At 37.1% G+C, this 72089-nt stretch overlaps 1 long non-coding RNA gene and 1 other non-coding gene across 2 annotated transcripts; both read left to right on the top strand.

The window, feature by feature from the left end:
- The first annotated feature begins 23968 nt into the window (after positions 1-23968).
- LOC118615123 lies at positions 23969-48791 on the top strand. Its single transcript, XR_004956393.1, has 5 exons — positions 23969-24082; positions 25306-25432; positions 26824-27052; positions 41734-41899; positions 48421-48791. It is a non-coding gene; the product is annotated as an uncharacterized LOC118615123 (long non-coding RNA).
- Positions 48792-51186: 2395 nt separating this feature from the next.
- Positions 51187-51288, top strand: LOC118621774. Its single transcript, XR_004957786.1, has one exon. It is a non-coding gene; the product is annotated as a U6 spliceosomal RNA (small nuclear RNA).
- The last annotated feature ends 20801 nt before the right edge of the window (positions 51289-72089 follow it).

Below are 72089 nucleotides of genomic sequence, written 5' to 3'. Positions count from 1 at the left end.
TGTTAATTCATATTGGTAAGAACAAATGCTATTTTTATTTTTGTTAAATTTGTATCCAGAACATTGCTAAATTCTAAAAAAAAATTTTTTAATAATTTTCTTGTTGACTAAAATGACCAGTTTTCTCTCTTTTACCTTGTCTTTCTCTCTTAAAATAAAATGTTTTCTTATAGCATTGGTAAGCAACTCCGGTACTTTGTTAAACAGTACTAGAAAAAAATTACATATTTTTATTTTTTCTGATTTTAAAAGGAATCCAACAGATAATTTCAGATCTTTGAGATATAAACTTTACATATTTAGGGAAATCTACTTGTATCCACAGATTGTTAAGTTTTTATCATCAATAGTGGTTAAACATTATTAAGTGACTTTTACAATTGAGATATCCTTTAAATTTTCTTTCTTTTTCAGTTTCTTCACTTGATGAATTATCATAGTTTTTAATCTCAGCACCCTGCTTAGTGTCCAGCATATCATAGGCAATGACCAATATATACTGAATAAATGGCATCATGCTGCAGTAGCTCACCCTCCCCAACCATGTAGAAAGTCAGGTGAAAAAAATTAGTTGCTTCAAATCTGAGATGGCATGAGTACTAGGTGAATTCAGTCATCACAGGAGGAGAAAGTAAGTTAATATCATTCCAACTTTTAGGTGAAGAAGGATCTCCAAAAGCAAACTTTAACAAACAAAAGCAAACAAATTAATAATAAAAATAAGAATGAATAGCCAGGCTGGAGTGGCTCACTGGTTGAGTACTAGGTTGAGTACCCATGCACCAAGAGGTCACGAGATTGATTCACTGTCAGGGCTCATGCCCAGGTTGTGGGACTGATCCCTATTGGGGGGCATGTGGGAGGAGACCAATTAATGTTCTCTCCCATCTCTCTCCCTCTCCCTTTCTCTCTCTCTAAACAATAAAGAAAAATTAAACAAAAATAAATAAATAAATAATAATATATTTTACTTCAAAATTAATGACAGTGCTTTTTTTGCTTTTTGTTTTTAAATTATTTTTGTTACAGATGTTTCTCCTTTTTCTCCCACTGATTACCCCCTTCCCACCCTCCCCGCCCTGTCCCTAGCTTTGTTGTCCATGTCCATTGTTCATGCATACATGCATATAAGTTCTGTGGTTTATCTCTCCCCCACCACTCCCTCTTCTGGGGATTGTCAGCCTGTACCCCACTTCCACATCTCTGGGACTACCCCATTCCTCAGACTGTTATGTTCATTATATTCCACAAATAAGTGAGATCATATGATATTTTCTCTTTCTCTGTTTGGCTTCTTTCACTTAAGATAATACTTCCCAGGTCTCTCCATGTCATCTCAAAGGATAAAAGATCATTCTTTATTACAGCTGCATAGTACTCCATTGTATATATGTACCACTGCTTTTTGATTCATTTGTCTACTGATGGACATTTGGGCTGTTTCCAGATCTTAGCTATTGTAAATAGTGCTACTACAAACATGGGGGTACATATATTCTTTCTAATTGGTGTTTCAGGCTTCTTAGGGTATAGTCCTAGAATTGGGATCACTGGGTCAAATGGAAGTTCAATTTTTAATTTTTTGAAGTAACACCATATTGTTTTCCACAGTGGCTGTACCAGTCTGCATTCCCACCAGCAGTATACAAGAGTCCCTATTTCTCCACACCCTCGCCAACACTTGTTGTTTGATGATTTGTTGATGGTGGCCATTCTGACAGGTGTGAGGTGATACCTCATTGTTGTTTTAATTTGCATCTCTCTGATGATTAATGATGTTGAGCATTTCTTCATATGTCTCTTAGCCATTTGTAAGTCCTGTTTGGGGAGGTGTCTATTTAGTTCCTCTGCCCATTTTTTAATTGAGTTTTTTGTTTTTCATTTGTTGAGTTGTATGAGCACTCTATATATATTGCAAATTAACCCCTCATCTGATACATTATTGGCAATGATGCTCTCCCATACAGTAGGTTGCCTTCCCATTTTGATGATTGTATCTTTTGCGCAGAAGCATTTTAGTTTGATGTAGTCCCATGTGTTCATTTCTCCTTTGTTTCTGTTGCCTTAGGTAATGTATCAGTGAAAATTCTGCTGCGTGTGATGTCTGAAATATTGTTGCCTACAGTTTCTTCTAGGATTTTTATGGATTCATGAGTCACATTTAAGTCTTTTATCCATTTTGAGTTTATTCTTGTGTATGGTGTAAGTTGATGGAATAGTTTCTTTCTTTCTTTCTTTTTTTTTTTTTTTCATGTAGCTGTCCAATTTTCCCAACAGCATTATTTAAAGAGGCTGTCTTTAGTCCACTGTATGCTCTTGCCCCGTTTGTCAAATATTAATTGAGCATATTGCCTTGGGTCCATTTCTGGATTCTCTGTTCTGTTCCTCTGGCCTATATGCCTGTTCTTGTGCCAGTACCAGGCTGTTTTGAGTACAGTGGTTTTGTAGTATAACCTGAAATCTGGTAATGTGATCCCTCCGACTTTGTTCTTCTTTTTCAAGATTGCTGTGGCTATTTGAGGTCTTTTTTGGTTCCATATGAACTTTTGAAGTATTTGTTCTAGTTCTGTGAAGTATGTCATTGGTATTTTGATGGGGATTGCATTGAATCTATATATTGCTTTGGGTAATATGGACATTTTAATGATGTTAATTCTTCCAATTCATGAACAAGGTATGTGCTTCCACTTTTTAATATCTTTCTCTATTTCTTTTTTCAATGACCTGTAGTTTTCTGTGAATAGATCCTTTATTTCTTTGGTTAAGTTTATTCCTAGGTATCTTAATTTTTTGCCACGATGGTAAATGGGATTGTTATTTTAGTTTCTCTTTCTGTGAGCTCATCATTGGTTTATAAGAATGCCATCAATTTCTTGATGTTAATTTTGTATCCTGATACTGTGCCAAATTCATTTATTAAGTGTAGTAAATTTTTGACGGAGTCCTTGGGGTTTTCTACATATAGTACAATGTCATTTGCGATTAATGACACTTTCACTTCCTCCTTTCAAATTTGGATCCCTTTCATTTTTTATTCCTGTCTGATTGCTGTGGCTCAGCCTTCCAGTACTATGTTAAATAAGAGTGGCAAGAGTGGGCATCCTTGTCTTGTTTCTGTTCTTAAGGGAAATGCTTTCAGTTTTTGCCCATTGAGTATAATGTGGCTGTAGGTCTTTCATATATGGCCTTTATTATGTCGAGATATGATGCCTCTATTCCCACATTGCTGAGCGTTTTTATCAGAAATGGGTGGTGGATTTTGTCGAATGCCTTTTCAGCGTCTATTGCTATGATAATGTGATTTTTACCTTTCATTTTGTTTATGTGGTGTATCACATTTATTGATTTGCAAATATTGTGCCAGCCTTGCATCCCTGGGATAAATCTCACTTGGTCATGGTGAATAATTTTTTTGATGTATTGCTAGATTTGATTTGCTACTATTTTGTTCAGAATTTTGGCATCTATGTTCATCAGGGATATTGGTCTGTACTTTTCTTTCTTTTTATTGTCTTTCTGGTTTTTGAATTAGAATTATGCTGGCCCTTAAAACAAGTTTGGAAGTCTTCCTTCTTTTAGAATTTTTGAAATAGTTTGAAGAGAATGGGAATTATTTCTTCTTTGAAAGTTCAATAAAATTTCCCATGAAGCCGTCCGGGCATGGGCTTTTGTTTGCTGGGAGAGTCTTGATTACATCTTCAATTTCTTTTGTTGTTATTGGTATGTTCAAGTTTTCTATCTCTTCCCCGTCCAGTTTTGGGAGACTATGTTTTTCTAGATATTTTTCCATTTCACTTAGATTTTCCAATTTGTTGCCATATAATTGTTCATAACATTTGTTCAAAATACTTTGTATTTCTGGGGTGTCAGTTATTATTTCTCCTCTTTCATTTCTGATTTTGTTTATTTTGGTTCTCTCTCTTTGTTTCTTGTTGAGTCTAGCTAAGGGTCCATCAATCTTGTTCATCTTTTCAAAGAACCAACTCTGTTTCATTGGTTCTTTGAATTGTTTTTTTTTTTTGGTCTCCATGTTATTTATTTCTGCTCTGATCTTTACTATTTCCTTCCTTCTACTTGTTCTGGGGTTTTCTTTTTGTTTGCTTTCTAGTTCTTTAAGTTGTGAGGTTAGATAGTCTATTAGAAATTTTTCTTGCTTCTTGAGGTAGGCCTGTAGTGCTATGAACTTCCCTCTCAGAACTGCTTTTGCTGCATCCCATAGATTTTGTGTTGTTGTGTGTTCATTTTCATTGCTTTCTAGGAAGTTTTTAATTTCTTCTTTGATCTCCATGGTAACACATTCATTGTTCAATAACATGCTATTTAGCCTCCATGTTTTCAAATGTCTTGGCATATTCTTGTTACAATTGATTTCTAGTTGCATGCCATTGTGATCTGAGAAGATGCTTGATATGATTGCAATCTTCTTGAACTTGTAGACACTTAGTTTGTGCCCTAACATGGGGTCTATCTTTGAGAGTGTCTCATTTGCACTTGAGAAGAATGTGAATTCTGCACTTTTGGGGTGTAATTCTCTGTAGATATCTATGAAATCCATTTGATCTAGTTCTTCATTTAGATTCTGTGTTTACTTGTTAACTTTTTGTCTAGACGATCTATCCAGTGATGTCAGCGGGGTGTTGAAGTCTCCTGCTATGAGTGTATTGCTGTCGATTTCTCCTTTGATGTCCTCCAAAAGTTTTTTTTTTTTCTTTTATAAATTTATTTATTTTTCTTACAGATGTTTGTCCTTTTTTACCCCATTGGCATGGTCCTCCCTGGCTTTGTTGTCCATGTTCATTGGTTATGCATACATGCATATAAGTTCTGTGGTTTATGTCTTCCCAACGCCATCACCCCCTTTTTTGAGGGTTGTCAATCTGTACCCCACTTCTAAGTCTCTGGGTCTACCATATTCTTCAGAGTGTAATGGTCATTATATTTCGTATATAAATGAGATCATGTGGTATTTGTCTTTTTCTGCTTGGCTTTTTTCACTTAGGATAGTACTTTCTAGGTCCTTCCATGTTGCCTCAAAGGATAAGAGATCTTTCTTTCTTAATTCTGCATAGTACTCCATTGTGTATATGTACCACAGCTTTTTTATCCATTCCTCTACTGATGGACACCTGGGCTGTTTCCAGATCTTAGCTATTATAAATAGTGCTGCTATGAACATGGGGGTACATACATTCTTTCTGATTGGTGTTTCAGGCTTCTTAGGGTATATTTCTAGAAGCAGGATCACTGGGTCAAATGGAAGTTCACTTTTTAATTTTTTGAGGTAACACCATATTGTTTTCCATAGTGGCTGCACCAGTCTGCATTCCCACCAGCAGCGTACTAGAGTCCCCTTTTTTCCATACCTTCGCCAACACTTGTTGTTTGATGATTTGTTGATGGTGTCCATTCTGACAGGTGTGAGGTGATACCTCATTGTTGTTTTAATTTGCATCTCTCTGATGATTAGTGATGTCGAGAATTTCTTCATATGTCTCCTGGCCATTTGTATATCCTGTTTGGAGAGGTGTCTACTCAGCTCCTCTGCCCATTTTCTAATTGGGTTCTTTGTCTTCCATTTGTTGAGTTGTATGAGTACTTTATATATAAACGTTTTTAAATATATTTTGGTGCTCATAAATTGGGTGCATATATGTTTGCCAAGGTTATATCTTCCCGTTGGATAGATCCTTACAATATCAAAGTAGTGGCCTTCTTTGCCTCTAGTTATGGCCTTCATTTTGAAATCTACTTTATCAGATATGAGTACTGCTAACCCAGCTTTTTTTCCTTTCCATTTGTTTGTAAGATTTTTTTCCATCCCTTCACTTTCAACCTATGTGAGTCTTTTGTTGTCAGGTGGGTTTTTGTAAACAACATATATGTGAGTGATGCTTTCTTATCCAGTCAGCTACTCTGTGTCTTTTTCTCCGAGCATTCAAACCATTCACATTTAAGGTGATAATTGATATGTACTTATTTATTGCCATTTTTGTTTAGTGTGGTTTTATTTTTCTTCCTATTTCTTCTACTAATTACAGCAGTCCTTTTAGCATATCTTTCAGTGCTGGTTTGGTGTTCATATATTCCCTTAGCCTTTTTTTTTTTTTTTTTTTTTTGGTCTGGTAAGCTCTTATTTGACCTTCTATTTTGATTGATAGCCTTGATGGATAGAGTATTCTTGGATTCAGATCCTTGTTTTTCATGACCTTGATTACTTCGTACCACTCCCTTCTGGCCTGTAGTGTTTCTGTTGAGAAGTCAGCTGAGAGCCTTATGGGGTTTCCTTTGTCGTTAACTTGTTGCTTATCTCTTGCTGCCTTTAGGATTCTTTCTTTGTCTTTAATTTTTGGCATTTTAATTACTGTGTGTTTTGGTGTGGGCCTGTTTGGGTTCTTCTTACTTGGGGCTCTCTGTGCTTCTTAAATTTGAATGCCTTCTTTTTTCACCAAGTTAGGAAAGTTTTCTGTCACTATTTCTCAAATATATTCTCTAACCCTTGACCATTTTCTTCTTCCTTTTCAGGGACTCCTATGATGCAAATATTATTTTTCCAGGTGTCCCACAGTTATCTTAAGCTGACTTCCTGTATTTTAATTGTTTTTTCCTTTTGGTTTTCTGATTGGTTGATTTTTTCTACCCTGTCTTCTAATTCACTGATGTGGTCCTCAGCTCCCTCTACTCTGCTGTTTAGTTTTTCCAATGTGTTCTTAATTTTTGCTATGTCATTCTTCATTTCCACTTGGTTGGTTTTCAATGTTTCTATATCTTTACTCATGGTGCTGATGTCATGGTGCTGATGTCCTTACTCGTGCGGTGAGGCTTCCTCAAAATCATGGCTCTGAACTCTACTCTGAAAATTTGCTTAGCTGCATTTCATTGATCTCATCTTTGATAAAGTTCTCTTGTTATTTTATTTGGGATTTGTTTCTTTGTTTCACCATTTTGACTATTTCAGTGTGTTTTGGAACCTGTCAAATTTTTCCCGTGGGTGTTGGTGTTCTGCTGTTTGTGGCTCCCTCTACTGGCTTTGGATGAACCTGGGTGGGTCCATGTTAAACACCACTGTCAATTCCTACTTTCCTGGGTAGATTTGTAAGCCCAGTTAGGGTTCAGTTATCCTCTAGCTTTTTACTGGTGGCTAGTAGTCTTAGTTACTCAGTGCCTTGAAATGTATCCCTGGTGTTCTGCATAAGAGGATCTCTAGGGTGTGGGATAGATGCTGGTTATTAATGAGTCTCAATTTTCATTTATTTGCCTCAGCTAGGAAAGGATAAATCTCCAAGGTGGTGGGGGCTGCTGCTTTTCCCCACAGCTCTGGGATGGAGCACACTGGCCACTATGCTTTGTGATCACAACTCAGCAAAAACTCTCAGTGCCCTCCAAATCCTTGGTGTCCCCAAAATTCCAGCACAGTCTGCCCTCCCTCTGCCACAGCCCCCAGGTTAGTGGCTGTGGCTATTTTAGCACTCTGTCCTGGTTCTCTGGGCTGTGGAGTGGGCTTTTTCTTTATTCCCCAAAGGTACTACTCACAGCTAAGACTGCTGCTATCCCTGGGTTCCCAGCCCACAACCCTCTCGTGCCTCCACAGATCCTACCAGTGTCCCTGGTTATACGGTCTTGTCCTGCTTCTTCTCTGGTGCTTTTTTTTTTTTTTTGAGGATTTGTCTTTATTTTAGTTGTAATTCCTATTTGGTCCTGGGAGATGGAATGCTGCATAGCCTCTCTTTGCTCGGCCTCCATTCTCACATCCCCTAAGCCTATCTTGTGTGTAGCTGGGTCGCACAGGCCTTCCTGGTGCCCCAGCATCCTGTAGGTTCCACAGGTAACTGAAATTCCGGTTCCCCACTGGGCTCTATGCTGAGTCGCATAGGCCTCTCTAGTGCTTCAGCACCCCACAGGTCCTGCAGGTAACTTGATGGCACAGTCCCTGCCGGGTCATGCAGGCCTTTCTTGTGCTTCTGTACCTCACAGGTCCCGTGGGTAACTACATCGTGCAGTCCCTACTGGGTCGCACAGGCCTCTCTGCTGCTTCAGTACTTCACAGGTTCCACAGGTAATTGGATGGCACAGTCCCTGCTGGGTGGCGCAAGACTTTCTGGTGCTTCAGCACCTCACAGACCCAGTGGTTAACTAGATCACACAGTCCCTGCTAGGTTGCACAGGCCTCTCTGGTGCCCCCGCATCATGCAGTTCCTGAGGGCAGGCAGCTGGATTGCACCAGTTTCTCATGCTCCGGCTTCCCACTGCTCTTGTGGGCTACTGGACCACACATGCCTCTGTGGAGCCCCAGGTCCCGCAGCTGGTGGCTGGGAAGTGCTGCTGCCCTGTGGGGCTCAACTCCTGCTCAGCTTTTGCTGTAGTTTTGGGGGATGGGTCTCAACTGCTGGTCTGTGCTTCTGTTGCCTTGGGATGGATGTCTGCTCCCCAACCTCTGTTGCTGGGGGCATATCTGGACTCTGATCCGGCTGCTACTATGGGGGATGTTGCTGGACTCTGGGCTGCCTGCCGATTCTGCAACCAGCACCTTGAGAGCTCCACTACTGTGCACCGGTCTCTGTTGACACAGTGTCCACTGGTCCAGTGGTGCCAGGTGCACTGGTGAGCTCAGGTTGCTGGGCCCTAGCTGCTCCCACTGCCTCCCAAGGAAGATGTGGGATCTTCCAAAATGGGGGGACCTCCCTGTGGTCCAGGGAGAAGTGCCCTGAAGGGCCACTTACTGAGGTAGCCGGCTGCTCCTGTCCACAGCACAGGAACTTTCTGCCCCGCGTCTCTGCACTGCTCGAGTTTGGTCATCCACCTTCATGTCCACTCACACTCTCACACACTCGCTCACTCTCTCGCACACTCACCCTCCCTCAGGTCCTGCCCACCGCCATCTTTTCCCTATCAATGACATTGTTAATGAAGAAAAAGATGGACATTTAATTAATAAATTACATAATGGGAAATGATACTTGCAGTTTATAAATGGATAAGGGTTAATACCGAGCATAAACAGGGAACTCTTACAAATCAAAGAATAAAGACAGTAACTCTACCAGATAAAATGGGCAAATATAAGAAAAGCCCCAAAAGCTATAAAGTAAAGGAACACGTGCTCAAAACCATTAATAATCAGAGAAATGAAGCTTAAAATATCATTGAGATGTCACTTTAAACGTATCTGTCTTGTAAGAAATTAGCTGGATAGCATGAGGTGTTATCTGTGCTACCGGAACCCTCTTGCACTTATGTTTGAAATGTAGAATATTGTAATTGTTCTAAAAAATATGTGCACTCTTAATTAAAAATAAAATGTGCACCTATAAAGTATACACACATTCACACATTCTATGACCCAGGAATTTCACTCTGAAATAGATTTTCACACTGTTGTATAAGAGGATGGATACATGTATATTTATTGCAACTGCTTTTGTTTTGGAAATTGTGGGGTATTAGAGCCAATCCAGCTATGGAGTTGGGTAAAATGTTTTCTATACAACATAGAGTGCACCTCAGCAGTCAGAAGTAACGCTGGATGTGCACAGTAGAGCTGGGTGAATAAAGAAGCAGAATGAGATAGAGGACATATTTTATGCAGCTTTTACAAGAATACTTATAAGCAAGTAACAGATTATTCCCATGATATATATCAAAATATAGGGTGGGAGAATGAGAATAGAAATGGGATTAAAGTAAATGATTTGTAAAAAAGTGTTTTAGAGGGGAAAATTGATAATAAAGTTTCATTATAACCATGACTTATCACTCTGCATCTGAGGTCCAATAAAGGAAATTAAATAATTTAACATCAACCAAGTTGTCTTTTATTTGTAGGAATTCTGTTTTATCTTCATGGTCACTTTAAAGAATTCTTTCTCTTTGGTGTTACGTGGTTTCACTATAATGTTTCTACAATGACTTTTTTCCTAGCTTCCTCCATCTAAGAATCGGAGTCTTTTAAATTCCCAGCCATATCTCCTCAAATATTGCTCGTTGACCATTTTCTCTGTTATAACAATTTGGTCTTAATATGTTGGAACATCTCAGCATTTCTTCCATGTTTCTTATCTCTTTTTTATATTTGCTATCTTTTCATATCTCTAGGTTGCATTGTAAGTATTACTCAGTTCTACATTATGGTTCATAAATTCTTTTAAAATATATTCAATCTGGTGCTTAACCCAATGGTTACATTACTATTTTCTGTTATTAACTCCCTTTTTCAAATGTGTTTGGTCAACTTTGATAAGTCTCTTTTGCCGTAATCATTCTTGCAATTCCTTTATTATCTTGTTAGAAATATTAAAATAATTTCTTTATATTTTGAATCTGATAATTCTAATCTCTTTGGTATTAGGGGGGGTCTGATGTCCTGTTCTTCATACGGAATCATGCTCAGTTTCTGTGTTCTTCTGTGCCTAGAGTTTGGTTTTGAGTTTATACTTTACAACATTATTGTAATTGTTTGTGGCCTGAGAATTTGTGTTTACTTCTTCTAAGAACCTAATGTAAACCTCAACTTGGGATCATTTAAAACTAAATGTCTTCCACCCGGCCTGTGTAGCTCAGTGGTTGAGCATCGACCCATGCACCAAGAGGTTGCCGGTTCAATTCCCAGTCAGGGCACATGCCCAGGTTGTGGGCCCGATCCCCAGTAGGGGGCATGCAGGAGGCAGCCAGTCAATGTTCTCTGTCATCAATGTTTCTGTCTCTCTCTTCCTCTCCCTTCCTCTCTCTCTAAAATCAATAAAGAAGAAAAAATTTAAAAAGATAAACAACAAAAAACAAAAGCTAGCCCTGGTCAGTTGGCTCAGCGATTAGAGTGTTGGCCCATGTACCAATGAGTCGCAGTTTCAATTCCGGTCAAAGGCACGTACCTTGGTTGCAATTCATCCCCATCCCTGGTTTGAGTCTTGCAGGAGGCAAGCAGTGGATGTCTCTTTCACATTGATGTTTCTTTCTCTCTCCATCTCTCCCTCTCTCCTTCCCTCCTACTCTATGTGAAGATAAATGGAAAAATATCATCAGGTGAGGAAACTAAATTTCTTCCTAGGGATTTATTGGAATGTAGAGGTTATGAGAATTATTTCCTAAGTCCACGTAAATGTGAACTTGCGATCAGCATTTTCAGGGGAGACTCATTTTTAATTTTACCTAGAGCAAAGGTGAACACAGTACAATTCTGTTTTCTGCCTCCATGGAGTGTTTTAGTTTATCTGCTGAGAGTGCTGCCCTTCAGGAACCTTGGCTTCCTATGCAGGTCTCCAGCCAGACCTCTCATCTTTCTTGGAGCTTAGCATGTGTCTCTTGTCTGCGACAGTGGCCATGAAAATTGAAGCTGTGGGCAGCTAGTATGACAGATGCTCCTGGTGCTCTGACTCCCAGTTTGGGTTCTTGCATTCTTACCATTTCAGCTAATGTTTCTGATTCACATCAAGTCAACTGTAGTATTTGTAAAACACACATGCACAATATTCATGTTGTTTAAGATTACTATTTTGAAGCATTTTTTTTCCCCTAAACATCTAGTCAGCCTTATTGCTAGATATAGAAACACCGATAACTTAATTTTATGTATTCTCAAGCATCGTGTGATCCCCTGGAGGAGCTCTGCTTTCTTCGTCTTTTCCAGCTCAACATACATTGTATTTTACTGTGGTGAAGACGTTACTAACACACACTTTGTACTCACGTTCTGCTGAAGTTTTCAGGAATAGAGAACTGACTGGTCAACTCTACAATTCCTAGGAGAAAAAAACTAAATATTCTCAGTGTTTTATCTGTAGAAAGAGATAAAGTAGCTCACAATTTAGCAACAATTAATGACATGTTAAACTTCGATTTCATATTTAGTATAGAATATAGAACAACAGTAATCACATTAATAGCAAATAAATTAATTTCAAATTTTGATATCACATAAATTCCTATTTATTGGTTTTTCAATATGCATATGCTATCTTCTTGTCAATAAATATTTGTCATAAAAGCCTTTTCAACAATTTAATTTGTTAGTTTATCACAGAAAATAGAAGTAATACATTATTTCTGAAATTTTATTATAATGTAATCATTGCTATTTTCTTAGTTTTCTCATTATTATAATTTTTTATTTAGCTCTGCCTACAGCCTTGCAATTTTATGTAATAAATAGAGCTTAGGTTAAGCCTGATAAAGTAAATATTCATTGACAACAGCAGGCTCTGCACATAAATGTAAGTTTTATTAAAATTCTGGGTTATACAAACCTGCTCCACACCCTGCCTTGGGAATGCTGAGAGAGCTGAAATACCTTGAAGATGTCATTCTGTTGACACATGTAAATGGGCATTCGTGCGAGTGTAACTCGGCATCAGACACCGTTTGTGAGAGAGAATGCCTTCTAGGACAGGAGGAAATGCTTTCTCTAGTTGTATATGTTACACGTAAAGCATGGAAGCATATACAAGTGTGTCATTATTTTAGTAAGGATCAAGTGAAATGGTAACATTGCCCTTCTGAAAATTATGTTTATAAAAACTAAATAGTCCAGGAAAACCAAAAAGGCTAACCATTTAATCTTTTCCCAAGGACTCACAATAAGCCAAGATATCCTTGTGCTATCCTCTTGTAGATACAAAAATAATAGTTGGTCGTTCTGCACATCAACTTTTATCAAACATTGTACACTTGAAACGTATATAATTTTATTACCCCATGTCACCCCACTAATTTATTAAAATTTAAAACTTTTAAAGAAACTTATATGTACTTAATTTCATAGTAGGGATTTGGAGGAGACACTATGTGCCTGAGGAAGACTGTGGGGAAGCATAAAATGACTCTAGAGACAGGGTAAGACACAAGCTCCAACAGGAACAGAGACCACACAAGCAACACGTCAGAACAGCCCGAAGGGAGGTGTGACACACTTTGATTCCAGCAATTGGGAAGACTTCAGGGAGACTGCTGAAATCGACCCAAGTTTTGGAATAAATTAGCATGTCATTCTGCATGGCCAAGAGTAGGGCCCTGACAGGCTGCGTGCTGAGCCTGGGCAAAGGCTGGAGATTGCATGCAGGCGGCGAGCTTAGCACAGGCGGACGCTCTGGCTGGCAGGAGTGCTGCGTGTGCACGTTCAGCTGCAAACGAGGAGCCCGCGGCCCCCTGCCTGGGACGTGCCGGGATGCCCCGGACGGGACTGCTGCGCACGCACGGCTTCTCCCCAAGGCACTTCTGGGTCTGCTCTTTCTATTTCCAGAATGTTCCATGATTGCACGACAGGATCTGTGTAACTTCATTGTGGAAACTAGTCAGAGACCCCTCCATCTTACAAAGAAAATGAGACCGAGCGAGTTTGGGGATTCAGGGCAGCCACTTTTTCCCACTTCGTTGTAACTACCCCCACAGTGAGCTCTGGTCTCCTGAGTAGCCACGCCGTCTGCAGTCACTTTAGAAGGCGCGGAAGCATCAATTATTTGGGGCAACACTATGACAGATAGGTATGGAGAGGACAGCTCAAAATAAACCAAGCATCCCAATCTAGATCAGATTTGGGCCCTGTTATTATTATTTCTTCTCTGCAGAGAACTGAATAATGACACAAGTAATAAGCTGTCAAACTGAGTTATACGGAGTTAAAAACATAAGGACAGCTTTGGGGTTAGGGCCTCAGAATCAGGAAATGTGGACTCAGGAGAGATTACAACACAGACTGAATGTGCACAGGATGGAAGAACCATCCTTTGGTGACATTCATCACTTATTTAAAGCCATACTTGATAGCATTGGTATAAGTACTGGAACGCTGTTTTTGAAAAATAGGGAGAACACACAGGTGTGGAATATATGTTTATTTATGCATTTTTTAAATTAAATGTATTGGGGTGACATTGGTTAATAGGATCATATAGGTTTCAGGTGTGAATATCTATGTTACAAGATCTATATATTGCACTGTGTGTCCACCATCCTATTTATGCCTTATTTTAAAAAAATGTGTTAAAGCTCTTGGTGTAGATGCTTATTTTATCATTTATATAAGTGCACCAGTATGTCATATTTACAGTAATAAATAATAGAACATATCTAATTTTAAATAATGATTAAATCATTAATTAAATTGTGATATATTTACTTGCTAGAATAGTATATTATCTTTTAATGACAATTGTAAAAGCAATGTAACAACGTAGATAAATGTGCTTGAAAAATGTGAAATGAAAACAAAATAGAAATTGATATTTGCATTGAGATTGCCAAGATGAGTACATATGGAAAAATAATAAAAAGGAGTCTAAAAACAAAAAACGTTGATGTGCTATTTGATGGGAAATGGCATATTTCATTTTTTTTAATTTTATAATCCTGTTTTTGTCATCAACATTGCAAAATAAATCCTTGTTTAAAAGGCAGTGAATATTTTTGAATTTGATATAGGATGTCTGAAATACTATGTCACATTTTTTTTTTTTAATCCTCACTCGAGGACATTTCTGCATTTATCTTCAGATAGAGCTGGAGGGAGAGAGGGAGAAAGAGAAAGAGAGAGAAAGAAACATCGATGTGAGAGACACATCAATTGGTTGCCACCCACACAACCTCAACCAGGGTCAGGGACAAACCGCAACCGAAGTACTTGCCCTTAGCGGGAACCGAACCCGGAACTCTCTGGTCCATGGGTCGACGCTCTAACCACCGAGCCAAACTGGCCAGGGCTATGTCACATTTTTAATTAGACAAGAAGGTCTCCCCTTCACTTTGAAATTGGTTCACTTTCACCTGAAAATAAATCTGCCTAGGTACTTATGACAAAAGGCAGATACCAGGACAGTAGAGAGAGCTATAGAGGTGGAGGCTGGTTAGGGGTAGTGGAATCTACGCATTACCAAAAAATCAGAAAAGTGTGTTAGAGGGCTCACACCATATATGTTAAAAGGTAAATTATAGTATTTTGTGTGTTTCAAGCATCGCAGTGGAAATCTACAGTTATTGTTAAAAATGCCTATGCATGTCATAAAGCACTGGAAAAAACAAAAACAAGGTTGGAGGCAGAAGGAATATCCCCCAATCAGGTATCTGAGAGGTGGTGATAAACAAGCACTAGATTGTAAAAAAGAATGGAAGGGTGTTTTGTTTTTTTTTGTTTTTTTGTTTTTTTTTCCTTTGAAGCAGAGAAAAGCCACTGAGGTATGATAGGAAGGAATGACAATGCAGAGAGGGCAAGAGAGAAGAAGCATCTCACTAATGGATTCCGGGGTGAAAAGTGAGGAAAAACCAGAAAAGTCAATGCAGATGGAAATAAGGAGACGTAGACTATAAAATGATAATAACAGAGTAAAGATGAAGAGCTGGTTACCTGTCAGTTTTGAGTGAGAAAAGAGGCCAAAATCATAGATTAAAAAGTGAGAGTAAAGAGGGATTCCTTGTGCGGGCAAAGCATTTGTTACAGGACATAGAAAGTGACCATGACAGGACACAGAAAGTGATTGCTGTGATAGGTATTCTCACAGATGTGAGCTCACAGATTCTACATCTGCTATCATCTAAAAAGACAAAAAAGATTTGTGTGTGTGTGCATATATGTGCGCGTGTGTGTGTGTGCGTGTGCATGTACAAGTGAATGTGTTGCCTAGTAGCAGACATGGAATTTCAACTTGGTGAAATATAACAGAGTATCATATTATTCCTCTAAAACACTTTATATTTATGATGTGCACCAAAATAGGGGGGGGAATGTCCTCATATTTGTATGGTACTTTGCAGGTGAGAAGATCCTCCCAAGTCATAGGTAAATTTACTGAGACTGAGGGTGGTGTAAACATTGTAGCCACTGCTCCGTGAACTCTACTGAAAAACAATGGCCAAGTCCAGTGCTAGATGGAGAGCAAAGATGAATTCAAAACAGTTGTTTGGCTTCACAAACTCACAATCTAGCTTCTAGAATGATGGAATAAACTGTTGGAAGCAGCACCTGGTGCCTTTAATCTGCCGTTGTTGCTGCTCCTGGTTTATGGGTTGAACTTGAACTTGCACCTGTGGCATTAGTGGGCCATCTGTATGGACGGACATTGATGGTCCTCATGCTCTGTTCCAAAGTGTCCCTCTTGTGTTAGATTACAGGAAGGTTGGTTGTTTTCTTCCTTGTGGTGCGGTATGTGAGGCAGCTCTTACAGGCATAGCAGGTGAATTGGGTGCTCCTGCCAAAGCCAGTGAGCCCACCTGACAGCGTAGCTGTGGTGGGCAGCTCCATCACGCTGCCACCCTCCCGCACACATGCCATCTTCCATGTTTCTCTCAGGCTTTTCTCTGCTTTACTGTGACCTTGAGTAACACCCTCTCCAACTCCAAACCTTCCTTTGGCCATTAGTTGAGCTATGAAGCAGGATTCCAAAGCCATATCCAAAGAGACATTGCCTTCAAAGATTATAACAATACACAATTAGATGTATGATCAAACAGGGAATAATATCATACCATAATGTTTATACAGTACAAATGGGGGGGGGGGAATTTGTAAATAAAACTTTATTTCTGACTTAAATATAATCCAGGAATAGCTCAAAGGTTTATTACTAAAATTAACATAGTAAACAAAGTAAGTTTATGTTTCTAAATCAAAAGAGGATTCAATGTTCAGAAATAAAGAAGCGTATTGCCACAAAATGGTTCTTATAATGACTGGAATCATGAAGTCCTAGTTGAATGACGCTGAAAAGTGGTATTAGAAAAGTAGAAGGCTGACATCAACACAAGGAAGAAATGATCACAGTGGGAAATATGTCAAAAGATACAGACAAATATGAGAATGGAGGGCAGATATTGAAGAAAAGGCAGAGGAAATAAAACAGGACTAATAGCACAAGAAAACATTTAAGGCTAGTAAAACCAAGATTTATAATGTTTTTAAAAATCTGTAAATCCACCACATCAAAATATCAGCAAGCAGCTATATGTAACTAGTTTATTGAGCCTGGTGAACCCTGAAGGTCTCAGGCAAAAAGAAACTTTTCTATCACTGCCTGTTATACAAACTCTGCTGACTGTTCTGCACACCTGAGTGAAGTCACACACGAATCCCGCTATGGCGGTGCTTATGACTCTAGCATGATCCAAGTCACCTGGGGACTTGTGAAAACCAGGTTGCTAGGCTGTACTCTCGAGTCTCTCATTCAGTAGATTTGGGGTAGTCCTGAGAATTTGTATTTCTAACGAGTTTCCAGATGATTCTGGAAGGGGGCGGGGCACACTTTGAGAAACAGTATATTAGAGATTCTGGTCACTCTCAAGTACTTTGTAGTCACATGCTTGAGGTATTAAAATGTAAGAAAATATAATTGCAGCTTCTTCATCTGAGTCTTAGCTTTTTTAACCCACCCCATCTGCCACCATCCCCCCCCCCAAAAAAAAAAAAATCTGCTTAGCCTCACTTATGGCATAGAAGCTTGCAGTTAGGAAGAGGGGCATGCTAAGTTTCCTTGTTTCTTCCGGATACAACCTTATTCTACTTATTACCTGCTTTCGCCCCTTCAGGATTGGTAATGGAAGGGTAGACAGGGTATTATGTACCAATGCATTGCAAATGGAGTCTTCTGTCTGTTGAATGCCAGATGTTGACGGTTTTTCACCTGGAAACTACAGGGGACCCTCAGGAGCACATCAGCAGTGAGCGATGTCTATGTAGTAGAGCCATATCAACTACTTATTCCTGCTCCCTGCCAAAAGGGACCCACTGACTTCTTTGCTGTGGTCACATTTTTCCTTCAGGCAGTACTGTTTTATAGCTGGAAGGTGGGGGTGGGAAATAAACTAGGAGTCAAACTCCTAGTTTTTAGCCAGTCCTGCACTGTCTTCTGGTGTTTTCAGACCTCAGGGATGCTGCCAAAACCCCAAATATATAGGAAAAGGAATTTAACTTATCTTACTATAACATGCTTAGATATATTCTGTATATTAAGTTAAGGACATAGACTCTACAGAAAGTATAATTCTGTATCTCCCAGGAATTAAAATCTGACACTCAATCCCCATCTTGCAGTTATTGGGAATCCACTCCCTTTTAGGATTGTACCAGTATCTAGCAAGAAAATGAGGGTAAAACTTCTGAGATGAGAACTGGACCTTGAAATCCTACTTCGAAGTGATTGCCACCAATATTCTATTTTTCTGAGACCCCAGAGACAACTTTATTCTGGTAGTTCTTTGGTTCTAGATGCCACGTGTTGGACAGTGAAGGGCTGTTGGACGCTGTTGGGAACTTGGTGCAGCTGCTCCTTAGGAATCATCACTTTCCTGAGGACACTGCCACATGGAAGCAGAGTCACTTTGGATAATGAAAGAGCATCATAATCAGTCAGGTAATTGCACGTGTTAGTGGAGGATGACGTGCTAGGGGCCAGTAAGGGATGGGGCCATCAGAGGACACTGTGCTACATTTATTCTTTACTGACAGTGGCGATGATAGTTTAGGTAAGTGTTTGTCACTACCCTGGAGAGCTACAAAAATGTAAACACTCAGCTGAAGGCCTTATAGTCCCCACTCAAGGATGGACAATCAGAATGCCTCTAGCTTGTTGCTGAAGGAATCCCTTATTACTTCTCGGTACAAAGCAGACATGGATGAGGATTAGATCCAGAACTTGGTTGTACACATGTCGGTGTTTAAAATCAGGACTCTTATGCCCAAATAAGATAAAAAGGAAAGAGCGAGGTCCTGAGACTTGAGATAAAGACAAATTCGGGCATACTCAAACATGGCTGAGAATTTAAACCAAAAAAATCTACGGCAAAGTCTTCCTCATCTGTGAAAGCAACCCCTCTCCCATTTTAGTGAGGGAACCAGACTTCTCTTACAGAGAAGTTTTTCAAGGACTTCAAACAAGAATCGAGCTTTACAAGGAGATTCAGGTTGTCTTCAGGACCCAAACTCACCATATATAATTGCCTCCAGACCCATAATTAGACTTCTATTCCAACAGAGCACCAGTGAGATATATGGTCAGTCCAAGGAGGAGATAGCATAGACACTAAACATTGTGCAGAAACTTGCCAATTAGAATCTATAAGAACAGAGGGAGCATGCATGGAAATGGATTTTAAGGGCACTGGTCCAAAGATGACACATGAAAAGTTGGCTTAAGCTTATTTTATTGGTATGAGTATATTCATCTGGACTTTGTGGTTTATGTTATTGGCTCAAAAATGTGATTGTGGGCCTGGCTTTAAAACTGACCCAATAGGGATGTGAGATATTGGAACTTCCCAAACATAATCTAGAGGAAAACTTATGAAAACTCAGGGATATAGGAATGTTGGAGTGGAACTCTCATGTATAATCAGTTCAGCCACCTCCTAAGCCTAAGAAAGCTTAAGGAACCCTCCCTCCATGCTAAAAAGCACAATATTATCATCTATAAAACAGTTTTTGGAACCTGGTGCTCCTCAAGGCCAGAGATGATCATGGACAATGCCAGTATGTAATCAGGTTGCTTAATTACAGTAGGAATAGTTGGATCACAGAATGAAGGGGGATGGGTAGCAGCTTGTCCGCACAGGTGGCTCAGTTTTTACTACTGATTAACTGAGTGCACATGGAGTGTTATGCCTCTCAGGCTTCTGTGTTGATAAGTAAGCAATTGATTAAGGGAGGAAAACCTATGAATGAAATAGCGGGGCAGCCTCAACTTATTTAAACAGATAAATTCTAGATCCAGTGGGAAGAAACCTGACTCAAGTCACTACAGTGGTTATTCACAACCCTTTACTCAGTTTGCAGACCCAGAGTTACTTGATGAAGGAGAAGGCTGGATTCTTTGCAATGTGGCCACAAGTGTACAGTGTAATTCTTCCACCAAGCATTCATGATCTGTGCTCATATACAAGGTTGTGTGCCTTGAATAAAGGAAAACTTTCAGGTTTTCTGGAGGTTTTTAGACAATGACTTCAAATGAAAGCTAGTAATCGCCCTGGCCAGTTTGGCTCAGCGGTTAGAGCGTCGGCCTGCGGTCCGGAGAGACCCGGGTTCGGTTCCCGCTAAGGGCACGTACTTCGGTTGCAGTTTGTCCCCGGCCCTGGTTGGTCGTGCGGGTGGCAGCCACTCGATGTGTCCCTTCACGTCGATGTTTCTGTCTGTCTCTCCCTTCCTCTCTCTCCCTCCCACTCTATCTGTACAAAAAATGGAAAAATATCCTCGGGTGAGGATAAAATAAAAAATAAAAAAAAAAAGAAAGCTAGTAATCATCCTACTTTTCCATTTACCATTAAGGCCACTGATCAGTGTGTGACTTATAGATATTAGATAACAAGAACTGCCGTGTCCAAATCTGTCTCAATGTAGGTGCAATTGGTACTGCAGAAAATCCACAGTTATTTCCCCAGTTTGGGTATGTGTAGTGGAAATCAATCTGTCTGTCTGTCTATCTATCTATCTATCTATCTATCTATCTATCTATCTATCTATCATCTCTACCTCTATCTACCTAGTAACTGGCAGCATATCCATATTGGTTTCCTAAGCCACAAACTAAGGGTCCTTATATAGAAAAAATTAAATTCACATTCCTGGTGCCCAAACTTTGCTGTGATATTAAATTAAAAATCAATATCACTTCTGAAGACAATACAGAAGGTAGTGTCACTGGCAAAAGCTTGGGCATTATAGCAATGTTTATTCCTTTCATATCTTTATTTAAATTGCCTCTTTGACCAAGCAAATTCCACATAGATCTTGAGGAGTGATTGTGGAGAATGTTCAATGTAATCAGATCACATCTTGGTTTGAGTTCTTGTAAAACTGACCCTAAGACGGGACTTGGGGACAGAAGGTTATAGTTGAAGTTATCTCAGGAAGCACCAGTACAGGGATGGGAAAAGTGTAATGGGGAACTACAGCGTTTTAATTTGATTAATGGGTTGAGGTTATTGCTACAGGCAACTGGGACTCAATTCTCCTGGGAATGCTTTGAGGGACCAATGGACTTAGAATTGTCCACCAGGGGATTAGGAAGCTAGTGTGTTTATCATTGATTCCTGCTCTTTCTTGGTTGAGATTTGCCTTGGGTGGGTGACCTTGTGTCTGGCATGTTAAGGCTGGCCTGTGCTTGGGTTGAGCAAGTTCTCATGTTCCCAGTAAAAGCACTCAGGCTGAGAAGCAGAGAGATATACGTGTTTAAGTCAGAAGCTCTGTGTACACAGGAACTGCAGATACATGGAAACGGAATGGAGGGATAACGAGATACAGTGTGGGGTATGAACAGCTTCTGTTACCAGTGGGGATGCCAATAAAACTTCCCCAGTCCCTGGTATTCAGCTTGTATACGATGGTATAACACGGCAAACATTTTCTTTTCTCTTTCATTCAAAAAGACACTTGCCCAGCTGGTGTGTTTCAGTGGTTGAGCGTTGACCCATGCACCAAGAGGTCACTGATTTGATTTCTCGTCAGGGCACATGCCCAGGTTGTGGGCCAAATCCCCAGTGGGGTAATGCAGGAGGCAGCCAATCGATGTTCTTTCTTATCAACGTTTCTATCTTTCCCTCTCCCTTCCTCTCTCTCTAAAAATCAGTAAAGAAAAAAAAAAGACACTTGAAACCTAACTGATATACTAACTTCCAAGGATCTCTCCTCTTTCCTCCTCTCTCAATGCCTTACTCATATTTCTGTCACTCCCCTATGCCTGTTCATACCTATGCTAATCTGATGAATTTACTCAGGATTTTACAAAACAAAGCAAAACCCAAACTCCTCTGACTTTCAGCATCTTTTGAAATTACTCTTACAAAATAAATCAACAAACACTAAAACACCCACAGCTCTAGAGCATGGAATTATGACTACCATATTGAAAAAGAAAAAGAAACATATTAAGAGAATGTACCCAGGTTAATATATTAACTGTCATTCTATTATCACTTCCCCCCAGTGTTCTCCTAAGTGTGTATTTCACTGATCTCTCTTGATTTAGCTAGACACAGTTGTCACATGATCCGTAGTAAATGAACACAAAAGCCTTTAGGAAGATCAGTACAATCTCACCCAGCTGAACATTGGAAACATGTTCAGGGGTTTTTATATGACAGGAGTTCTTACCTCTGAAATGCTTGCTCTGTTCCAGACATTATACTAAGTACTTTGCATGCAACTACCTCTTAAATCCTCACAAGAACTCTATGAGGCCACTGCTATTATTAAAGTCTAGAAAACTGAGGGTCAAAAGGATCAAGTAGTTTATGTAAGGTCACATAATTTGAAAGTGTCAGAATGAGGACTTGGATCAAATTTTCTGTCTCCAGAATCAGGAAAAAAAAATGTGTGTGTATATATATATACTGACTGAATTAAACGAAATATATATGATAATGACTCAATGAATAGCAGAGCTTAATTGGAAAATTGAAGCTATAAAAAGAGGATAATGTTGAAATCCCAGAATTGTATACTGCAACCACCAACATGAAAAAATGTAGTAGATAAACTCAACAGAAAATTTTACATGTCATAAACAAATAATCAATTTGAAGATGGAAGCCCAGAAGGTTTCCAATATGGAAAATACAGACAACTAATGGAAAGAAAATGAACAGAATTTCAGAAAGCCATCATGCAGTCATAAGCATCCCAATATACAAATAAAAGGAGTCCCAGCATGAGAAAAGTAATTAAATGGTACAGGAAAAACTATTTGAAGAGAGAAAAAAACAGCTAAAACATGTAAAATTTGCTTTAAAAAATTAAATTATAAGTTAAGAGCTGAAAGGAAATCTAGTAGAAAGAACACAAAGAAAATGACATCTAGACAAATCAAAACCACACTACTTAAAGACAAAAACAAAGACAAAATTATTAAGCTAGATTTATACTTCAGGAAACTACAAAAAGAAAAGCAAATCAAATTCAATGGAGAATAAGGAAATGAAGATCAGAACATAAATCAATAAAATAGAAAACAAAAGATTTAAGGAAAATGAATGAAAAGTTGTCTCTATAAATGATCAATAAAATTTGACAATCTTTTAGCTAGTTAGATCAAGGAAGAGAAGAGAATGCAAAAATTACCATCAGCAATTAAAGAGGGACACCTATAAAAAAAGCTCTGTCAATATTAGTAGATTTGAAGGGAATGTTATAAACAACTTTATTTCAACATATTACATAACTTAGATGAAATATATTCCTAGAAAGACACAAGTTACCTAAATTAATTTTTTTAAGTAGAAAAATTGAGTAGATTTCTATCAAGCAAAGTCGTTGAAGCTTTTTAATACCATCCTTTAAAAAATGGCCAAAAGGGCTTCATTGGTGAATTCTGTCAAAATAAAGAAAGTAATAATACCAGCCCTATGCAAACTTATTCAGAAATAGAGAAGGGATAATTTTCTAGCTCATTTATGAGACCGGTAGGAATCTAATGAAACTAGCAACACATCAAAAGAATAGGGAATGACACCTATCTGCCTCATCAACATTGATGCTAAAATTTTCAAAGTATAGCAAACTAAGTCAATCAACATATAAGAAAGAATTTTTCATCATGACCAAGAGGTGTTTAACCCAAGATTGGAAGTTTTTTTAACTTCTAAAAATAAATAAACAAAATACACTATATTATCATAATGAAGATTAAAAGCCATATATTTATTGTCGATATTAAAAAGCATTTAACAAAATCAAACATTCATTTATGTTCAGAACTCAACATGAATAGAAGGAAATGGTTGGGAGAACATTGTCATTAGCTCTCTTGTATTTTTGTATGTCTTACAAGCAAGGTATTGATAGTACTTTTATTTTGCACTATCTTTTTAAAGAATATTTGTAGAGCAATAGGCTTGAAAAATTGAGAAAGTGTCTCCCTTCAGAATAAACGGTGCACACCCTTACATGTTTAGTAAAGATAATGTCTATCTCTGGGCACATGCCAGACATACTTTCTGCCTATTATAGATTATTTGAGTCCCCTAACATCAGAGTTCTTCAGTAATATAACACACTCAGTGTTCAGATATAGCTTGACCCTCTTTACATCACTGAGTATGCATGTATAACTTGACCCTCTTTACCTCATTTAGGGATCAACAACTACTGCAAGAATGGGCTGGTTCTTCAGCAGTAGCTGACAACGTGAGTTAAAAATATTTTTTTCTTTGAGTTAGAAGTCTTCTGCCTTCTGCCAGTAGCCATTAAACTGTGGCAGGCTAACTTGTTAGCTTGGAAGTATAGTAAAATTTCAGACCTTGCACAGATCTATAGGAATTTCCTCGATGTTATAAAGGACATCTACTAACAATCTACATCAACATAATACTTAATATAAAGACTTAATTCTTTCCTACTGAGATCAGGAACAAGCCAAGGGTGCCCATTATCACCACTTATACTATCATTGTCTCTGAGGTTGTAGTCAGAACAGTAAGGAAGGTGAAAACAGCATAAAGATTAGAAAGAAATAAGTAAAACTTTCTTTATTTAGAAATAACTTCATTTCTGTGTAGAATATCCCACAGTTTTAGGCAGGAGTGAATGGAGAAGCTACTAAAACTAATAAATTCATTTATCAAAGTTCAAAAGATTTATGCCCAATAGACAACAATCAATTGCATTATTTTATACTAGTAACAAATAATAGGGAATTGAAAATATAAAAACAGGACCATTTATCAGAGCATAAAAATATGAACTACTATGGGATACATTTGAGGAAAAGATACAGAAGATACATACATTAAAAAATATGAAACTTTGTTGATTGAAATTAAAGAGGATCTAGCCTGGCCGGTGTGACTCTGGTTAAGCACTGACCCATGCACCAAGAGGTCACTGGTTTGATTCCCTGTCAGGGCACATGCCCAGGTTATGGACCAGATCCCCAGGGGGGACATGCAGGAGGCAGCCAGTTGATGTTTCTATCTCTTTCTCCCTCTCCCTTCCTCTCTCTCTAAAAACCAATAAAGAAAAAAGAATTTAAAGAGCATCTAAATATATGGAATCTTATGACAATTAATGAGAAGTTTCAATATATTAAACTGATAAGTAAATTTAATGCAATTCCAGGCAAAATCAGCAGGATGTTTTGTAAAAATTGACAAGCTGATGAATACTTTTAGTGGAAATGAAAAACCCCTTGCCAAAACAACTCTGAAATAGAACAATAAAATTTAAAGACTCATATTATTTGAACTCCATTATTTTTATAGAACTAAAATAATCAAGAGGGTATGGCATTGGTTTAAAGGCGAATCAGTGAAACAAAAGAGAGAATTCAGAGTTAGAATTCAGAATTCTCAGTTTTTCCTTTTTTTGCATGGCCTTGACAATATTTTTTATGTTTTTGTACTCACACCTAGATTTATTACAATGGAAGGACATAAAGCAAAATCAATGAAGTGAAAAAGTACATTATGAAATTCAGAGGAATTCAGGCACAAGCTTCCAAGAGTCCTCTTCCGGTGGATTCACACAGGACATGCTCAGGTATTTTGCACAAGGTCCCTCAATTGGTGTTTCTTCATTATTAGACTGTGTGGTTATGGGTTTGGGGGAATAATTCCACAGAGGTAAGTGCCTTCTCTCATATCAATGTGTATATGCTAGTGGTGGAGCATTTTTCATTTTGAATGATATTTTTATAAATTGGACAGCTGTTTTGATGTTTATTCCTATGTACTATATACTTTTATTACTTTTCATTTCATTTTATCCATTAATAGATGATTATACTATGTCTAAATGAAGAACAGTAATTCTGCATATTTATTCTTTATTCTGCTACTCATTTGATTATCTTACAGTTTACAGAAGTTTTTATTTAATTGATTATTTTAATACTCCAGATATAGTATATACAATAACAACTTAATAAATTATAGCATTGCCACATGATGGAATATTAAACTGCCTTTAAAACAGTTTTGAATACCATGTTAATACATAGAAAAATGTTATATCATTAAGTAAACAAAGCAGAATAGAAAATGGTTAATTTCATCCAGGGTTAAATTTACTTGGGGCAATTACTAAACATATAGACTACTGTTCTTGCCATCCCCTAGCTACTGAATTAAAAATTCAGGGGACAAGGCCCATAATTCTGCAGCATTAATAAATATTCCTGGTGCATCTGATATATATAAACAATTCACAATAAAATCTGATTATATAATAAGACATGTGTATATATATGAAAAAAATTAAATAATGCACTTATATAGTAGTGAATTCAATAATTTCAATAAACTCTTATTCTCTGATCATATACCTATCTCTCAATTTAACATAAGGTTTGATGGGATCCTACAAATGGTCTAAGAGAGTCATCAGATTATTTCTACTTCAGTATTAGTAGGAAATTGAAAATGTCTTTTATTTTATTTATTTTTTATCCTCACCCGAGGACATTTTTGCATTTATCCTCAGATAGAGCTGGAGGGAGAGAGGGAGGAAAGAGAGAGAAACATCGATGTGAGAGAGACACATCGAGTGGTTGCCACCCACACGACCCCAACCAGGGCCAGAGACAAACTGCAACTGAGGTACGTGCCCTTAGCGGGAACCGAACCAGGGACTCTTGGGTCTGCAGGCTGACGCTCTAACCACTGAGCAAAACCGGCCAGGGCTGAAAATGTCTTTGAAATCTTTAATAATTTTAAGAAGCAGTACAGGATTGTGTGTTGTCAGTTTTCATTTTTTGGCATGTTTTTTTGAATGTCAGTGGTTCCGTTAATGTGAGAAAGAGACAGGCCCTGTGAAAGAGGACTGTATTGCTGGTTGATAGGGGAATCAACAAAAACTCACTTACCATTTAAGTTCAGCTAAATAATTTGCAAAGCTCAGTGAAAAATGAAAATATGATGCCTTTTGTACAGAATTGTGAAGAATTTTAAGACAGCATCAGCCGAGCATTGAACCAAGTACAGGGCCCTGAAGCATGGGGTCCTTTGCAACTGCCCAGCTTGCACAACGTGAAGCTGGCTCCACACATAATGCCCTAAGAGCAAGTTACAGTTTAAAAAATGATTCTCGTTTCATCTTTGCATGCAATCACTACCGTTTGGGGGAACTACTACACGTGGAGTTTGAATAAGACTGCAAATGGTAAGTCTTTATAAAAGATAATTATTTTTCAAACACTCTTTCCTCAGGTGACCTAATTACTGTATTTCTGTTTCAAACATAAGACATTTCTTGCAAAGTGATTTAAATTCATCCGTGATTTTCTTTTTTTGCTTCTCTGAAAAATCTTTGTAAAACATTTTGATGCGTCTATGTAGTAAAATTATGGGAAATAATAAATAAATGCATATGAGGGTAATAGTAAGCATATATTTCAGAATGTTTAACAAGATAAAAGGTGTTGTAGCCTGCTGATACTGCCTAAAAGATGTGAAAATATATGTCTTTAGTTATTCTGGGAAACAAAGCATATTTGATCTCTCAGAAATATTCATCCTAAGAAGATAAAAGCTCAGGCTCTTTTCACTATAGGATTCCTTCCAATGGAAGGAGAAATTCTTGTTCACTATGATGATATTGTATAAGTCTCATCATTTGAACTCTTACCACTGGTAGTATATCCGGGTGTCTTTTGAGTAATGGGGGAAATGAATTTTAAATGTTAGAGTTAGGCAATTTGGTAGTTCTGAATTATAGGTCTTCAAAAAATTTGATAATGAGGCTTTATACACACACACACACACACACACACACACACAAGCGCTGTCTCCCACCCTCGGGTATGGACACGAGCGTATGCAGTGTGAGACTAGTAGAGTCTGGGTTTGGATAGTAATGAGCATTACAATATCTGTCAGTGTTCAAGGAGAGCCTCATCTAATGGAAATGTGCAATGGAGTCATTTAAATTATCTTAAAGTCTCGCTTTAACAAAATCCTTGTCATGGGGAAGTGTATTATAGCCCATTTTGGCTCTTTCTTAAACATTTTATTATGCAATAGGAGTATTTTTTGTGGGTTTCTAATTGTTTCTTTCTTTTTTATTGTTGTTATTGTTGTTATTTTACTGCATGTAGTAATTTAAAAAATGAAGGCATATATTAAGCAAAATAAATTGTAAAACATTTCTATAATCATACAATTGTATCTACACAGGCAGCAAGAACTAGCACTTAAAGATATTATATTTAAATAGCATTAAAACATTCTTACAGTTGTCCTATGAAATGGGTATCATTCCCATTTTTCTAAGAGGAGACAGGTTCAGAGAGGACACCGTGTCTTTTGGTGAGGCAGAAGTACTTTTCTCGAACCTGATTCTTCAACCTCCAAAGCCCAGGATGGTTCCCACACACCACAGTTGTCTGGGATCAAATTGTATAATGCCTTCTCCATAGTTTTCGCTACATAAATCACAGCTCCTCATTGACAAATTTGCTGCCCAAAGAGGAACTGGATTGTTTACCTTAGTTATCTTTGGTGTAATAGTTGTGCTGTTTATTTATGCCCATTAACTATTCTTACCATATTCAAAGCCCAAGTAAAGTTTCATCTATAGAAATGTTCCCTAAATTTAAAACACACAGTGTTCTGTTAACCCATAAGAACATGGTTTGCCCTGGCTGGTTTGGCTCGGTGGTTAAAGCATTGGCCCACGCACTGAAGGGTCGATTCCCGGTCAAGGGCACATACCTGGGTTGCATGTTTGATCTCTACCAAGTTCGGGGTCACGCAAGAGGCAACCAATTAATGTGTTTCTTTCACGTAGGTGTGTCTCTCTCTGTCTCCCTCCCTCCCTTCCATTCTATCTAAAGAGCAATAGAAAAATATCCTCGGGTGAGGATTAACAACAACAAAAGAATATGGTTTGTATTAAGTGCTAAGCTGGCAGTCAGTTATATTGGGGGTAAAAGTACTAGAGGCAGAGAAACCTGGGTTTATGACTTAAAAGTTGTGTGCTATTTTAAAAGAGATACTATATTTCATTTTTCTCAACCTTTAATGGAGCTAATGACACCTAGTTTTGTGAAAGTTAAAGAAAATATCATATCTAAGTTCCCACAGTAATTAGCACATGGTGAGTCATTTGAAATAGTATTTCCTTTTTTATTTTTTCTATTATACATTAAACTCTGTCTTTAATCAACACAGACAATACGTTCAAATCACCTATTATTTTAATCTATCACTTTAACAATTGATGCTCTCAAATGATACAGCAACACCACAAAATCCTAGAGTATATTTCAAATGAAAGGAAAATGTATATATGCACTTTAGTATCATCTATTTTTTCTAAAACTTTATGTAAAGCAATGTCAACCTTCTAGCCAAATCAGAACATATTTTGTTGAGTTGACAGTGCTTTTAAATATTTTAAATTAGTGATAAGGATATTTCCAATTTATCTGAAAACATCTGAAAAATTTATAACACTAGTACTGCATTCTTTTGGGGAAAAAATCAACCAGAATTCCTAAATAGCTCTTCTGTCTGTTTAGGACATGCCTTCTCCATTTTCTATGTTCCCACTTCTGCCTATTTTTCTAATGAAAGGCTACTGAATTATAGATATTTTTTTTGCTACTAGCAGAAGTTTTATATTTAGTTGCTAAAGCTAACTTTAATATGTAATTTACTTAAATTTAGCCTTTAGTGAATAAATGAATATATGATAGAAAAATAGTGGCATTCCTGAAAAAAACCTGTAATATTTTATTGTACATATTTATAATTACTCGGCTAATTCCAAGTACTCATCCATGCCTTTATTTGCTTTTAGATGGTTAAGTCTGTGAAATTAGGTAATTATTCTTCTGAAATGTGAATTTCCAATATTTATTTTTTCTGTTATATGTCTTTTATTGATCAACCAAATGACTATAAACAACCATGATAAAACCAGATTTTGGGAAAGGAAATAAAACTTTTTTCAAACATATGTATTCTTTCTAAAAATTTGTTGTTTTTAACCATAATTTTACACTAATGTAAAACTATTTCAATTATCATGACTACTTATATAAAATAAACACCAGGAGTCTTCTCATTTCCTGTTGTTTCATACTTATCTTGCAATTTAGTGTCACCTCATTGAGATGGAAGAAATAGGAAAAAAGAACTTTTTTTCTACCAGCCGTCAAGTAGAACCTTCATTTGCCAGGACACACCATGATACATCAGAGAATATCAGAATATAAGACACTGACTTTTCTATTGAAGAGAATCTGGGTGAATTTCTAAAGATTAGAAACATAAGCTAAGGCTGCCTTATTTTACTCCTGAAAATATTTGCAAAGGTACTTAGTGAAAATAAAGCCTTTCTTTTACAGAAAAATAATTAACACAATCAATCATGTTCTCTTCATTGCATAAGCATACTGGTTTCTAGTCTAGTCTGTGTTCATTTACAGGTGTTTTGGTTTTTAATATAAAATAATTGACTAGTGTTAACTAGCAAAGGGAAAAATATAAACTGTGTTCTGGATTATTTCAAACATGTATCCTTACTAATATTTTAATGTTATAAAATCATTGCAGAAACAATGAAATTGCTCTTAGTCTAGTCATGGGTTGAATCAAAAGCATTATATCTCTTATAGTGTAGTATGAACATAAGTACCCAAAGTTTAAAATTAAAGGGAAAAACAAAGCCATATCTTAAGATGTAATGAGAAAACCTCAGAGTTATTTTCATTCGCTCCATGTGTTAAGGGGATGCTTATTCTTAGTAGCAGCAGCTAAAGAGACTAGACACTTGATGCACATAAAAATGTTTAGAATTAATTAGTACAGGAAATTTTACAGAACTTGTTAGGGACATGAAAAGCATTATCACTTCTGTAAATATAATAAAACCAAAGGATATATTTTTCTGGTAAAAGAAAGAACAGGTCCCTGGTCGGAGAGGCTCAGTTGGCAGGAACATTGCTCCATGCGTTGAAAGTTTGCCGGTTTTATTCCCGGTCAGGGCACATGCCTGGACTGAGGGTTTGATCCCTGGTAGGGTGCATATGGGAGGCAATAGATGGGTGTTTCTCTTTCTGCCCCGTCCCATCCTCCTCTCTAAAATCAGTAAAAATGTATCCTCAGATGAGGACTAAAATAAATAAAATAAAAATGAAAGGAAGAATAACAATAATTTTGAGAATAGATTTATAGTATTACTTTATTACTTCTTTATGCATAGAGAAAATCCTGTGTCTGGACATCTTTCCTTTGCCACTTCAGATCTCTTCTCTTCATTCTTACCCAGCCCAGTGCTGACCTATAAGGATGGCATTATTGGGATCTTTTTCTTCTGGCTTTCAGATGGGTTTTGTTGAGGAGAATAAAGGGAGGGCCACATGCAGGAGATGATAGGGAGAGAGTGATATCAGCATATTTGTTTTCTGGGCTCCCTCCCTACATGGTTATCTTATGCTGGTTATGTGCTCCATTCACAATCTCAGCTTCTAATGTTCTCTGACCAGCCCTCTCTCCTCATACTGTGGTTACCTCCTTCTCTTTACCCTTCAGGTCTAAGAATGATATTGACCTCTAGCCTACAAGCCCGGTATGGAACTCTTTTTTTTTTTTTTTTACTGATGGCCTATTAATTTGCAAATATACCTTTTATTAAGCTCTCCTCATATTATCTTGAAAGTTCCATCTACTTCCTCCTGAGACTAGCTCTGATACGATCAGTATATGATTATAAAGTCTTCACACACAGTTAAAAATAAGGATGGCATGCCTCACCTTAATCATCTCTGAGTCACCAGATCAGAAATTTACAAGAACAAGAGTGAATTGGTAAAATGTTACTTCAGTTTCTTTAAATAAATATTTCTACATGTTCATAGTCTAAGCAAGAATATTTGCATACATATAACATGACCTCCTTGAATATATTCCAAAACTCCTGCCAACAATGCTAGCTTCAATAGATGAGAAAATTAGCTGTTGTGGCCACTCTGAAATATCAGGATGGACCTACACCCCAAATTTGGTTTGGATGTTAAGACTGATGACATCACACACATACACACGCATGTGCACAGCACACATGCACACATGCACATACCTTGGAGGTATAAAAAGTTTATTAGTTACATAATTGAGGTTTCTTCTGGAACAACAAAGTAGGCCTCCCAAGAATATCCAGAAAAGGTTGTGAGGGCAAGGAAAAGAGACTAGCTAGAGATTTTTCTTGGGGTTAGGGAGTGGGGCCAGGGTAAGGGGTTCCAGGCAGTTTCACAAGGGGCTTGAATAGTGTGTGTGTGTGTGTGTGTGTGTGTGTGTGTGTGTGTGTTTTGAAATCTCCCAAAGACATTTTTCCATCGATTTTTAGATAGAATGGGAGAGACACGTCAATTGCTTGCCCCCCGCACCGGGAATCAAACTGCAACGAAGGTACATATCCTTGACTGGAATTGAACCCATGACTCTTTGGTCCATGGGCGAACCCTATAACCATTGAGTCAAACTAGCCAGGGTGGGTCTTGAATAGTTTGAATCTCCCTGCAATGCCAAAGGATTTCTTGACCCTGTCAGAGAACCGAGAGCCACGGACTAACCTGAAATCTAAAGAAATACAGGGAGTTACAAGGAAAGGCTGAACAGAGGACTTGTTTACCTGAGTCAGATGTTTCCGGGCCCATCAGTAGAATCCAGTTAAATTTTTCAACAAGCTGGTAAAGGCTAAGTATGGACTAGTTGGATAATATAGAATATCTGGGGTATAACTACTTGGTGAGAATTCAGTATTTTCAGACCTACTCACAAGCCATTCTCCTCAGTTGGTGTTCATATAAAAGTTTGTCAATAGCCTAGGAGAGCCTTCTTCAAGGTGCAGGCCTGGGAGAGCAAGAGCAACCATTATAGAGAAAATACAAAACCACACCCAGATTCTCCCCCTCCCTCCCACACCTCTCCTGTAAGACAAGAGTTTTAATGGTCTAAGGAAAGACAAAGATCAAACAAACAAACAAAAACAACAAAAAACCTGTAACCCTTAGGAAACCAATGGGGAAAAAAAATAGCTACTGATAAAGAACAGAATAAGATCCTCTATCCTGTGGGAAGGGTAGGAATGCTTGCTGGTCTCAAACCAATAGAGGTGTACTGCAGCTGAAGATGAGATACAGCCACTGAGAATGACCCACCCCCAAGAACCAGGGACCTGGTGCCTCCCTGAGACTTAGACTAATCAGAATAAGAGTAGATACCCCTTTCTTGCACCTCAATACCAGGCTAAGAAGCATCAAGTTACAAGACAGCAATTTTTAGTAGGCTTAGGCCAAGAGCATGTAGAGAGAATTGCAGGCTGAGGCACGGTACCTAAAGATGAGGATGAGCAGATAATGAAATAAAACCATTGACAAACTAACTGCTACCCTAAAAATGAGGTAATACCAGTAGAATTTGAACCCTGTGTTACACTGAAGGGAATCATAGTAACAACAAAATCCTAAACATGATCATACCAACCCCTGACTTGTTTAATTCAATCCCCATACTAGTTTGACTCAGTCCCCATACTAGCTTAACAGAAAGTCAGCCCATTTCCAATCCAATAAATACAACTATTTATCTCTGTCTATTTTATTCTCTAAGACCTGACAGAAGATGCCCAACTTTAAAAAAAAAAAATTACGGAGGACACAAAAAGAGAAAATTGAAAACAATATACTGTCCAAAAAAAAAAAAAAAAAAATCAACAGAACTAAACTCAGATAAGACAAAGTTTTGGCCTGGCCCATATCATTCAGTAGATTGAGCATAGTCCCATGCACCAAGAAAGAGGGTGCTGGTTTGATTCCTGGTCAGGGACATGCCCAGGTTGCGGACTTGGCTTGATCCCCTGTAGGGGGTGTGTAGGAGGCAGATCAATGTTTCTTTGTCACATCAATGTTTCAAACTCTCTCTCTCCCTCTCCCTTCTTCTCTCTCTCTAAAAAAATCAAACATGTTAAAAAAAAAAACAACCCAAAATTTAGAACTTTAATACAGGAAATTTAAAATATCTAAGTTTAATATGCTAAATGTTCCAGTTGGAAAGATGGGTAAAGTATCAAATGGGTACTATAATAGTTCTTTGTGTCAATTTGGCTAGATTATAGTACCAAGTTATTCAATCAAACAGTAATCTAGATGTTACTATGAAGGTATTTTGTAAATGTAGATGTAAAATCTCAAAGAACACTACATAGGATGAATACAAACAAAACAAAGTACGTAAGCATATCATAATCTGATTGCTAAAAAACAAAGACAAAGATCTTGAGAGAGTAAGAATACATTACACACAGAGGAACGGACATAAGAATATAGCAGACTTCTCATCGGAAACTACACAGCCCGAGGATATTGGAGGGACTTATTCAAAATGCTGCAGGACAAAGAAAAACTATCAACAGAACATACTATACCCCCCCAAAAATATCTTTTAAAATTGAAAAAAATTACTTTTACAAAGTTATTGAAAAGATTTTGCTGCCAGTTAACCCATAAAAAAAATGTTAAAGGGAGTTCTTCATACAGAAGGAATTTATTCAGAGCAAGGAAAATTACCAGGGCTAAAGAAAAGGTATTACATAAAATAACTGGGTCTGTAAGAAGGTGACAGGATTGGCCAAAGAACATATATGCAGGGCACATGGCCACAGACAAAGTGTGGTGATGGCCGGAGTAAAGTGGGGCAATGGGCTGGAGGGAGGTGGGCGAAATTGGGGGGAGTGGGGACATTTGTAATAGAGTCAGCAATAAAAATAAAGAAAAAAAGAATTGGGTCAACATTTGTGTGCTACATCTTTGCCATTCTTTTAGTTTCCACCTACTTTTGTGATTATTCTTCAAACATATTTATTGTGGACAACACACGGTTGGCTCTTGTGTTGTTTATTTTTAAAACCACTTACATAATCTATCTTTTTTAATTTAATTTTATTTTTTAATCCACACCTGAGGATGTTTTTACCTTAATCTTCAGATAGGGCTGGAGGGAGAGAGAGAGAAAGGGGAAGAGAGAGAGAGAGAGAGAGAGAGAGAGAGAGAGAGAAACATCGATGTGAGAGAGACACATCAATTGGTTGCCACACACACAACCCCAACTGGGGCTGGGACAAACTGCAACCGAGGCACGTGCACTTAGTGGGAACTGAACCTGGGCTTCTCTGGTCCAAGGGCAATGCTCTTACTGCTGAGCCATACCTGCCAGGGCCATAATCTATCTTTTGATGTGATTAGATAATTTATATTTAATATTGTGATTGACATGTTTTTATTTAGGATATAATTATATTATTTACTTTTTGTTTGTTTCCTTTCATTTTTATTCTACTATCCCTCCTTTTCTATCTTCTTTTATGTTCAATAAATATCTGTAGTATTTCATTTTAATATTCCATTTTACCATGGTAATTTTGACTATTATCTTCTTTATTACCTTTTTATTTGTTGTTATAGAAATTAAATGTACAATCTAGTAGTACTTTATAACTTCAAACGCAATGTAGAAAATGTACCACTGTATAAATGGCAATAATCTTTACCCTCCCCCTGTTATATTATAGTAGTTTTTTTGATTGTTTTTTTGGTGGTACGTGCCCCTAGCGTGAACTGAACTCGGGACTTTCTGGTCCGCAGGCTGACGCTCAACCGCTGAGCCAAACTAGCCAGGGTTATAGTAGTTTCATATAGTAGTTTTATTATAGTAATTTCTATCTATCTCACAAGACAATGTTATATCTTTTTGCTTCTAACCAGACACATATTTTAACAAAAGTTAACTTTACTTATTAAAATATTTAATTCCTATTTTATTTCCTACATCCCCAAAGTTTCAAGTTTCCACTCTGTTCTGATTTCTGTTGTTCCTGATAAGAAATCTGTCCTTTGTGTTATTTTACTATGAATAACGTGCCATTTTTCTCTGGGTTCTCAAGGTTTTTTTATTTGTCTTTGCTTTTGAATATTTAAATTATGATATATCTAGACATAGTTTTTTAAATCTAAAGTTCAATGGATTTCTTTAATCTGTAAAACTATTCATCTTTTACCAAAATTTAAGAAGTTTCAGCTATTATTTTCTTATATATTTATTTGTTCCCACAGTCTCTCTCTCTTTACTTTTTGGAACTCTAATAACATAAATGTTAGATATTTCATTGTTTAATAGACACCAAAATTTCTGGTCACATTTTCTACAATATTTTCTTCTTTTTATTGTTCAGACTGGATAATTAATATCAATCCATATACAAGTTCAAGTTCACTGACCCTTTCCTCTGTCATTTTCATTTTACTATTGGGTCCATCCAGTGAATTTTTTATATCAGTTATTTCATTTTTTCAGTTAAAATTTATATTTTCTTATATCATTTATTTCCCTGTGGAGACTTTTTCTCTTTCTATTCATTTCAGGAACATTCATCTTTACTTCTTATGCATAATTACAGTAGCTGCTGTAGCGTCTTTGTCTGATACTTGCAACACCTAGGTCATGTCAAGGTGTTGCAAGTATCAAGGTTGCAAGAGACAAGGTTGTCTCTTCTTTGGAGAGTCAATAAGATTTTCCCAGTTCTTGTTGTGTACATTTGAATATTATGTCATAACATTCTTGATGTCAATTAATTGCCAAGGAGAATGTCTGATTTTAGCTGGAAATCCGTACAGTTGGGTTTAACCCACAGGTTCTCACCCATGCTCTAGCAATTCAGTTTTCCAAATGTTTGCTGTATTATTTACATCCATGCCACAGGTGCCTCCTTTGGTAGTCTGGGGTCTGGGTGGTCATGTGCAAGCTGTTACCGTTCTCAAAGCCTTTGCTATGCTGTTTAGTCAGAAACATGCGTATGAAACAGCTATGCCTGCTTAGGGTGGCCCCAGGTGATAATACAGCATCATAGTGTCTCTTTCCTGCGATCTCTCCTCTCTGTGATTTTCTTGACAGTCTCCAGCTCCCAGGACCCCACTTCTTGGTCTTACTGTGCTTGAGTTTTCTCACTCGTTTACAAAATATCTGCTACTGTGTCTACTTATAAGGCCAAAAAACAATCGTACACACAGAGAAATAAGCCAATGTGGATTCCCTCCTTGCTCTCAGCACCACAGTTTCTGGTCATAGAAAACAAGTATCCTCTCTCCGATTTGTAGGCCCTTTGCCCAGTTGTGCTGCTATCATTTTGCCGCTGCTACTGTTGCTGCTGCCTTAGGAGGCTGATATAGAAGTAAAGTGAGAATCAAAAACCAATGCGATATGTGAAAATTATTTCACCTCCCATACAAAGAAACATTTTACAAACTCACAGAGAAAATACACTTTAGGAATAATATTCAAATTAGAAATGATGGGAATAAGTTTTCTTTTAATCATCTGTATTATCTTTTGAGCTCAAGAAGATGCGGCTTCTAAAAAATAGGGCAGCCCAGCTTGTGTGGCTCAGTTGCTGAGCATCGACCCATGTACCAAGAGGTCGCTGGTTTGATTCCCAGTCAGGGCATGTGCCCCGGTTGTGGGCCCAATCCCCAGTCGGTGGCATGCAGGAGGCAGCCAATTGATGTACTCTCTCATTCTATCTCTCTCTCTCCTCTCCCTTCTCTCTCTAAAATCAATAAAGAAAAAATATTTTTAAAATAATAAAAAATAGGGCAGAGAGTTTAAAAGAAAAATCTAAAATGAAGGAAAAGGAAGAAAAGAAGAAAGTTTATAAGAATATAATGCTATAGCAATAGCCAAATTTCAAAACCAAATTAGAATTCATTTTGGAGCAAATTAGAAAAGGAAAAAATATCTATGCAAATCACAATATTGAAATGTTTAGTCATTAAAAATATTCCAAGATTCAAAAAATAATGAGAGAAGATAACAGTTAAGATACTAAAAAAGAACAAACATAAAAATTGTGGTTCTTCACATGCAAAAAGATTGAATAATTAAATAGAATCAACAATGATAGTTTTATTTCAAGAAAATGTTATAAAGCTCAATTGACATTTAAATAAACCTATGCATACAGAGAAATATTAACATATTTTTTAATGTTAATTTCAGATAAAGTAGAATTTGAGAGAATACAACTACATGAGATAAATAAAGATCCTTTCTATGGATATTACATAAAAAATAATGAAACAGCCCTGGCCTGTTTGGCTCAGTGGTTAGAGCATGGGCCTGCCGTTCAGAAAGACCCAGGTTCAGTTCCCAATAAGGGCGCGTACCTCAGTTGCAGTTTGTCCCTGGCCCTGGTTGGTCATGCGGTGGCAGGCACTTGATGTGTCCCTTTCACGTCGATGTTTCTCTCTCTCTTTCTCTTCCTCTCTATCCCTCCCACTCTATCTGAACAAAAAATGGAAAAATGTCCTCGGGTGAGGATAAAAAAAAAACAATGAAACAATTATAACACCATAACACATATACACAAAATAATGTGGCACTAAAATGTAAAGAAAGAAAATTCTAATTTCAGCCATTATTGGTATTGGAGTTTTTTCTCATACTATACAGAGGTATGAAACTAGAAAAATTTAATATACTACTTTTTTTTATCTTGCATAGCAGAAAAATCAGTACTGCTATACATAAGAGATAGAAAGCTAAAGTTGTTTGTCAGCATTTAACCTTGCTTTCTGCCTGGAAGTGAGCTCTGAACCATGGAGCAGAGTGGTGGAGTCCAAGGAAAGACACTGATTGCATTGAGCCAAAGCAATATGACATAGTTAAAGGAAGAAACTGGAATTCAGGTCTGAAAAAGCCATTGAAATTTGCAGGATACAGTTATTAGAAATTAAAGAGCTCCTAACATCTGTATTGGGGTTTCCCTTGGATCCCTGTTCAAACCCTAAGCTATGCAATTGCAGGGCAAGAGTCCCTGCATTCTAGCAAATGGCAGCTTCCACAGGGCTTCAAGTGGGAGAGATTTGAGAAGATGCACACACGGCTGAGGTATATCAGAGTGCAAATCCTACTAGAGAAGAAATCATTTTCTGAACAACCCTGGCATTCAGTTTATGCTCCAGAAAGAGTATGCGATGATTAGAGTAAGGGCTGTAGAGAAAGGGCTACGGGGAAGAATAAAGGGCAAAACCAAAATAATCCTGAAACTAAGCTTCAGCAACACCAGGAAGGTCCTCTTCTCATATCGCTACCTTCCAGAACAGAAGTCAGCATGCTCTAAAGCAAGACGACATGATCAAGTAGACACTCTGCAGTGAATCTGTCGTACTGTCCAATATACAGTCTACATTTTAAAGACATGCAAATGAGAAAAACATGACCTTTAATCAAGAAAAAAAGAAAGACAATAAAAAGAATCCCAGAAATGATTCAAATGTTTAACATAACAGGACTTTACATCACTCATATGAAAGCTTAACAAATAGCAGAAAAATAGTGTATAGCATGTAAATGGACGAGTTTAGGAAGAAAAATGGAAGCTTTAAAATGAAACACATTGTAGAGATAAAAATTTTAGAATCTGAAATAAGGAATTTATTGGAAGTACTCTGAAGCAGACTGGCATAGAAACTGAAGCACAGGATAAAAAGAAAAAAAAGCATCCAAGACCTGCTGAAAAACAATTAGTGGTATAATTCATGTTTAATTAATATCCAGGAAAGAGGCAAGAAAATAATGTGAGAAACTGTGCACAAGTAATAACATTTTTTTTTTATCACCGATGAAAATGTCAGTCCACAGATGTCAGAAACAAAGCAAACTCCAAGCAACATAAAAACAAAAATGCCCAATGGTTCCCAAGACAAAACCGAGTGCGAGATAAAATTAACAAATGCTATCCATTCATAAACTCATGGCAAGAAAATACATCTGCCAATATTTTCATTGCATCAGGGATTCAAAAGTTTTAGAAAGAATAATAAGTTTTATAGAATAAAAAGAGGAAAATTAAGATCATCATGAACTGGCAAGCAATCTATTAAGGTGGGAGTTTTGGAAATAGGGAGACTTTCTAACTGGTCTTCAGGTCCATTTGTCAATTCTTATTGTCTATATAAGAGGACAAGGAAACAATTTAGTCATATTTCAAAAGAGAAAGAAATATTAATATAATATTAAGGGTGAAGAATTTTCTGTGGCTAGCTAGTTGACTAGATTTTTCTAATCCATGGTGGTGGATTAGACTTGTTCCTATGGTCACACTGTCACTGTCATTATGGCTCTTTTGTGGGGGAGTCTGCCATGCAGGCAGTTTCTCAGCGGAAAACCGCTAAAACCTGAAGAAGGTCAAGAGTTTAGGTGGTAGGAATGCTCCAGCCTCAGTTGGGTACATCAGTGGGAGAAAGTGGATGAAGGATATACAGGAACTCTGTACTAACTCTGCAAATCTTTTGTTAAATCTAAAATTATTCCAAAAACTTTGTTAAAAGTTTATTTTATTTTTTTTAAAAAGGCCTATTCTTGCTTTAGCTAGGGCCTAAGAAGTACACCTAATTACTCATTACCTCTATGTACCCTTTTCCTTATCTCACAAAAGATCAAAATAGGTCTAGGACTTTGAAATGTAAGGATTCTCTTAGGGAACAGAATTACACATCTTACGTCTTGAAGGGAAAGGATTAAATATTGAGGAAACACCAGCAATGACAACGTGGGAGTGTTAACAGTCGTCTCTCGCTCCAAGTCACCGAACTAACCTAGAATGGTCAGCCCAAGTTCTTTCATTTTGTTCTGTTCTTTTTTTTTTTTTTTTTTTTTTATCCTCACCCGAGGATATTTTTCCATTTTTTGGACAGATAGAGTGGGAGGGAGAGAGAGGAAGGGAGAGAGAGAGAGAAACATCGATGTGAAGGGACACATCGAGTGGCTGCCACCCGCACGACCAACCAGGGCCGGGGACAAACTGCAACCGAAGTACGTGCCCTTAGCGGGAACCGAACCCGGGTCTCTCCGGACCGCAGGCGGACGCTCTAACCGCTGAGCCAAACTGGCCAGGGCAGTTCTTTCATTTTGTAACGCCCCCTCCCCAACAGAAAGAAAGAAGGATTTCTTTTTGCTGGTTTTGTCAATCTGCGCGATGAAACACTAAGCAGAAAAAAATGATCGGTAATGAAGAGGAGAGGGACAGAAAGAAGACAGAAAACCAGAAAGACGGATAGTTGAAGGGGCGACTTTGTTGAGTGTTTGAAAATGCAGCTGAAACGGTTTTGGAGTGTCAGGGAGTAGATAGAAGATAGGAGGTGTGTTGTAACAATGTTTTTAGAAACTATATTTTAAAATTTGCTTTAATGTCTTTTAGATATATGCCTAAAATCTGAAATTTCTTTTTAATGACTTCTGGCTATTCATCTGGTTTTGTTGTTGTTTTTAATAGACTATGGTACTAAAACTGAACTACATGGGCCCAGGTTTCTCGAAATGTGCACCAGAAAACATGTTAACCTTGGAGCTGGTGACAATTGAGGCTCGGCTCAGTGGTTCTCAGTGGTTCTCAGTCTCGGCTGCTCATTGGAATCACCTCAGGAGCCCAAAAAATACAGATACCTGGATTCCCTCCCCAGAGATTCTGATTGAGCTGTTCTGAGTGTGGCCTGGAGCGCAGGGTCTTTAAAGTCTCCCCCAGTAATTCTCGTGGGCAGACACGACTGAGAATCGAGTGCAAGGGAGACGCAAAGCTGGCAGTGAGGACGACACATTTCTGCTTAAAAATGCTTGGTGGTTGTGTTTACACGAGGTCCGACAGTCGTCTGACGCCTTCTTCATGAAGGAGTGGCCATCTTTGCAAGCGTGTGGTAAGCAGGAGCTCAGAGAGAGCGTGTTTCAGGTTAGCGGTCCTCTCCCAGCCAGCTCTGTCCACGCCCGCAGTAACCCCGCTTTCCTGCGCAGGTCCCGCTCAGCCACGGAGGAGGATGGCACGCAGCATGGAGTTCAGAGGATTGACCACATAAAGATTTCCTTTTACCCAATTGTGGAAATAAACACTTTAAAGGCAACTTTTCAAGATCGTAGCTAATGTGTAAAAGAAGATTGAAACATACATCATCATTGCATAGTATGTATTTTATTCCTTTCATATGGTCTGGAAATATCCAATAGCCCTTTATGTGATCTTTTTGACTCCGTTTAAAGAGAATCCATGAAAAAGATGAATGTCCTGCTGACAACCACCCAGGAGGCCAAATGAAATATATGTGTAAAGCTGAAAATAGTTTCAAAGTGTTGGGGTGAGGGGGGAAGGGATAGCCCGAATCCTATAAGCAAATAATGGAACTTGTACATCCCCTGTAACTCCAGAGGAACTTGCTGCCTGCCTTTTCCCTGGCTCGTAGAAAGTAAAGCGTTCCTATGAAATCTTGTGCAAGCCCAAATGGCATAGAGCGAAGATGCAATTAGTATAACAAATGGGAGCATTCTCTGACCCCCAAAACAACCTACCAAGTCACCCTAAATATGCTTAATTATGTTCCATTTTACACTAAGCGTAACAGTATTATTAGCTCCCTTATGCTTTTATGATACCTTAGGACACATCTTGCTACTGGAAGCACAAAATAAATCAAGGTAAAGCAGAGATGCTCACAGACACACTTCAAAGCTGTGGAGGTTTGATGCCGAGTGTAGTTCCTGGGGAAAGAGCTTGCCGGTGCCGCTCTGACTACATGGGTTTGTGCTGCCTCTGTACTGGCTCATCGCAAAACAAACACAATGCTATTTTCGCTTTTTACTTTTTTCATAAAAATGAAAATCCTCTTTGGATTTCGTTTGGTTAGCGAAGCAACTACTAATGTAGGTCTTTTGTAAAAGTGAAGCAGTTGAACATGAACTTTAAAAACCCGGAGAATACCTGTATTCTTTTTTTTTTTTTTTTTTTTTTTTCACTTTAAAGGTTATCACTCTTGGAATACAGCACATCTTCTCATTGTGCTCATTATCAGCCACAACAAATAGATTTGAGCCCAGAGACTCAGGCACTTTAATTGCCGCTATGCACTTTTCTCAAGTAATAAAAAGAAAATACCAACTTTTATGTGTCCCCTTTGATATGGTCTATGTACAGTGCCATCTCTGTGTCCCCTCCAAGACTCACTCTCTGGAAAGAAAAATTGGTCTGATGGTTTTCTTTGCCTTTAAAGAAAATCAATAGTCAAACTTAAAAAGTAATCTCACTTGAAATAAAACACAGAAGCTATTCCACATAGAAAATAGAAACACATGGGCAGCACTTTGTCTCCTTTGGTTATAAATGACTTAAAAAAGAAGTTACTGAAACGAGCTAGAGAACAGCCTAATGTAAGTGCTGAATGACTTTATCGGCCTCTGTAGACATAACCAATCTCAGGGTTTGGCTGTGTTACATAGTACAAAGAGCACGCACCTTAATGTAAAGAAAATATGAATTTGAGCCTTGACTTCATCAATTATAAGTCGCATGACATTGGGAATATCATCTAACCTTTCTGTGCCCCATTTCTATGGGTCTAAAATAAGAATAACAGTATCTGTTGTATGTTGCTGTTATATTAAAATGAGACATCATAAGTCTGTTGCCTAACCTAGCATATTATAGGCACACAACAATAAATAATAGGTAAATTTTCTCGTCCTACATCATTTTTGTCTCTGTATTATACAAGCAATGCCAAAGGCCTTGGGATTATTTTTGTGTCTTGAAAGATTAATTTCATTTATTTTTACAAGTTGTGAACTTTGAAAATGGCCTAAGTACAATGAATTCTTTCTCCTATTACCATCTTTATATATACATTACACTTTATATACAAATCGGTTATAGGGTTTTGTCATACAGCTGCTCTTTTGTCCTCCAAATCCAATAAGACTCATTTTTCAGAAAGTACCCTGGGTGCTGTTACTAGGGAAAAATGAGGACTAAGAGGTCACAGAAGTGAGGTCAATGGAAGTGATTTCCATTATCAGTGAAGTGCTCGATAGTATTTTCCCTGATTCAAGGGGAAAGGGCAATCTGAATGATTTCCCTCGGACATTGTATAGAGAATATGCTTTGTTTTCCTGTATGGTAGAATTTAGAAGCTTAAATGACAAAAATGTTGCTTGAATTACTAGCCTTCACAGTGTCATTATTGTGCTGGGGATATGTTTTCAGTTGATCAATATCTGACATATTCAGCACTTTATAAAGGTGTATATATACATAATGCTGTCCAGCCAGTGTGGCTCAGTGGTTGAGTGTCGACCCATGCACCAAGTGGTTGCCGGTTCGATTCCCAGTCAGGGCACATGCCCAGATTGTGGGCCCGTCCCCAGTGGGGGGCATGCAGGAGGCAGCCAATCGATGTTCTCTCTCATCGATATTTCTCTCTCTCTCTCCCTCTCACTTTCTTTCTCTCTAAAATCAATAAATGGAAAAAAATAATAAAAAATAAAGGTATATAATGCTGTGACCAAATGTATCATTTTTGTGTAGTGATATTAATTTTTCAGAGCTTTACAATAATAAAGTTTAAAGAATGGGAATATTTGGTCCATAAGAGATAGGCAATAACCAATAAACAAAAATTGAGAAAAGAGATGCACACTATAGTCTTTTTGATCACTATTGTTTGAGGAAAGGATATTTTTTCTCTCTTAGCTATAGAGCCTACAGCAGGGCCATGCAACAGTATGCAAAGTCTGGGACTAACTCTGCCAATGTATATCTTGCATTATTTCATTGCATTATTGTGCTTACCATTGAGATTGATTTAAGCATGAGAAATCTACTTGATACTAAATAAAAAGTAGAATCCACTATTCATCCAGTTACTCAAAACTTACATATTTCTATGCTTGTTTGGTCTTGCATCTGGCCAGTCTCTTGCATCAGCTATGCAATTGATATTATGAGATCTTCGTTTGAAAGAATAAATTTGGGTTAATGCCATTAGGAATGGGTCAAAGTTATCCCTGTTTTCCTTTAGATCAGATTGTAAATATATTAACTTCTTTCGCTATATTAACATTTATTGAGTCACTTATTTCTTGACTAGACTGAACTGAATGATAGAAAGGAGTCCCACTGTTTACTTTAAAAAATCCCTCAGGCTAATAGAAAATAATTGTAAAATATAAAATACATATATATCATAGTATTTATCATTATCATAAATACTATTTATGGTTTGTCCAATGCACTATAATCCTCCAGTTCAACATTTTTCCTGTTTGTTTTCATCCTGACTCCTGAATCCTTGCTTCTCTAAGATCAAAATCATATTTTATAGCCAGAGAGCATATCACTTCAAATTATTTTTCTAAAGGGGCTCCATTTGAGATTTTTTTTTGTAGCATTCATACCGTAAGTGTGATTAAGGGAAACGTTGGTGAAATAGGCAATACACCGAAGAAAAGCAGTTGCTTTTTTTTTTTTTTCTTTTACGGCCAATTTCTTTCTGGTTCTTTAAAATATAATTTAACTAGTCTTCTATTATATCCAGTTTATAGATTTGGATGCTTAATGACTAACTCATTATCTTAGGCTAACCCTCAGTATTCCTGTATAATACCTCAAACAGCAATTTTCAACTTATTATATCTCCTAGCACACATAAACAAATTATGTACTAAAATTCTGAGGCACACCAAAAAGTATATTTTTTGCTGATCTGACAAAATAACAGATATGATTTTGATTCATTCGAACCCAATGGTTATTGTTGTGTTGGCTGTTGTCATTTTCTATTTTGAAAACCTAAGAGAAAAGAGGTCAGTGTCCCTAACTAAATAGTCAGGTACTGCATGTTTTAAAAATTCTTGTGGTGCACTGGTTGAAAATTGCTGCTTTGAGGAACCATAGTTATCTTCAAAATAGATTGCATGTGTGAAACAAGTTCTTTTCTGTGTATCTAACCAGTCATTTCCAATGCACATCAGGTCACTCTTCATTAGGCCTGCATTTCCATCTCTTTCATTAATAAAACCTGACTTTTCAAATTTCAGGTGTATGTACTTAAACAGAAATGCATTATACAAACAAAAGAGCAATTGCAGACATCTCCAGTATTCATTCTGCCATGTGTGGTTTTATAAAAATGCTTTATATAGATTTTATTTTCATTGGATTCTCAGACAAGATTGTACTAAAGTTTCCCTCCCCCCACATCTTCTTAAGAATATTAATAACAAGGTGGCATTCATCTACAGATTTAAATCTAGAGAAACATTAGCAGACACTGTATCAGTAATGTGTGATCAGTTCTTGACCTTTTGCCTTCCCCGTGGAATTGCATTAATTCTGACATAGATTGGGGAAAGATCCATTTGCAACAATTCACACCACTCAGTGGAATTGCCTTCTTCTGGGATAGGACTTACTCACAGAGTTGATATTAGTGACAGTAGGTTCATTTCACAAATAGCAAATACTAGGTACAATAAAGTAAATAACAAAATGGGTACAGAAATGAGTAGGAACATTCAGAGGAAGAAGATATAAAAGTCAAATGTGGATTCGAAATAATTTAATATTTATTTATGTTTTCAGTCATTCCACAAATATGGATTGCCTAGAATGTGCTAAGTAGTGAAGGAGTTAGGTGGGATATTCAAAGATAAATCCATGTCTTGTATAGTTTAAAGGGGACTGTCTTAAGTACACATAAAAATGGTGTATTAAAGTCTACCAGGAGCAAATAACCAGGATCTGGAAGTCTTTAAGAGGAGCATATAATTTATAACTTTTCCTGGGGAAAACAGAAAGCAAGTCCATGAGGAAGATATAAACATTTGCAAAGGGGAGGAAATAGACCGAGATGCAGTAATAGAGATACAAGAGAGGACAGGACATGTCCAAAAGTAGAAATAGTTTAGGATAGTCAGGGCACATGATATGAAGAACAGGTATGATAAAGATGAAACACGGTGGTTTTGAGGCTTTGTATGTCATATATGAACCTACCATAAGAACTTGGAAACCATTAAGTTTCAAACAGAGGAGGACCATGATCTGATTAACATTTTAGAAAAATCACTTTGTACACTGTCTGGGGAATTGATGATGGGGCTGCAAGGGAAAAGAGATACCAGTTAGGAGGCTGTTACAGAAATCTGGTCAAAGAATGATGTGGAACCCATTTATGATAATGGCATGATGAATGCAATGGATTAATCAAAACATAAAGGATATAAAATGATATAGAACTTTGCTTATGAGATGCACAGGATGACATAGAAGGAGATGTTCATGCTTATATTTTGGCTAGGTAATGGGGTATTTGGTGGAAGGATTCGATGACAGAGAAAAAAGAAAATGTAAAAATCAAGGGGAAAATTAAGTTTTTAGTATCAGTGGGATAATCCAAAAGTGATGTACATTGGCAAATAGGTATTACATTCGGGGGGTCAGAAGGAGAACTAGGCTGGAAATCTAGTTGTGAGAAGCAGAACATGGAAATGAATATAAAATATGCAGTGGCATCATGCTGTAAGGGGTGGCCTAGACGTGTTGAAAGAACTTGGATGGGGGCTAGCCAGAGGGCCAGGGGAAAGAGGCACAATCCTCCCCACCTCAAGAGAAGAGGAGGCATCCCTTCCCCCACCTGTGGAACAGCTCTGGACTGTAAATCAGCACCCCAGCAGCTGGGCCTGGTGGCACTGGGCACTCAGACATCTGTCTGAGTGGGAGACTGGGCAAAAGCCCTGTCCACCAAGAGTCGGCAATGTTGAAAGACTAGAAAGCCAGGCAAGGCCGTTTTTTTCTCCTTTTTTTTCTTTCTATTCTTCTGTGCTTGAGGTGGTGACAAGGGTGTGCCAGCAACCCAGGCAGAGCTGAGGCATTGGAAGGACAGGAAGCAACTGCTTACCCCTCCTACAAGCTACAGGCACATCCCAACGCAAATCTGTTTAAACCATCCTGACTGAACCTGATACTCCAGACCCAAGGGGAAGGGAAAGCAGCCCAGAAAAAAATATATTCAAGTGGTGAGCCCCAAAGCAGACCCAGCCTCTGGGCTAGGGAAGCCCTTCCCACCAGACTACTTGGGGTCCGGCCCTGGAGGGCTTCAGCCAGGTGGCCCAACGCCAGGCAGGGATAACAATTTACACTGGCCTGAACCACAGAACTGCCCAAGAGGACAGGGACTCATATACCAAGGGGCCAGATCCAACAACATTGGAGCAAAATCCAGTGAGCTACACAAATAGAAAATCCAAGGTTTTTTGTTGTGTTGGTGGTTGTTTTTAAATTTTAATCTTTAATTCAATTTTATTGTTTTCTTTTCCCATTTTATATTTTATTTTATTTAGCATTATTACTTTCTAAAAGTATTATTTCATTCATTATTTTCTACCTTTTATTTTTTATATGTACCCTATTTCTGATCTGTCTTCTTTGCTTTCATATTCTTATTTTTTTTCCTCTTCTAATTCTTTTGGTTTTGTGCCTTCTAGTATTGTGTGTGTGTGTGTGTGTGTGTGTGTGTGTGTGTGTGTGTATTTTCTGTTTGTTTGTTTGTCTTTTAATAGTTTTGTTGATGGGGTTGCTTTTATCATTGTTGTTGCTAATATTTTTTTCAGGTTGTTTTTGATTTGGTCTGATTTTGCCTTGTTTTGTCCTGTCAGCTCCTATATAACAGTTGGCATAAGAGGGTCGAGATTGAGACGCACAGTCAACAACCATGAAGGCTGAACCCACCCACAAAAAAACAACAGCAATCAAGACCCAAATTCAACAGGAGAGCCTACATAACCCATACAAGGGTCATTCCTAGAGCACCCAGCTCAGAAGATCAAGGAGACCACTCCACTGGGTGCAACAAAAAGGCCACCCCACCAAGACTGGGAAGTGTAGATGTTTTATCTTATACACACCGACCTGCCAATGCGTCCCAGTGCACCTCACCTGGCCCTGAACTACCAGGCTGCTAAAGTGTTGAGATAAGAAACAAATCCCAGATAAAAGAAAAGGAGGAATTGCCAAAAAAGGAAGTAAGTGAAATGGAAGCAAGTAGTTTGTCAGATAAAGAATTAAAAGTAGTGGTTTTAGGGGTGCTCAAACAACTTAGTGAGAATTACAAGCTACTTAATGAAAATTATAAAGAAATCAGTGGAAACAACATCAGCATGAAAAAGGAGGTAGAAGCTATGAAAAAAATAAAAGACTTCTCAGTAGAAACACTGCAGCCCACAGGGAGTGGCATGAAGTATACAAATTAATGAAAAGCAGGGATCTGAATCCAATATTTCTCTATCCAGTAACACTGTCTTTCAAAATTGAAGGTGAAATAAAGAGCTTTGCAGACAAAAGTCTAAAGAAATTTACTACCTCCAAACCAGTACTTCAAGAACTGCTAACGGAACTGTTGTATGAAGAAGAAGAAATAGTGAGAGAGAGAAGAACATAGGCATAAAGAATAAAAATGGCAACAAATAAGTACTATCACTAATTACCTTATATGTAAATGGCTTAAATGTTCCAATCAAAAGACATAGAATAGCTGATTGGATAAGAAAACATGACCCAAATTTATGCTGTCTACAAGAGACCCACTTCAGAACAAAAGACTCACACAGGATGAAAGTAAAGGGATGGGGAAAAAAATTCCCATGCAAATGGAAACAAACAAACAAAAAAGCTGGTATAGCAATACTCATATCTAATAAGATAGACTACAAAATGAAGTTCATAATAAGAGACAAAGAAGGTCATTAAATAATATTAAAGAAATTGATTCAGCAAGAGGATGTAACCCTGGTAAACATATATGCACCCAATGTAGGAACACCAAAATATAATTAAAAACATCTGGAGGACTTCAAGGGAGAGATCGACCAGCAATACAATCATAGTTGGGAATTTTAACACCTAAATGACATCACTGGATAGATCTTCTAGACAAAAAATTAACAAGAAAATAAGGACCCTAAGCAACACAGTAGATATCTGGTTTAATTGATACTTACCAAACATTTCACCTCAAAGCTTCAGAATATACATTCTTCTCAAGTGCACATGGGACATTCTCAAAGTTAAACCACATGTTAAGACACAAACAAAGTTCCTACAAGTTCAAGAAGATTGAAATCATGTCAAGCATCTTCTCGGATCACAATGGCATGAAACTGGAAATCAATTACAATAAACCACTAAAAAAAAATTCAAACACATGGAGGCTAAATAGCATGTTATTAAACAATAAATGGTTACCAATGAAATCAAGGAAGAAATAATAATAAAAAAAACTTCTTAGGAACTAATGAAAATCCCCACACAGCAACACAAAATCTTTGGGACCCAGCGAAAACAGTCATGAGAGGAAGTTCATATTAATACAAGCCTACCTCAAGAAATAAGAAAAATTTCTAATAAATTATCTAACCCTACAACTTACAGAATTAGAAAGAGAACAGAAAGAAAATCCCAGAGTAAGTAGAAGAAAGGAAATAATAAAGACCAGAGTGAAAATAAATGACATAGAAACTAAAGAAACAATATAAAAGATCAATGAAACCAAGAGTTGGTTCTTTGAAAAGACAAGCAAGATTAATCAGCTTTTAGCCAAACTCACCAAGAAACAATGAGAGAGGATCCAAATAAATAAAATCAGAAATGAAAGAGGTGAAGTAACAACTGACACCACAGAAATAAAAGGATTGTAAGGAGATACTATGAACAATTATGTGCCAACAAATTGGACAAACTAGGGGAAATAGACAAATTCCTAGAATCATAAAGTCTTCCAAAACTCAACTAGGAAGAGTCAGAAAGTCTGTGCAGACCAATAATAACTATGAAAATTGAAGCAGTTATCAATAAACTCCCAGCAAACAAAAGCCCTGGTCTGGACGACTTCCAAAACCAGATAAAGACACTACAAAGAAAGAAAATTACAGGCCAATACCATTGATGAATATAGATGCCAAAATTCTCAACAAAATATTAGCAAACTGAATCCAGCAATACATTAAAACATTATTCACCACAACCAAGTGAGATTTATCTCAGGGATGCAAGGCTGGTGTATTATTCACAAATCACATTTATTGAATCACCACATAAACAAAATGAGAATAGAAGGATCATACTTCAACATAATAAAGACCATATATGATAAACCAACAGCCAACATCATACTCAAAGGGCAAAAACTCAAAGCATTTCCCTTAAGAGCAGGAACAAAACTGGGATATCCTCTTTCCCTACTCTTATTCAACAGAGTACTGGACATCTTAGCCACAGCAACCAGACTCAGAAGTACAGATAAGGCAAATCAGAAGTAAAAACATGCTGAATATAAAAGTTGAAGTAAAAAATATATATAATCTCAAATGTAAAGTTGAGGAATATGGTATAAGATTAGGAGTTCTCTTGTAAGAAACTATGGTTAAGTGCTCGCTTTGGCAGCACACACACTAAAGTTGGATACAGGGAAGATTAGCATGGCCCTCTGCGCAAGGATAACACACATTCGTGAAGTGTTCCATATTTAAAAAAAAAAAAGGAAAGAAAATTATAAGCATGGTGCCCTGGCTGGTTTGGCTCAGCAGTTAGAGTGACAGCCTGTGGACCAGAGAGTCCCGGGTTCGGTTCCCACTAAAGGCACATACCTTGGTTGAGGTTTGTCCCCGGCCCTGGTTGGGGTCATGTGGGTGGCAACTACTCATTGTTCCTCTCTCACATCGATGTTTCTCTCTCTCTCTTCCTCCCTCTCTCCCTCCTGCTCTATCTCAAGATAAATGCAAAAATGTCCTTGGGTGAGGATTAAAATAATAATAATAATGGGCATGGTGACATCAAGAAAGGAAAGCATAAAAAATGACAAAATAAGGTATTGGAGGATTCCTTTGCTTAAAGGATAAGGTGAAACAAAAGTAGGATTCAGGAAAACTATAGTGAAAAATTTAGAGAAGATAGATCAGTGCCAAACCAAAACAAGACAGTGTTTTAGGGTAGGTAAATGCTTAAAAGTTGACTACTCTGTAGAGTAGACAAAAGGATGGAGAGTACATTTGGATCTTGAGCAGTTGTTGGTGACTTTAGAGGGAGCATCTTTATTAGAACACTGAAGAGACTAAAGAGGAAAGGCTTAGATTACCAGGTGTGTTAGTCCAGGTTCTTCAAGCAGGAGGCACAAACAGGATAAAGATCCAAGGATTTTATTAGAAGGAATGCCTGTGAAAGATCATGGGGGTGGAGCAAGAAAAAGACGGGAGAGTCATGAGACAGTGATGCAAATCTGACTCTGAGGGAAGAGAAAGGGAGAGAAGGTAAGGAGACACTGATTCCTGTGCAATGCAATGAAGGTTCAGGAAGTTCATCAGGGAGTCTTGTGTCTCCCAGGAAAGAGCCTGTCTTAGTATCCCTGTTGCGCTCAGTTATTGACTAGAAGCAGCTCATTGGAAACTTAATCTCTGAGCCAGTGTGACATTGATTTCAGAGCACAGCAATTGGGACCCTTGATCAGTTTTGCTCCATGTATTTGGAAGTCTCCAAGGCAAATTCTTTGGGGCAGCACAGCAGCAGTAAATGCGGATATGGGGGGGGGGGGGGGACACTGGCAATGTAGCATATCTAAAAGCAAACAAAGGGGAAAGTTGAAAAGTTTGCTTAAGAAAGTTAAGCAGGCAAAGTATGTTATAAATATGAGATGATATGGTTATCACATGTCTTATTTATTAGGATAATGAGGATGTGAGAATATTTACAGATGTTTACATATTATCTGCAGAGTGTACCAATTCCAACATAAGTGCTAGCAGATAATAAAACATAGTCCCGTAATTGACAGGAGGGCATGACACCAAAGGTATAGATGGAGGGCTTATTTGAGGCAAGGAAGAGAGATAGTTCATCCTCAAAAACCAAAACGAGAAAAATATGGAAAGGGAGATACCAAGAGGTCTTAAAGGAGACGAGGGAAAGCAAATAGACTTCAGTTAATTAGGAAGCAAAATCATCTAGTGGAAGAAAAGTGAGAATGAGATCCAGTTGGGGTTGAGCCGAGAGACTAACATTTGCTTTTCAGAATGTTGGGGGCATTTACTTGGTACCAACAATGGGTTAATGAAGGAATTTCTGTGAAGCCATGTGAAAATGACCAGAAAATATTCTCCAAACAATATGTGATTCTTCGTCAAACAGTATACAATCTCTAGCTCTAGCAGACATCAGCACCTTGGGATCTGAAAGCTAAAGAATAAAATTTGGGAAGATCAGATAACTAGAGAAGTTATTTTAAAATGATACTGAGAACAGGAATAAAGTGACTCTAACTGTGAGACAGCAAGTGAAAATGCAACCAGAGTAGCAGACTCTCATGGTATAAATTTTGAAGCTTATATAGTACGTACTTATATTTTAACTATTTCTTATATTGTTTTCAAGGGTATTCTTTTTTCAATTTGGTTGACATTCACTATTACATTAGTTTCAGGTATACAGTATAGTGGTTAGACATTTATATAAGTTATGGAGTGATCCCCCTGATAAATCTAGTACCCACCTAGTACCATACTTAGTTATTACAATATTATTGACTATAGGTATTCTTTTTTTTTTTTTTATCCTCATCTGAGGACATTTTTCATTTATCTTCAGATAAAGTGGGAGGGAGAGAGGGAGGAAGAGAGAGAGAGAAATATCAATGTGAGAGAGACACATCAACTGGTCGTCACCCACACGAACCCAACCAGGGCCGGGGACGTACTGCAACCAAGGTACGTGCCCTTAGCGGGAACCAAACTCAGGTCTCTCTGGTTCATGGGCCAATGCTCTAACTGCTGAGCCAAACCAGCCAGGGCTGATTATAAGTATTCTTTAACATTTTTTATTCTTGTATACAATCAGTTTTAATATGTCCAGGTCATGCAAACATTTGTAATAAATAAATCATAAAACTTTACTGTAATAAAAACAAAGATCCTAGGTATCATTTACTAAAAATACAGAATTTTGCTTCTCTTAGGGGAATTGCGATTAGTGGACTTTATGATTCATGGATATACATGAAATACACATATCAGCCATTCACCTTCTTCTATCTCTTCAGTAGGTTACGTACAAATTACTCACATGTGATTAAGAAGAAAATGTGATTACTTGGGCCCAGGAAAGCAATTTGCAATGTATCATATAGCTGAAGATATGCAGACAGTCGCTGTTAGCAAATTAGCAAAACCAAAAATTAGTTTCATATACATCATGAACAAAGAAGAACAGATTTAACTCAAAAAATCATGATCAGAATATGGAATCCAAATATTTCACAAATTAATAGTGATCCTCAATTTCTCTTTAACAGCCAGTTTTATGAAGAGCATGGAACATGTCTTTATTCATTCTTACATTAATATGGTATATATTTACTCTGTGCCAGCCACCCTACTAAATGAAGGTGCTATAAGAGTGATCAAAATAGCTTCAGTTCCTACGTGAATTTAGTTTTTTATTAGGGCCTCGGTTCTGCAGGTGTGATCACCAGACTTGCAGTGTGTGCATTACCTGGGAGGAGCTTGATGAGATGCAGAGTCCATGGCCTTCTTAAGATCCACTGAATCCAAATCTGCTTTGGAATGAAAGTTCTGAGTGATTCAACTTAAGAGAAATGCTTCATAGGCACTGTTTAGTGAATATTAGCAGGTAAAAACAATATTGTAGTACTATAGATACACTCATAGGAATACACAGCCACCATGGTTTTATAAGTTCTTTGTAAAATTTTAACCACTTTTCAGATGTAACATTGGTGAATATGTTCTCCCATTCAGTGGGTTGGCTTTTCGTTTTGTTGATGGTTTTCTTTGCTGTGCAAAAACATTTTAGTTTGATGTAGTCCCATTTGTTTATTTTTCCCTATTAATCCATCACTCTGTTTTTTAATTTATAGACTTTGCCTCATTGCTATAATATTCTATAACATTTTCACTTTATGCATTCTGTGAAAATTCACTTTTAGTGAATTATCTTCCAATTGTCCTCAGAAAGTTTCTATAGCTACTGACCTCCCTCAGAATATTCAGATAAATAAATATTTTCCAGAAGGTCAACTTTCAAGCTTCCCCCTGTCTCCATTTCATTTCATCTCTGCCCATAATAAGGTCTATAACCCATTATAGGTCATATCTGGCAAAAGTCAATTTTGTGTTTGATTTTTTTCTGATCTGTTGAAATCTCCACTAAAGGATGTCATCAAAAGGGTTTGATGCTGTAGTGCTCTGATAAAAATCACTGCTACTAGTGATAGTGATAATAATTATTATTGCTTAAATTTATAGACCATAGTTTATATGCCAGGCCTTGTATATTCTACCTCAGAACTGGAAAAGCCAGAATTCATATTCAGATATGTTGAATTTCATCACCTAATCTGAATACCCCTGCCATCCTGAGGACATAAAAAAGTAAACAAAGGTAAGGATGTTACCACATATCTTGTATTGGAAGGAAATAACATCCTTCTCATATATATGCAAATCTGCTTTTTTTTTTTTTTTTTTAAAATACTCAGTATCTATTGAGGATTCTAATTAATTTTTATTTTTATTTTTGGGTGGCAGAAATATGTTTAGGGAAGAAACAGTTCTTATTATTCAAGTTAATGACCCTAGTAAAGAGAGGGTTCCTAGCTTCTGTAATTCAGTTTCCTGGTCTTCCAACAAAACTGAGTGCAGTTGTGTTGTGGTAATATTCTGTCTCAGCTCTCCTTGTCCCAACTGCCTTTATGTATTTGGGAAAGGTACCACCTTAACTATCACATTTGTCTGAATTTCTGTCTATGAAAAAACACTGTGTACTTTTTTCCTGCCTCTCCTCCAGCATTCTTAATAGATAATCCAGCATTGATTGCAACGGATAAGGAGCACAATAAGCCTAAGCCAAGCATAGTTTTGTTAATGCATTGGCTTTTGATTTTTAAATCTCTGTCCTCAGTTTAAGCAATCAAGTTTGATAAAATGGTGGTGACTGTGACTCTCAGGGAACAACAAAGATTCATGAAAGAGAAAGGAAGTCAGGGAAGCTTTACTCCCCAAGGAGCACAACAATAACTTTGCTGTATAGAATAGAGGGCTTCATATTATAATTACAGAATAGAATTCATACCGACAAAGTGGCCAGTCAGAAAGGAGGCTTGGCTGGGTTCCACTGATGTGACCCCGGCATCCTGCTAGGCCAAGCTAAAGCTCCATTTCTAACTGAATGTTTAGTTGAATACGCCACAATCTTTTAAAAATTCATACTAACAAAAGTACTCTATATGATAAATATTCTGCAAATACTAAAAAGGATGCCTGTTTTCTATCTGCATTCACTAATATTTTCATAACATTAATAACAGAGGGAGGCCCAGCTGTGCTTTATTTCTTTCTCAATCTTCTCCAATTCGGCATGAAAATATCCTCTAAGTGTCCAAGCGCAAGTGCCTGATATCTCGAGTCTGGAAGAAAACAAACAAGAGGATGGAAATAGAATTGTAATAGGAAGACAATGCTGACCTTGAATTATTTGGATAAAAAAACATTTTTTTAAGTTTCGTTTTAAATGATCTTTTGTTGACAAAACTTGAAAAACCTTCTTTAAACCTATTAAAAGTAATGTTTAGGATGCATTTCACACATCTTTGGTAATTTTGTACAGTCAGTAGGGTCCCAGGTTCAACAGGGCCATAAGAAACTAATTTAGAACTCTAAATATAGCTTTCAAATTTAGCTTTGAAAATAGAGATGTAAATGAATGCATAACTCATGAATTAGTTCATTATCCTATCCTAAGGATTCAGCTTGAACTCCCTTAAAGTAAACGTCAAAGTCAAGAATGAACTAAGAAAAGAAATAATTAGCTAAGAACAATGTATTTACCATGTAGTATGGTCAAGTTTTAGAGAAATGTTTAGTAAACATTTAGTAATTGGGCATGGCGGGGAGGCAGGTGCTTGAAGTGCCAGATAATGGACACAAGTTTTCTTTTAAGAAAGATAGCATCAAAGTCATGTCAAGTTGTTTAATTTTTAATAGAAGACCTTGAGGAAGGATCGGAGAGACTATGGTTTAGCAACTGTAAATAAGTCGATAAAACTGTGACCCCATTTTTCCTGATTTGCTCTTTTTTTTTGTAATCTTCTACATACCAACCATCTCAAAAGGTGTTTCTCTGGTTTTTTGAGGACTCAGTAACTGAGTCTTGTTAGGAAAAGTAGGGAAGTAGGAAAATGAAATAAGGAGAACTTCTTTTTGAGTTTGAATCTCTACAGAACCTACTTTGCATTCAGAAACTCAGTAACTTGAAGCAGCATTATAACTAGTTCAGTTGGTATTCTTTGTTCTTACTTGGGCTAGATATTCATTCTTCAAAAATGCTATTTCTACTAGAGCACTCCTGTGGATTTGGTAGCAAATAAAGAAACCAATGAGAAATAGAAACAAACTTTTTACACTATAGGAATGTACAGCAGAATATAGAAGTAAAGGAATAAACAAGTATATAGTACTATATAGCAGTAAGGAGAAAATGACATAAAAGTTTACCCAAAATGTTCTCTGAATGTTCAGAGGTCAAGAGATTAAGATAAGTGCATTAATAATTTATCGGTCATACCATAAGATTAAATAAAAGAACATTGTGTATGTATGTTTACAGCAGACGTAATTTCATGATATATTGTCAAAAATAGCAATTAGGATACAATCCAATTTATTTAAAAATATACATATTTTGATTTATTTACATTGCATATCTAGTGTGAATTTGTGTATAAAAAATGACATAGGTCAAGAAGAATGTTATCCAAATGTGTAATGATAGATATGTCTAAAAAGTGGGGCTCAACCTACATGTCTTTGAAAAGAGCCCTTCAGACATTCATTCTTCAAAACTTTAGACAGGTTTCTTTCTGAATATAGGACCCAGAGCTCCCTTTTCTTAGAGCACTTACTTTAGAAAATGTGCAATTATAAATTCTTTCTCTGTCCCTTTAGGGACACACATTTCCTCTCAGCTTCTTACCTGTTTTACAACCCAGGCCCGTCTTTCTCAAGAACTGGGAGCCGTACCTTCCAAATGTGGTCATCCAGGAAGCTAGAAACCCTGTCTCTCAGTCTCTGTGATGGGATAAGAGCCTAATCTCTGTAATGTCCAAATCGCAAACACAGATGGCCTACTCATATTGACCAAGCTCCCGCTAACACTAGTCCTTTCCCACAGCTCCGTCCACTGCTTAGAAACGCTCCCACCTTTGTGTCAGGAAAGTTTAGTTCAGACTCTCCCTGCTATTGCCAAGTCTTGACTCGCACTGCAAGTCTTGAATAAAGTCTTCTTTGGTGCCAAATGATGCAATTTTTCTTTGACAGGCTTATGATATATATTTTTATATCTGTACTTTATAAAATACTATAAGTATCATGTCACATCTTTTGGAGTAAATGAAAAGCCTCAAAACAGAAAAAAAAACAAAAAAAAACCCTCTTGTTATTGATGACATCGTCATTGGAATTCACTGAAAACATTTGCCTTTTACATTTTACATAAGATGTTTCCGTCTAGGTTCTTTCAAGGGTGTAACATTGTCATACCTGGACAATGTATATTTTTCTCTTCTAGAGCCTTCTAGTCCTTATTCTCCTATATCCTGCTGGCAGTTATTTCTGCCTTCAGCATTCTCTTATCCTTGTGTTTGTGTCTTGTCTTGCATTTGAAATTGTCCCTTGACAAATAATGTCTTACCTACTTTACATTTAATTTTTCATGAAGTCTAGTCCTGCAATATATATTCTAAAGTTAGGATAAATTATAGTAAGCTTTAATGAAAGATTTTACTAGAATTTTTTTTTTTTTTTACTTTTGGTTTTTAATTGAACTTGTTGGGGTGACATTGGCTAATAAAGCTATACAGGTTTCAAGTGTACAGTTCTATATATTATATCATCTACGTACTGCATGGTGCGCTCACCATCCAAAGTCAAGTCTCTAACCCCCAAATCTCAGTTGCTTAATGCAGATTCATTTTCCTGAAGAATGCAATCTCATGTTTCTCATTAGTCATAAAAACACCTTCCAATTATTACCTTCCGTCCCTGGTCCATGTCACTCCATTTGTGGTTGATAATGTTGCAAATCAAATAGCAATCAGAATAATGAGCTGCCACCACTTGGAATCATAGTTGGTGCTACATACTGTCAAAGAGTGTTCACGCTAATCAACTAATAATGACATTGCTGCTCCCATCATGCTAAACAAAATTCCCTCAGTTGTGCAACACAGTTGCTATTAACAACCTCTGAAACCTTTGCATGCTTAAGGAGACTGTTTCAGAGTTCATCTGGAGACCTATCAGTGAATAAACTAGGGAACACAGAATCTACCAGATGGAGATTACTCTTCAGTAATTAACTAGACATTGCTCCTTTGGGTCCATAACATTTTCTAACATTGTGAGGCATTTCCTTTTGCATAATGATGTGTCTATATTAATATATTAGATTGGGAACAGCGAGGGTAGACTGTTAAATATTAAACATTTCATACATGAATTATATTATTAATAGTCTTTCTTTAGCTTAAAAAAGTATGCTAAAGTGACAGTCAATAAACAATTTAGAGGCATTAATATTAAAGGAGAACCAATGAATTCAGACTCATGACAAAATGCATATTTGTTCATTTCTCAAGAGAGACATACCTTCATTATTATTAATATAGTAGTTAGAGATTTACTTTGAAATGGAAAAGCTGAAAATACCTTGAGTAGAGTTAAGATAATGAGTCATATGTTCAAAGCATTAGGATTCACCACCGGAGAGAACTGTTCTCTTCCCGGGTGGATGCCCGGCTGCTCAGAGGTGCAAGGTGAGATGACAAATGAGCCATGACATTCTCTGTGACACAGACATTGTACATCTTGTTCCAGAAAACGTTTGAGCGGAGTGGACCTCTCAGAAGTGGTGAGAGTTTCATTAGGTTAAAGAAGCCTTCCCTCCATTTGTCACTGTTAAAATGTGTGGCGGAAAGCATAAGAAACATATTTAGGTTCAAACTGATTTCTGACAGGCTGACAGACAGCTGCATTTTTCTGGTTCTGAAATGCAGATTCGGGATGATACCATGTGGTGGCATTATTTCAGGCCTTATAAGGCATTTCGTCTAAGTGACAACCTGTTACCTCAAGGTAATTTTACTAATTGTCCCAGATGAGGACCTTAGTAAAGTTTGTGGCTCTGCAGTGTTAGTTAACCCTTCAATACTGGCAGGGAATTTGCAATATTTTAATGACAATGACTTGGGATATTTAATTGTCAAAACTATTCTTCCAGTGGAAAATCGAGCCTCATTCGCTTCTTTTCAGCAACATAGAGGGTGCTTGGACATCTACTCTAAAGACTAGAAGCTGAGTTTTGGCAATCTTGTATGGCTGGTCCTAGGAACTTGCAACTAGGATCGTGAGCGTTACCTGATGGCTGTGAGAAATGCAGAATCTCAAGAGCCCCGAAAAACCTACTGAGCTAAAATCTTTAACAAGGTTCCCAAGTGATTGGTACGCACCCAAGTTTGATAATCACTCTCCTGCGACCTACAGTATGTGACAGAACCTGATTTCAGATCCAGTCTGGTAAGCAATACAGAAGCCCCATTCTGTTTTCAGTAAGTCGTGCCATTTGTTACCACACTTTGTTATTGTTTGTTTGTGTGTTTACCTATTTTGTTTTGTTGTTATGTATCTGTTCTTTAGTGTGGCATAAACTGGACTTGGAGTACTTTATGCAGGTGGAGACTAGTTCAAGTTTAAATCTTTTTAGGTCCTTTTTTTCCTTCTCCACTACCAAATCTTGATGTTACAGGTATCTGGAATTAATGAAACACTGAGTTAGACTTAGGAACTAGAGGTTTAAAGTAAAGCTCTATCAAGTTATCTGTCAGTTCAGAAGATTCGTGTATAGGTGAGAGTCTGTGTGGGTCAGGAGCATGATGAAGGTTGCTAATAAATGAAATACTAATATTAATATTTATTGCAATGTTGAATGGGATGTGGGAGATAAATAGGAGCTGAAATCAGTGAAAATTTTCTGACATTTCAATATATCTTATTGTGTGCTTTATGTTTCGGTTTTTACCAGTCATGATATCTTTTCTTTTCCTCCTCCTTTTGCCTTTCCTCTCTTTCCCCCCAATTCTGACTTATTTGTTTATAAATTTGAGAAACATCCCCCATACCTATGTACACACAGGGCCTAATAGCTCAACAGGCTGTAAGGGGCTGTTAAGAGTTAGTCTTACAAATGTCATGTACTTTTAAATTGTGCCTTTCATGTAAAGAAAAAAAATGTGCATGAATTATTGAAACACTGTATGCAACATTATCATCTTTAGAAAATCTTACTCATTATAAATACATATGAGTTAAAAATTTTCTGGACAGCAATTATTTCCAATATTTTAATTATTTAACTGGATATATTTTATTTGTCTTGAATGAAGTATAGTAAATACTCTCATCTTGACATTTTATGTCATAGCTAAAACATGATTGGGTATTGTATCTTATTATTATTTTAAAACAGAAGTCTATTGTTTAAAGAAAAGAGTAGCCTGCCTTGGCTGGTTTGGCTCATCAGTTAGAGCAGGAGCCTGTGGTCAAGGGCACATACCTGGGTTGCAGGTTCCATCCCAAGCTGAGGTCAGGGTCATGCAGGAGGCAACCAGTCATTGTGTTTCTCTCACATCGATGTCTCTCTCTCTCTCCCCTCCCCATCTCTCCCTTACACTGTATCTAAACAATCAATGGAAAATATCCTCAAATAAATAAATAAAACTAAGATAAACAAAAGGTTATCCTTTTCTTGACAAGGTTGTTGTGGACTGAATGTTTGTGTTCCCCTCCCCCAATTACATACTAACTCACAAGGTGATGGTAGTAAGAGGCTGGGCCTTTGGATAGTGATTTGGTCAGAAGGGTGGAACCCTCAAGAATGGGACTTGTGCTTTATAACAGACACCTGAGACAGCTCTTGTTGCCTTTTCTCCATGGAGGATACAGCAAGAATACAGTCATGCAAGAACCAGAAAGCTGGTCCTTACAAGACAACAAATCTGCCAGAACCTTGATCTTGGACTTCATAGGCTGCAAACTATGAAAAATATATTTCTGTTGTTTATAAGCCATTCAGTCTATGATATTTGTGTTATAGCATCCTGAACAGGGCTAGGAAGCCAAGTGTCTTAGTCTATTATCTCAATAACCTCCAGGGATGATTGTTTTACGATTAAATCATTGGATTCCCTGGTTGAATAGATTCAAAAGGACAGAACACAGAGCCATCAAAAAATTTAAACCCACAGTACATCTGATATCTTTTTTCTTCTTCTTATCTGTAAAAGCCTCCTGCTTTTGGTTTCTCTCTCTGAAGCCTGTCTATTCTCCCAGGCCCACCTCAAACCCACCTTCTTCTACAGGCATGTCTGCTAAAACTTTCCTTCAGACAAGTGCTTCTTTGATATTTCTCTTTCTCATCACTCACTGTTTCTAACAATCATTTTTACACTTAATTATATTTTACTAATGCTTTTTTTCTGAAAAGAAATGAAGTCCCTAAAAATCAGAAACCTCATACCTTTTGGTCACTCAAAGCACTGTGCATGGGTCCAGGAACTCAGAAGCCACAGATATTTATTGAAAAAGATTTCTCCATCCATAAGAGTGCTTATAATGTGAAAGTAAGTTCTTCAATTCTGTGACTATTCAGAAAACAGTTGCATCTTTCCTGTTGTCCTTTGTTATCAGGCACTTGGGCTGAACACACATTAAAATGGTTAGTAATAGCTTGAGACATTGCAAAATTGTCCTAGTCAAGTAATATAAAGAAAAAGATCAACGTGATGCCTTTGGTTCTTACCAACTTCGTGACTTTACAAGTTTCTAAACATTTCTAAGCCTCAAATGCATTATATACAATGGTGCTAATGGTGACACTTTTATGTGAGTTTTTTGGATGTTAAATAAAAGGATATAAAAAATATTTAGTGTAATGTCTTGTAAAAGGTAGATACTCGATGCATATTTTTTGTCAACCTGTATTCCGGTCCAGTAAATGTTGTGAAATGTGTCTTACGCATAATTGAAAGGTTCAAGTGGGCTAGGAAATGTCTAACAAGTACTATTTATTTTATTATTATTTCAGTTGAACATAGTGTTAGATAATTTAAACAATATTTCTTATAACTAAAAAATATTTGAATCTTCATAGCAACATTGTAAAATACTAATGCTTAGTTTTATAGACGAGGAATTAAGAGTTTCGGTAACTTCGCCCTGGTGCTGTGGTTCAGTGGGTTGGGCGTCATCCCGCGTACTGAAATGTTGCTGCTTCCATCCCTGGTCAGGGGTCAGGGCATGGGCCCCCGTTGAAGGCTCCATCCCCGCTGAGGGTGTGCAAGAGGCAGTGACTGGGTTGATATGTGCCTCGAATGTCCATGTTTCTCTCTCTCTCTCTCTCTCCACCTTCTCCCTCTAAAAATCAATATATGTATTTTTTTAAGTTTAAATAAGTTGCTTAAGGCCATAAGCCGAATGGAATTAATCAAGCAAGACTCATGAGGTCTAAACCTAAAAAGCAATTTTATTTTTATTTTCTATTGTCCCTTTAAACTGTTTCAGTGGACATAGTCCTTGCATTGCCCCAGGAGAAAAACTTGGAGAAAAATTAGATTTTTTTGGTCACTGGTAGATAGTAGATAGTCTAGGTCAATTTGTTTCACAAACAATTTAAGTTATTAATTAAAATTGCCCACTCCCATGTAATCATCAAAGCTTTCAACTTAATCAAAGGTAATCTTCTTTTCATATTTTCTGGCTAGAGCCAGTCACCTCAAGGGAGGGTGGAGGGTCACCCTCAACTCCTGTTCACATCCTCCCCCACCGTATAGCTAGAGCTTTGAACCCCTTGCAGATGATAAGAAACAAGCTGAGAGAATACATTTAGAGGTGCGGGAGGATTATTTTCTGACTGGTACTGTTGTAAATAGGCTTTCTGCTTTCTTGCCTGGGAGATGTTTAGAGCTCCTTTTGGTCTGGCATGTCCATGGAGCCTCAGAGATCACCTCTACCACCTTCACTTGTCGTTGGTGATGATTGTGACCTCTAATTACCTAAATCTGGGCAAGTGCACTCTGTTCCGAAGGTCACTTACTTCTTTCTCAGACCACAGGAATCCAGTCATTTAGCCCATTCGCTGCACCCTCTCTAGGTTGTGCTGGTTTATCTACCACATCAGTGGCTCTCCTTCCCAGCGCCTTCAGAGCTGCTGGCTAGCCTCCCCCTGTGCTGCAGGTTTCCTTGGCACAAGCAAGGTGGTCATTCAGTGTGTCCTGTAATGACCTGGGGTGCACATCAAATTCTGAATGGTCCCGCTGAAGGCTCTCTCACTAGGCTTAAGGTGAAAGACAAGAACTCCCAACTCGTGTGTGTGTGTGTGTGTGTGTGTGTGTGTGTGTGTGTAGTGGCATGGGATGAGAGGGAGGTTTTAATAGCGTATCAGCAGCTGTATCCAAAATCATCTACATACAAATCTCCTGTGTACACCCCTGCACTCCATCCAGTCTACATCACAACACTTGTATAATCTTAATGTGGGCGTATGGTTCCAAAGCTTCTAAGCAATTTAGGCGTTCTTTGCAAAATGTATGTATGGTTAGTCACGTTTTAAAGTGGAAATTTTAAGGCATGGGTCTAAATCGAACCCATGTCTGTTTGTGGTCATGATCTTTCCACTTTATAGAAGAAATCAGGTTAAACGATAGTTTGAGTTAAATAATCAGTTTCGGATCAGAGTGATTTCTGAAACATACGTATCGTTTAACCATTTAGAGAAGGCAGCAAACATGCTTTCTGTGTTTCCTTTGGTCACATTCAATTATACTTTCTTATTTCCAGTACCATTATATAACCAAAAGTAATACCTTCTTCAAAGAAATCAGTGACACAAACTGCAGACATGGCATCACCCAAAACATCAGAAAACAAAAGCCACAGGACTTGTAAATGAAACAATAATGCAGGAGAAGTGGCTGCATTGTTGAGAGGATGCCATGTGGACGAATCCACAGCTGGGGCAGAAAAATGTAAGAAAGAAAGAAAAAGTAAAATAAAATATTCATTGATGCACTTAGGATAGATTTTTAAACTGCCCAGGGAAATATTTCTTCCATTCTTACATAATCTAATATGGCATATGCCAGAAGGCATGAAGAATAAGAACACATAATGATTTAAGAATTTCACTGGATCTCCGGAAAGCAGCCAATCTACAAAGACAGCAGGTGGAAGGATGGTAAGGGAAATAAAGAATATTGGGAGAAGAGGAAGAAAATGTGTGACATTTTTATACACTTGTACATAACTAAGAAGGCATCATGTTTGAACTCACATGCATATATGCATAACCAAGAACACAGGCAACAGTTCGGGGGGGGGGGTGGAGCGGGGAGGAGGAGGACAATGGGGGTAAAAAGGAGGGACATCTGTAATACTTCCAATAACAAAGATACATGTAAAAAGTTACATGTTGTTGATAGATGTATAATGAATTGTGTCTTATCTCTTTAATGTGTTCACAAAATAAAGTGGAAGGTATTTTTTTAGAGAACAAGTAAGTGAAGGACACTTTCACTGTTTTGACAAAATACAGAATTACTATTAAAAGGAAAATACTTATTTCAAGAGCATAAATAAAATAATTATTTAATAATTTTTTAAAAAGTCATACTTCAAAACTTCTGAGAGTTGGATCACATTTAGTCTAGGCCACTTCATGTTTTCTTTGGCACGCTTAAATTATTCAGTGTCTGAAACTAAGCAAATGACAAAAGCTCCATTATGTTTCTATTATAATTTTGGAATCACTGTATTGAGCATTGCTTCAAGCTATTTTTCCTATTCTTCCTCATCATCTTCTTTTTAATTGTGAAGAGAGATTTATACATAAAGCCTAACCACAGGTTTCATTTTCAGCATCCCATGTTAAAAATACTCATATGGAGTCACTTTATATTTTTAGTTTAGTTCTTTAGTTTTATGGAAATATAATTGACACATAAAATTATATTCATTTCAGATGTACAATATAATTATTTAATATTTGCATATATTGCAAAATGATCACCACAACAAATCTAATTAACCTCTATCACCATAAATAGTTATACATTTTTCTTTTTCATATGAAGAGAACTTCAGCTCTGCTGTCAACAACTTGCAAATATACAGCACAGGGTTATTAACTACAGTCATCATGCTGTACATTACATTATTATTTTATAACTGGAAGTTTGTGCTTTTTGACCCCTTTCATCCATTGTACCCATCCCACCCCTGCCTTTGGCAAGCACCGACCAGCTGTTGTCAGTCTCTATGAGCAATTATGTTTTACAATTTCACATTTAAGTATTTGTCTTTCCCCTTCTGACTTATTTCACTTAGCATAATGCTCTTAAGGTCCATCCAAGTTTTTAGAAATGTCCAGATTCCCTTCTTTATGGCTGAATAATATTACATTGTACATATATACCACATCATTTTTATCAGTTCGTCCATCGATGGACACCTAGGTTGCTTCGCTATCTTGGCTATTGTAAATAATGATGGAATAGACATAGGGGTGCATATAATTTTTGAATTAGTTTTTTGTTTGTTTGTTTTGGATAAATACCCAGAAGTGAATTTGGTGTGACTTAGTAGTTCTATCTTTAATTGTTTGAATCTTCAGACTGTTTTTCTTAGTCCTGGCACCAATTTTCAATCCCACCAATAGTGCATAAGAGTTCCCTTTTCTTCATATGCTGGCCAACACTTGTTATTTGTTGTCTTTTTGATGATAGCCATCTGACAGGTATGAGGTGTTATTTACTGTGGCTTTGATTTGCCTTTTCCTGATGATTAGTGATGTTGAGCTTTTTTTTGTTTGCTTGTTTGTTGTTGTTTTTTTATATCCGTTGGCCATCTGTATGTCTTTGGAGAAAAGTCTATTCATATCCTCTGCCTATTTTTTTAATCAGGCTGTTTGGATTATTTTTTTATGTTGAATTATGTGTTTTTAATATGTTTTGGATATTAACCCCTTATCAGATATAGCATTTGCAAATATCTACTTTCATTTAATAGATTTTTTTGTTGTTGTTTTGTTAATGCTTGCTTTTTCTGTGCAGAAGCTTTGTAGTTTGATGTAGTCCCACTTACTTATTTTTGCTTGTGTTTCTCTTGCTTGAGGAGCCATATCCAGAAAGATATTACTAAGACTGTTGTAAGTGCTTACTACCTATATTTTCTTCTAGGAGTTCTATGGTTTCTGGTCTTAAACATTTTGAGTTTATTTTTATATATGGTGTATGAGACTGGTCAGTTTCACTTACTCTTTCTAAGTAGTACTCTGTGTTGTGCCTTTCCATTTTGTTGATAATTTCCTTTGCTGTGCAGAAACTTGTTTGATTTGATGTAGTCCCGCTTGTTCATTTTTGCCTTTGTTGCCTTGGCTTTCGGTGTCAATGTAAAAAGTCATCCCCAAGACCAATGTCAAGGAGCTTACCACCTTTTTTCTTGTAGGAGTTTTGTGGTTTTAGGTCTTACATTTAGGTCTTGAATGTATTTTGAGTTGATTTTTGCATATGGTAGAAGACAGTGTTCCAGTTTCATTCATTTTGTATGTGGCTGTCTAGTTTTTTCAACACCTTTTATTGAAGAGACTATTATTCTCCATGGTATATTTTTGGCTCCTTTGTCATAAATTAATTGACCATCCATGCATGGGTTTATTTCTGGGTTCTCTCACCAGTTCCATTGATCTCTGTGTCTTTTTTTTTTCATGTCAATACCTACTGTTTTGATTACTATATGCCTCCAGCTTTTTTTGTTCCTCTTTCTTAAATTTGTTTGGACTATTTGGGTTCCTTTGTGGTTCCATATAAAATTCAGAAGTGTTTTTCTGTTATTGTGAAAAATGCCGTGAGCATTTTGATAGGGGTTGCACTCAATCCATTGGATAGCTTTGGGTAGTACATGCATTTTAATAATATTAATCTTTCCAGTACATGAACAAGGAATATCTTTTCATTTATTTGTGTCATCTTCCATTTTTTCCATTAACGTCTTATAGTTTTCAATATACACTGCTTTGTTTAAATTTATTCCTAGGTATTTTATTCTTTTTGATGCAACTGTAAATTGAATTGTTTTCTTAATTTATCTTTTTATAGTCCATTTTTAGTATATAGAAATGCAACAGATTTTTATCGATTTGTATCCTGCAACTTTATTGAATTTGTTGATTACTTCTGATAGTTTTTGATGGAGTCTTTATGGTGTTCTATTAATAATATCATATCATCTGTAAATAGTGACAGTTTTATTTATTCCTTTATGATTTTTTTTTTTTTTTTTTGCCTTATTGTTGTGAAGGACTTCCAGTACTATGTTGAAAAACAGTGGCAAGAGTGGTCGTTCTTGTCTTGTTTTTGATCTTAGAAGAAAAGCTTTCAGAGTTTCACCATTGAATATGATGTTCGTTGTGAGCTTCACATATATGGCCTTTGTTGTGTTGAGGTATGTTCCCTCTATACCCACTTTGCTGAGAGTTTTTATCATAAATGGATGGTGAATTTTATCAAATGCTTTTTCTGCATTTATTAAGATGATCATATGATTTTTGTCCTTTATTCCATTAATGTCATTTATTTTATTGATTGTTAATGGATATTGAAATATCCTTACATTTCTCATTTAAATCCCTCTTGATCATGGTGTATGATCCTTTAAATTTATTGATGAATTAGATTTTTCAGTATTTTATTGAGGATTTTTAAATCTATGTTCAAGGTTTATAATTTTCTTTTCCTGTGATGTCTTGTCTGGATTGGTATCAAGGTAATGCTGGCCTAATATGAGTTTACAAGTATTCCCTCCTATTCCATTTCTTTGGAAGTTAAAAAAGGATTGATATTAATTCTTCTTTCAGTGTTTGGTAGACTTTACTATTCAAGTCATCTGGTCCTGGACTTTCATGTTAGCTTTTTATATGTAAATCATACCTTCATAAAGTGTTTTAACACAAAGAGAACAAGCTTTGAACAGACAGCTCACTGAAGAAGCTGAATAAATGGCAAATAAGCATATGAAGTGATGATTCATATCATAGGTCATTAGAACAGGGTAATGAAAACAGCAGGGACACTGCTGCACACCTATTAGAACGGCTGAAATCCGAAACACTGCCAAAGCCTTGTGCTGGAGAGGATGCACAGCAACAGGAACCCCGGCCGCTGCTGGCGACACTGGACCTGACACAGCCACTCTGGAAGAAGGATCGCTATGTTCCTACAAAGCTAAATAGGCTTACCATCTAAGGCAGGAATTGTATCCCAGGTATTTATTCCATTTCATTGTAAACTTATATCCATGAAATATCTGCACATATTGTTTATAGTAGATATATTCATAATTGCTCAATGCTATAAACAAGTAAGTTGTTCTTTAAAAGGTGACTGGATAACCAAGCTGTGGTGAATCCATAAAATTAAACATTATTCAGGAATGAAAGGAAATGAGCTATCAAGCCACCGAAAGACACAGAGGAGCCTTTAATGCATTTTAGTAACTGAACGAAACCAGTCTGAAAATGAAATGGCTAGATGTTGTATGAATCCAACAATATGGCATTCTGGAAACAGCAAAACTATAAAAACAGTGAAAAGATCAGTGGTTGCCAGGGTTCTGGAAGGAGGGGAGAGAGGAACAGGTGGAGTAAAGGGCATTTTTAGGACAGGGAAACTATTGTGTATGACACTGTAGTGTTGAAAACATGATATTAGGCATTTGTGAAAACCCACAGAACTATACAACACAAAGAATAAACCCTAAAGTAGACTATAGACTTTAGTTAATAATAATGTATCAATAATGGCTCATTGGTTGTAACAAATATACCACATCAATGCAAGGTATTAATGACAGGGGAAACTATGAGCAGGGGAGAGATGTGGTATATGGGAAATCTCTTCACTATCTGCTCAATTATTTGCAAACCTTAAGCTATGTAAAAACTAAAGTCTATTAATTTAAAAAAGAATAAAAATAAGAGATACAGCCCCAGTAAAATATTAAAAAGTCAATATAAATGCTATTAAATATTAACATACTTGTTTTTCTGTTTTACTTGATAAGAAATAAAAATTTTAGTGGGTAGGTGTGAATAAAGTTGCAAGAAATTATATATGTATATTTAATATATAGGCTGCTATCTATTATGTATACATAACAAATGCTATCTATTATGTATATACATCTGTATATACATAACAAGTAGCCTACAACAACTTTGTATAGAAAAAATAACATAACCCTATATGCTTTTGATAGTTATTGAGAGTGTGTGTCATTTAGGATCTCTTTTATCTATGAGAAAAAAACATCCAAACTTCAGTCTGCATAAAGTGTATAAAAAGCCTTCACCTTGCCTATATAAGAAATATTAATGGACTATAAGTATAAGTTTGACTTAGCGAAATATCAGTTAGGAATGCTTTTTGTCTCTAATGATAGAAACTCACACAAAAAATAATACCTTCAACAAAATAAAGGGTTTTTTTGTTTGTTTGTTTTTTTCTCATTATGAAAAGTCTAGAGTCTAGAGCTTGGCAGTTGTTAGACATTGGTTATAGTTAAGGTCTCTATAATCTCTTGTCTTTTTTTCCTGGTTGCCTTGTTGCGGAAATGGCTTCTCTGTCTCAAATATCAGGTGACTTTTCCAGTTAGGAATAGGAACAGGTCAGGGAAATGAGAGTGAATTTCTTGTGAATCCGTTTCCCTTTTTAAAAGTTTTCCGGAATTCTTCGCCCGCCAACCCTTCAACTTACATGTCACTTGCCACAAAACTGTAATGTGGTCTACCATTTAAAGGAATGCTGGGAAGGGCACTTTTTTTAGTTCATCTCATTCATGAGCCCAACAAAATCAGAGTCCTGTTAGTAAGTAGAAAGGGAAGAACGGATATTACATTGTGCATGCAACTAGAAGTGTCCAGCACAAGATGCTCATCTCGGCTCTGCCCTCTCAGTGTCTCAGCTTTGCCAATGAGCTGACTTCATAACAGCAAAATCACTGTAACGGTGCCAAAAATTAATCACATCCAGGCTTGAGGAGATGCGGAGCCTGAAAGAACTCTCTTCTTTGGTCATATTCTTTCTTGGAGCATGGAATAATTTCCCGAATGCCCCTACCCTCACCAGGCTTTTATTTATTGACTAGAAGATGCCAGAAACACATTCTTAAACTAAGCTCTTCCAAGGAATATGGCTTCTCTAGCATGATTAAGATTCGCAAAATCTAAATTCTGGCATCAAAGACTTGCGGAACATTTGATAAATAGGTATCCAAAAATGTTTACTAGAGTACTGCTGCACCTTGCAATAAATAATATTTTAAATATCAGCCCTGGGTGGATCAAACATATTGACTTTTTTTGATAACTTGTTTCTTTATTTAGAAATTTTGCTTCTGTGAAATTCCTCATTCCCTGATGAAAAGTAAATCAGGCACTCCCATATAATAGTTATTTAAAAATACTTTTTTATTTTCTCACAAGGCTTCTATTTGGGAATATGGCAAGTGGTACATTTGGTATTGTCTCCTCGTGAGGGTCATCTTCAGAATGAAGCACCGTTACTCCTGTTGAATGGTTGCCTTTGCTGTTATAGACTGTGCTGTTTCTTCTGAGCTTCGAGGTTAACATACTAAGGACAGTAATTGGTTGGTGTCATCATGTAATAAAAGCACAATCTTATATATCACTGGTTGAACACTTACTAATCAAGTTACATACATTATTGCATTTAATTTGTATTATAAGCATATGGGAGAAGTATCATATACTCTTTAGTGCCTTAGAAATGTTTCCAAGGTCATACAGCTAGGATGTGGCAAGCCCAAGAATTGAATTCATATGTTTTTGTGTTATTACATGCTTGATATACTCCCTCCTTCCTTTATGACAGGTGTTCTTTGATCCTCAGCAAAGGAACTTGTGTGTACTAAATTGATCCAAGGATCAGAGTTCCCATTTAGAGATATTACTTTGTATAAAACAATCATTAAGTTTGTTTCATAATTCATAGCAATTATGTAACTTTTTGTTTCTTCTTATCTGTTATTCCCCCTTTTTTGCTGATGGTATACTAAAACAAAACAAAACAAAACAAAAGAAAATAACCTTTTCCCCTACATTTAAAATAATTTTAAAATTAATTAATATATTTTTTATGGTT

Source organism: Molossus molossus, unplaced genomic scaffold, assembly GCF_014108415.1.
Source record: "Molossus molossus isolate mMolMol1 unplaced genomic scaffold, mMolMol1.p scaffold_m16_p_1, whole genome shotgun sequence".
Lineage (NCBI taxonomy): Eukaryota > Metazoa > Chordata > Mammalia > Chiroptera > Molossidae > Molossus > Molossus molossus.
Note: the sequence above shows the minus strand (reverse complement) of the source record. Positions and strands in the feature narration are given on the sequence as shown.